The sequence below is a fragment of the Bos indicus genome, chromosome 8 (assembly GCF_029378745.1).
Source record: "Bos indicus isolate NIAB-ARS_2022 breed Sahiwal x Tharparkar chromosome 8, NIAB-ARS_B.indTharparkar_mat_pri_1.0, whole genome shotgun sequence".
NCBI lineage: Eukaryota > Metazoa > Chordata > Mammalia > Artiodactyla > Bovidae > Bos > Bos indicus.
In genome coordinates, this window is record NC_091767.1 from 59,996,770 (window position 1) to 60,066,990 (window position 70,221).

Below are 70,221 nucleotides of genomic sequence, written 5' to 3' on the forward strand. Positions count from 1 at the left end.
TTGCGGGAGACAATTTCCTTCTGTTAGTCCTACCATGTTTATTGCTTTCAGAATCGAGAAGGGATTGAGTTCCTCTCACACCCCAGACAGGGTGCTAGGCATTAGGGGAAGGAATGAGAACACATGTGCCTCCAGGCCAGGAAGCCTCAACCATTCCCTGATAAAAATCCTCTCCAGTTCCTAGCTGAGCCTCATCCTGCTTCTGTTGGCATGCCTCTAGTGACAGGAAGGTTACTCCCTTAGACACACTTTTCTTTTTGCTGTCAGGCCACTCGACGTGTCACGAAATCCTTCCTGATGTGGACTCTCTGTGGGTCTCCCTGGGCCTCCAGCACCCAGTCAGGCCCAGACTGGGGCCCCTGTGGACTATGCCCTCACATGCACAGACGCGGGGTCCTGAGCTTTGCATGCTGCGTCGAAGGCGGAGGGGCCTTTCTGCAGCAAAGAGAGCACTGGCCTTGCCCTGGGATCTCAGATAGAATGTCTTGCCTAGGTTTGACTGTGTCTAGAGACATTGCAGGGTCATGAGAGCATGAGCTGGGAGCTCCCTTCAAGTCTCAGCAGAGAAACTCCAGGCTGGCTTCCTGGAGAGGCACCCTGGATGGAGTAGCAGTGGCAGCAGGAGGTGTGCCAGGGTTGGGGAGGCACAGAGGTGGTGGGCACTGTGCTGCAGCCCCAGTGGCTGGGTCAGGCCATAGCCTCCTCCTTTGCGTAGTTCAACGGACCACAGAATTTATCCCCTAAAGGCATTGGCAACTGTCTGCAGTCAATGGCTGCAGACACGCTTGTCAGAAGATACATATGCCCACACAGGCCACCACACAGGCACCTGCCTGCCTGTGTGCACAAACACTTGACTGGCAGCCGGGTGCACACGTTCACCTGTGAGTATACACACCACATCAGGCTCATGTGTGCATGTACAGTCCTTTGCTTGAGTGTATGTGCGGCAGGCACTCACTCTTGTTCTCTTTCACACACCTAGTGCACATACACACACACACAACCAGTAGAGCAGGCCCTTGGACCTGTGACCAGAGCTTCAGAGGACCAGGCAGGACAGAGGAGGTGCATGGAGACCAGGCAGGGGCCCTGGACATATCAGGGGAGAAGCAGCAGCCCTGTGGCTGGGGAGCAATCTCTGCCTGGGATGAACCATGAGCACAAAGAAAGCTCAGACCCGGGGCATGGTGAGCAGACCTGCTCAGTGCTTCATCTGCTTTCTGGCCTGAGTGCTGAGAACTTGAGAGTCTGAGCCACTCAGCCTTCTCTCCTGGACTGGGTGCCAAGAAGAGCCGGGAGGAGGGATGTGGCTGCAGGCTGTGGGACTCTGCTTCCCAGAGCTGGGCCAGGGAGCTTCGTTTGCAGAGCCCACAGTGTCCTTCAGCGTATCTTCCAGCCAAATACCATCTGAAAACCAGTCCAAGTGCCACTTCCCCTGGGGAGCCTCCCTTTTTCCTCTCCCAGCCCACCTGAGCCCTCTGTCCTGTATGCATCATGGCCGTGTGTGTGCACCTGGAGGATGGTGCTCACCTTTCTCACTGGCTGCCAGCTGTTGCTTAGCCCCACCAGCCCACAGGGAGGTCTCCCTCTCCCCTGCTCACCCAGATTCTGAAGGCCAAGCTGAAGCCCCCAGCCTGGCCACAGCCAACTTCTTCCTGTCCCATTGCCACTTCCTGAGGCTAAGACACATTTCACGTGAGCAGCTGGCTGCTCAATCCGAGTGGTTCCTAGCCTGGATGACACCTGTCTGAACTGGGAGGGAGCTTGCAGATCAGCAAGACCACCCCTTGGTATGTATGGGAGAAATGAAACTCAAAGAAGGAAGGGGCTTGCCCAGTGCTGCACAGTGAGTTAGAGGGGAAACCAGGGCTGCAGGAGTTCCCTGGGGCTCCTGATCCCAGCCCTTTCCTCTGCCCCATGTAACCATTTTTTTTACTTACCTTCAGCCTCTTCCAGATCCATGTGCCTTGTTTCCTGGAAGATGTTTCTGAGACCAGGAACCTTCACTGGCTGTAATCAGGAGAAAACAGGTCCAAGAATTAGGTCTGAGCCTCCTCTATCCAGGGAACCTCAGTGGACAGGACCCGGAGTTTCACATTACTGGAGCTTTCCAAGCTAAGAAGATACACCTAGGCTTTCATAGACTTTAGTTAAGTGTTTGCAATGTGATACAGTGAAGCGGAGCTCTTAGAATTTTGGAGAAGTAGACCAAGCACTTAGAATTCAGCGCATTTTCTGCAGTCTATCAGGCTTTGTAGAACTAGGAGATTCTGGTGGGCTCAAGGCTGAGCAGGGTGCCCGGTGGTTCATTGTCAGCAGCCAGGGACTGCCCGCCCGAGCAGCTCCCAGCCTCATGCTGACTGACAGCCTCCTGGGGAGCAAGGTCCTTTCAAAGCTCCCTGCACCAGGGGACCGCACCATCCCCAAGGCAATTTAGAGGCAGAAGGGGAAATTCACCCAGCTTAGAAACCTTGGGGTACTTCAGGGATGATGTCCCAAAGACCCAATTACACAGAGTCTACTTAGAGATCTTAATTGGTGTACAAAAGTTGGAGGAGGTGGCTCAGGGCCAGGAATCCACCCTCACAGGTCAGTCCTCAGTGTGGGCCATAAACGTGTACAGGATCAATAAATGAATGGATGGATGGATGCAGAATTAAGTCAATGTATAGGCCACTCTTGGTGAACACATTTAAAGACATTGGGGTGACTGAATGAACAATTGATAGGCACTTTCACCTTTAAGGGAAACTCTGTCCCCATTAACAGCCACACTGCATTTGCACTCAAGCTTCTTCTGGCCCTCAGCTCAGTTCAGTCACTCAGTCGTGTCTGACTCTTTGCAACCCCAAGAATCACAGCTTGCCGGGCCTCCCTGTCCATCACCAGCTCCTGGAGTTCATTCAAACTCATGTCCATTCATTGGTGATGCCATCCAACCATCTCATCCTCTGTCTTCCCCTTCTCCTCCTGCCTCCAACCTTTCCCAGCATCAGCATCTTTCCCAATGAGTCAGTTCTTCACATCAGGTGTCCAGAATATTGGAGCTTCAGGTTCAGCATCAGTCCTTCCAATGAATATTCAGGATTGATTGCCTTTCGGATTGATTGGTTTGATCTCCTTGCTGTCCAAGGGACTCTCATGAGTCTTCTCTACCGGGGTCCAGCCCTGGTGAATCCCTGGAATTCAAAGGGGAGACAGCTTCGGTGATCAGGATACGATAGAATTAAAGATATAAAGAGTGGTTAAATAAGGATAGCTCAGTGAGAAAAGTCAGTGGAGAAAAGAGGCTGAATAACTTGGTTTACGTGGAAACCCAATAAAATTCCAAGACAAGGAATTTGTGTCACCTACCTAGGCCGCAGGCATCCTCCCGTTCTCCCGAAGGAGAGGAGACACTAAGGCCTCCCTTGTCAGATCTTAGAATCCCAGGCAAAATTAGTAGGGTTGACGAGCCTCCACGTTCCAGATGGAAATTCAGCCAGAAGGTGAGAGAAAGAACGACATGGGGAGACCAAGCTTCAGTGAACAAGGCCCTCACTTTATTTTCCAAAGTAGTTTTTATACCTTAAGTTGTGCGTACAATATAATGGGAGAAGGGGGTAGAGTCAGCAGTAAGCCAGGCTTTCTTCCTGAAAACTTATAATATGCAAAATTTTAGGTGATTTACATCACCTTCTGGCCAGGAGGCCTGTTAACATTTTATGACCCTTTCTTCAGAAAACTTACTTTTCTCTAAAGGTGATTATTCTAAAGTCAGGCGCCACCCTCCGAAAGCATTAGGTAAAGTTGCATTCCTATAGGGCAAAGGTGTGGTGGGCTATAACAAGAAAAGAATTAACTCAAGGGCCAAAGGTTACAAACATTAAAGCTACTACTTACATTCCTATACACCAATTATATTAATCAATACACTCCCAGGGACACAGTAGGTAAGGGATATGGAAACTTAGCAGCAAACTTTGGCCCAACAAGTGAAAAACCCTTCACCAATACAATTTTTAATCAATCTTTTAACTGCTCAAAGGAATCTGTATTTAGACAGTTTAGAACATCTCATGCCTCTCACAGTTGGGAGGCTGTGAACAATCACATGTGGCCGGAAGAACCTGTTCAGGCAGGCTAGAGGACTTCCAAAGGAGTTTGTAGGTTGAAACACTCTTGTCATGCCCAGGAACTTTATTAACTGGAGCTGTAAGTTAACTATTTTTCAGAGAGAGGTGGTGGGGGACAGCCCCCATAAAGTCAGAGGTGCAGGTGAAAGCACAAAGCAGTAAAGTAGGCAGACTCTGGTTTTGGGGGTAGATGCTCAAGAATTTCCAGGGGGACTCCTGAGGCTCGATCCCACCTTTGCGTATGCCGAGCCTCCTTCCTCATGACCTTTGCCATGGGTGGAGTTCCTCATGCTGGCTCCCGGCACTTCTCCAACACCACAGTTCAAAAGTATCAATTCTTTGGTGCTCAGCTTTCTTTATGGCACAACTCTCACATCCATACAGGACTACTGGAAAAACCACAGCTTTGACTAGACAGACCTTTGTCGGCCAAGTAGTGTGTCTGCTTTGTAATATGCTGTCTAGGTTTGTCATAGTTTTTCCTCCAAGTCGCCAAGTGTCTTTGAATTTCATGGCTGTGGTCAGCATATACAGTGATTTTTGGAGCCCAAGAAAATAGTCTGTCACTGTTTCCATTGTTTCCTCATCTGTTTGCCATGAAGTGATTGGACTGGATGCCATGATCTTTGTTTTTTGTTGAGTTTTAAACCAGCTTTTTCACTCTTCTCTTTCACCTTCATCAAGAGGCTCTTTAGTTCCTCTTCAATTTCTGCCAATAGGGTGGTGTCCTCTGCGTATTTGAGTGACAGTTCAATAACCTGTTGGGAAAGCTCTGTGGAGCTGCAGAGACAAGCCCCTAATGAGTCCTGCCCTCGAGGCACCCACAATGTTATGAAACATTGTGGACACAAAGCAGAAGGGCTTCAGTTCAGTTCAGTCACTCAGTTGTGTAAGAATCTTTGTGACCCCAGGGACTGCAGCATGCCAGGCCTCCCTGTCCATCACCAACTCCCGGAGTTTACTCAAACTCATGCCCATTGAGTTGGTGATGCCATCCTACCATTTCATCCTCTGTTGTCCCCTTCTCCTCCCGCCTTCATCTTTCCCAGCATCAGGGTCTTTTCAAATGTCAGTTCTTTGCATCAGGTGGCCAAAGTATTGGAGTTTTCAGCCTCAACATCAGTCATAAGGGTTTACATAGCAAACAAAATGTGCCAACAAAGTGTGGTGGGACACAAGGAGAGAGCCCCTTTAAAAAGCTAGGAAAGGCTGTGTTCAAGTGATGGTGTCTAAGGTGGCTTGAAAAAAAGCCCCAGATCTTCCCAGAGAACAGCATGAACAACATACAGAGATGGGGGCAGTACAAACAGTGTAGAGAAGGGTTGGTGGTGTGCAGGGGTGAGTAGAACATCGGGCTCAGAAAGCGGGGGCTGTTTTCTGGAGGCCCAAGGATTCAGCTGAAGAATGTGGTCTTCCTTCTGTGGTAAGAGGGAGGCATTATAGGTTCTTGGGTGGTTAATCAGCCAGGGTCTGGCAAAGTAGCAGGACCAGTGTGAGTGATGTAAGGCTTTGTTGTGGAGAACAGAGCTGTCATTTGTGGGAGCTATAGGAGAAGCCTGTGCCACGCTTGGCCTCTGAACTTGGTGTCATGTCTGAAGCTGCGCTGGGGTGCGTATGGGGCAGGTGGGGACAGACCATCACCCAGGAGGACACACTGGAACCCGTGTCTGGCCCTCGCTGCCTTGGACTCACTGACACTGGTGACTCACAGGAGGAGCTGGCACTCTCTGCATTGGAGCTCCCTTCTCTCGGGCCTCAGAGCAGCTGCAGGTGGCCTGGCAGGAGCCCGAGGGGCTGCACAGACAGCAAGTGAGGGCTCCACCACCTCAGCATGGCCTTGCCTCTTTCTTTCCATCTCTTCCAGATTCTCTCGTGCTCAACCTGAACCCAGAACCTGAGAGCAAAGGAAGCTCTTGGAGGGCCGGTGGAAACCTAGCTGGATACTCCAGTCCAGAGTCGCACAAGTCAGCTAAGCAGTGCTCCCTGGGTTGATTAACCTGGAAGCAGCCAGTGAGGCACAGCTGACCAGAGAATGGAAGCTCTCGAAATCTCTAGTAGCTCCTGGGTTGACTGTAGGGTAATGGCATTGTCATCAGGCTCTTCAGGAATTCCTTAGTGTTCCCCCTCCTTCCAGAAGTGGGGTAGGTGGGCATCCCCAGGCCTTGGTGTCCGCTCTGGCCTGTGCCTTGAATGATTGGCCAAGGAGGTAGAAGTGGAAGCACCAAGTCATTTCTGAGTGGGAGCTGCAAGAATCCACACAGGCTTTGTCATCTTCTCTTCTTCTTTTGCCATTTGACCATCAGTGTGCATAAGGCAGATGCTTTATCATCTTGAGGCCCACAGGATGAAAAAGATGAAGTAGATCCCCCATTCAACCTCTGATGGACCTGGAGAGTGAGCAAGAAAAAGAACCTTTGTATTTTTAAGACTCTGCAATTCTGAAGTCACGCCACAGTATAACTAGTTCCCCAGGTGGCGCTAGTGGTAAAGAATCCCCCTGACAATACAGGAAACATAGGAGGTCCTGGTTCGATACCTGGGTCGGGAAGATCCTCTGGAGAGGACCTGGAAACCCACTCGAGTATTCTTGCCTGAAGAATGCCATGGACAAAGAAGACTTGTGGACTAGGGTCCATAGATTCCCAAAGGTTTGAACAGGACTAAAGCAACTCAGCACAGACAACTGGCCTGACGGACTTAGAGAACAGCAGGAAAGCAGGCCATCTGCTTGGAGAGATCTCCCCTCAGCAGAGCTATGGTTGCAGCTTTCACCTCTGCATTCCTCATACTGTAGATGATGGGGTTCAGCGAAGGGGTCACAACCCCATAGAACAATGCAAGAAGCTTATCCAAGTAGAGGTCCTTGGCCTTGGGCTTGAAATACATGAAGGAGATAGTCCCATAGAAAATCACCACCACTGTGAGGTGGGCAGAGCAGGTAGAGAAGGCTTTGTGCCGACCGGCAGCAGAGGGCACCCTCAGAATGGCAGTGAGGATGAACACGTAGGACAGGAAGATGAGCAGCAGCGGGGGCAGTGTCACCACAGCTGAAGACACTGTTAATATCAGTGCATTGAGAGAGATGTCCCCACAGGCGAGTTTCAGCACTGCTAAGATCTCACAGAAGAAGTGGTTGATGATATTGTGGCCACAGAAGGGGAGGCTCCAGGTGAGAATGGATTGGAGAAGGGAGTTGGCAAAGCCTGCCCCCCAGCTCAGCGCCACCATCCCTGTGCATGTCTGCCGGTTCATGAGCTCTGAGTAGCGAAGCGGCTGGCAGATGGCCACGTACCGGTCACACGCCATCATGGCCAAGAGCACGCACTCTGTGGAGCCCAGTGCCAGGGTCAGGTACATCTGCAGGGCACAGCCAGGGAAGGAGATGGTGCTTTGGGTTTCCAGGAATTTGACCAGCATGAGAGGCACGAAGGAGGATGTGCCACAGATGTCCATGAGGGCGAGGTTGCTGAGGAAGAAGTACATGGGTGTGTGCAGGCGAGGGTCCAGCATGTTCAGCCCGATGAGGAGGGCGTTCCCCAGCACGTTCACAGAGTAGATGCCCAGGCAGAGCACAAACAGGACCATCTCTAGGTTGTGGTGGTCGTGTAGCCCCAGCAGGAGAAATTCTGTCACGACCGTCTGGTTTGCCCCATTCGTCTCACTCTCCATCCATCTCATTCTCACTCTTTTCCCGTCTGTACCACGAAGATGTTGGATTAAGCACCAGTGGGCCTGGGAGGCAAGCAACGTGGATGTGTGACCTTGAGCAGGTCAAGCCTGCCTCTGGAACTCAGTTTCACCATCGGTACAATGAGAGAATGGACTTCAGGTCTGCAAGCCAGCCCTCTCAGTTCTGTAGTTCTGGTGTAACTTACAGGAGATGGGGTCCATTCTAATCACCTAAGCTCCTCTCTCTTCTCCCCAGGCTGACCTAGGGCAGACAAGAGAATAAATTCGTGTTTCTCGAGCTCTTTTTGAATCTGCAGTGTTCTTGGCTGTTAAGAGGAAGCACATTTTCTAGGCTATGACTTCTCATGGCTAATGACGCCAGTGGGATTTCAGATTCATTCACTCACTGAGGATTTGTTGAGTGCCTACCCTGTGCAGGGTGTTTAGTTGCTGGGCTATAGCAGTAAGAAAACTACGTGGACCAAAAAATGCCACATTTGTAACAAGTGTTGCTCTCTTTCTAAAATTAAGTGGGATGAGCTTGGGAAGGCAGGTGGGTGATGAATGATGGTCACCTCATTCCTTTGGGCATAAAGGTTGAACATTTCTACTGCATAGGATGTACAAGCCTTATTCAGGTATCTCTCCTTAAGATCAGAGACCATGCATTGATTTTTAAAAGAGTATATTAGAACATATATATCCCAGTAGAGTCATTGACACAACATTTAATCCTGGTCCTAAAGACCAAATGAGTCTCCTCTTGGCCTCCGTTTTTAGGATAAATGATATTGACAATAATATTTCACCGGAGGGAAAGGCAGGTTCTAATCTGGCAGAAGTGTCCTGGGTCACTGACCAGCTCTATAAAGGGAAGGTGGGAGGCAGCCACATTCTTTTCCCAGGAGCCTCCATGTCTCTTCTGAGCTGGTCTCAGCCCCTTGGTAAATGCCAGTGTCTGGAGGGAGCCAAGTGTCAAGTGTTAGATGGAAAGCTGTCTTGTAGTCCATGTGATCCCTGTTCTAAGGGAGGAATGGGAACTGATGGTGAATTTTAACCTTTCAGAAGACATAATTACTCTTCCCTCTGTCCCTTCACACCTAGATGACTTGAGGCCAGTGTCCTGTGAAAACATTAGAGCCAGGTCTCTCCTTCAGGGCTGGCTATATCCCTGAATTCTCCTGCTAGATTGTATCTATCATTCATATAGGCCAATGGACCTACCCTTTTCTGAATAAACCATGCCTATTCCCAGAGCTACATCTTTGCTCAAGAAGTTTCCTTTTGAAGGTGTGTCCTTCCTTGCTTCCCCATTAGGGGATCTCCTCTTCCTCTTCAGAACCCAGTTCATCTCTCTTCCTCTCCCACCTGCCCCCTGCAGAGTTACCTGCTCCCTTCTTCCTCCCACAGCCCTTGGCCATCCTCCCTGTTCCTATGCTGCACACCTGTCTCCTCTGCCACACTGGAGAGCAGACTCTCTCTGTCTACCTCCCTCCTGTGTTTCATACAGCAAGTGCTGCCAATGGCAGTCCCACAACAGATAGTCAACACACAATTCAAAAACCCATTGTTAACATAGAAAACCCTAAAGATAGTATCAGAAAATTACCAGAGCCTATCAGTGAATTTAGCAAAGTTTCAGGATATAAAATCAATACACAGAAATCACTTGCATTTCTATATACTAACAACAAAAAATCAGAAAGAGAAATTAAGGAATCAATCCCATTCACCATTGTAAGAAAAAGAATTAAATATCTAGGAATAAACTTACCTAAGGAGACAAAAGAACTGTACACAGAAATTGTAAGACACTGATGAAAGAAATCAAAGATGACACGAATAGAGGGAGAGATATTCCATGTTCCTGGGCAGGAAGAATCAATATTGTGAAAATTACAATACTACCAAATGCAATCTACAGATTCAGTGCGATCCCTATCAAATTACCAATGGAATTTTTCATAGAACTAGAACAAAGAATTTCACAATCCATATGGAAACACAAAAGACCCCAAATAGCCAAAGCAGTCTTGAGGAAGAAGAATGGAGCAGGAGGAATCAACCTTCCTGACTTCAGATTATACTACAAAGCTACGGTCATCAAGACAGTATGGTACTGGCACAAAAACAGAAATATAGACCAATTGAACAAGATAGAAAGCCCAGAAATAAATCCATGCACCTATGGGTACCTTATTTTTTACAAAGGAGGCAAGAATATACAATGAAGAAAAGACAGCATCTTCAATAATTGGTGCTGGGAAAACTGGACAGCTATATGTAAAAGAATGAAATTAGAACACTTCCTAACACCATACACAAAGATAAACTCAAAATGGATTAAAGATCTAAATATAAGACCAGAAAGTATAAAACTCTTAGAGGAAAACATAGGCAGAACACTCGATGACATAAATCAAAGCAAGATCCTCTATGACCCACCTCCTAGAGTAACAGAAATAAGAACAAAAGTAGACAAGTGAACCTGATTAAACTTAAAAGCTTTTGCACAGCAAAGGAAACTATGAGCAAGGTGAAAAGACAACCCTCAGAATGTGAGAAAATAATAGCAAATGAAACAACTGATAAAAGATTAATTTCAAAAATATACAAGCCACTCATACAACTCAATACCAGAAAAACAAACAACACAATCAAAAAGTGGGAAAAAGACTAAACAGACATTTCTCCAAAGAAGACATACAGATGGCTAACAAACACATGAAAAGATGCTCAACATTGCTCATTATTCAAGAAATGCAAATCAAAACTACAACGAGATACCATCCCACACCGGTCAGTACGGCCGTCATCAAAAAGTCTACAAACGTCAAATCTGGAGAGGGTGTGGAGAATGCTCTTGCACTGTTGGTGGGAATGTAAATTGATACAGCCACTATGGAAAATGGTAAGAAGATTCCTTAAAAAACTAGGAAGAGTACCACCAAATGACCCAGCAATCCCACTCCTAGGCATATACCCTGAGGAAACCAAAATTGAAAAAGACATATGTATCCCATTGATCATTGCAGCTGTATTTACAATAGCTAGAACATGGACAACCTAGATGTCCATCAACAGATGAATGGATAAAGAAGTTGTGGTACATATACACAAAGGAATATTCAATTCAGTTCAGTTCAGTTCAGTCGCTCAGTCGTGTCCGAATCTTTTGACCCCAAGAACTGCAGCACACCAAGCCTCCCTGTCCATCACCAACTCCTGGAGTTTTACCCAAACTCATGTCCATTGAGTGGGTGATGCCATCCAACCATCTCATGCTCTGTCATCCCCTTCTCTTCCTGCCCTCAATCTTTCCCAGCATCAGGGTCTTTTCAAATGAGACAGCGCTTTGCATCAGGTGGCCAAAGTACTGGAGTTTCAGGTTCAACATCAGTCCTTCCAAAGCACATATTACTCAGCCATAAAAAGGAATGCATTTGAGTCAGTCCTAATGAGGTGGGTGAAACTTGAACCTATTATACAGAGTGAAGGAAGTCAGAAAGAAATATAAATATCGTATTCTAACACATATATATGGAATCTAGAAAAATGGTACTGAAGAATTTATGTACAGAGCAGCAATGGAGAAACAGACATAGAGAATAGACTTATGGACATAGGGAAACGGGAGGAGAGGGTGAGATGTATGGAAAGAGTAACATGGAAACTTACATAACCATATGTAAAATAGATGGCCAACAGGAATTTGCTGTATGACTCAGGAAACTCAAACAGGAGCTCTGTATCAACCTAGAGGGATGGGATGGGGAAGGTGATAGGAGGGAGGTTCAAAAAGGAGGAGATATGCAGAGTACATCATGAGAAACGCTGGACTGGAAGAAACACAAGCTGGAATCAAGACTGCTGGGAGAAATATCAATAACCTCAGATATGCAGATGACACCACCCTTATGGCAGAAAGTGAAGAGGAACTAAAGAGCCTCTTGATGAAAGTGAAAGTGGAGAGTGAAAAAGTTGGCTTAAAGCTCAACATTCAGAAAACGAAGATCATGGCATCTGGTCCCATCACTTCATGGGAAATACATAGGGAAACAGTGGAAACAGTGGCAGACTTTATTTTTTTGGGCTCCAAAATCACTGCAGATGGTGACTGCAGCCATGAAATTAAAAGACACTTACTCCTTGGAAGGAAAGTTATGACCAACCTAGATAGCATATTGAAAAGCAGAGACATTACTTTGCCAACAAAGGTCAGTCTAGTCAAGGCTATGGTTTTTCCAGTGGTCATGTATGGATGTGAGAGTTGGACTGTGAAGAAGGCTGAGTGCCGAAGAATTGATGCTTTTGAACTGTGGTGTTGGAGAAGACTCTTGAGAGTCCCTTGGACTGCAAGAAGATCCAACCAGTCCATTCTGAAGGAGATCAGCCCTGGGATTTCTTTGGAAGGAATGATGCTAAAGCTGAAACTCCAGTACTCTGGCCACCTCCTGCGAAGAGTTGACTCATTGGAAAAGACTCTGATGCTGGGAGGGATTGGGGGCAGGAGGAGAAGGGGACGACAGAGGATGAGATGGCTGGATGGCATCACTGACTTGATGGACGTGAGTCTGAGTGAACTCCGGGAGTTGGTTATGGACAGGGAGGCCTGGCATGCTGCGATTCATGGGGTCGCAAAGAGTCAGACACGACTGAGTGACTGAACTGAACTGAACTGATATGAATACCTATAGCTAATTCATGTTGAGGTTTGACAGAAAACAACAAAATTCTGGAAAGCAATTATCCTTCAATAAAAAAATAATTTAAAAAAATCATCGCATAACAGCTTCATCACCAGCCTAACTGTGTGATGTTGACCAAGTCACTAGACCTTTGAGACTCAATTTCCTTCTGAAGAAAGGGGATTCTGTGTAGTGCAGATGAGACTCACAGAGAAAAAGGCTGCTGATCCATCCAGCAGCAAGGCTCCAGATCAGAGATCGCGCCTTCAGCTATTGACACCTGCTGAACCTGTGCTCCCTGCCTCCAGGACAGAAGCTCCAGCATCTGCCATGACCCTCTCTCTCCCCAGAGGCAATGCTGATTTTCCCTCCTCCAGCTTAAATCAGGATGATTGTTAAGGGAGTTTATGAAACAGACAGGGGTAGTTGTTTAATCTGTGTTAATCATTGACCATAAATCTTATCCATGTAAACATTAAAGGTAGGAATTCTCCTGCTGAAGTCTGGCGAAAACGGTGAAGAATTGCCTGAGTACGATGGCTCATCCATCCACACATCCAGCAAATTATTACTGAGCACCTCCTATGTGCTGGTGCTGGGAACACAGCAGAGGCAAATAGGGCCTTCTGCCCTCGCAGTGTTTATAGTCATCCCTTGTCCCTTGGTGACTTGGTCATATCCCTTCCTCTCTCAGGGCTTTAGAAACCTCTAGATTCTCTTTGAGTCTAGGATGTAAAGACAAAATAAAACCTGAGGTCTGGGAAGCAAAAGTTAAAAGGGCACCTGGGTCATGACTTTATGTGGCTAGATTAATCCTGCCGCTTAACTTAATTCATTTATAAGAACTTGGTCTTTGTTGGTGTGTTGCTGCAAAAAGAACTGGTAACCTCCAGTATTGACCCCAGATACAGGTATGGGGAGTGTTTTCAGGGAGATAAAAGGCAGGATACCACCTGACTCTGCTTTTCTCTTCAACACCCTTGTCTCCATCAGAGAGATCAGGTGGGAATGGATGGACATCAGAGGCCTTTGTCATCAGGCTGTGGCCTGTGCCTGCCCTCACCTCCTACACATCCCTTTGTGCTGGCCTGCTCCAGCCTCAGCAGACCACTCCCCGCTGGTGGACAAACCCCACAGGCTCCTGTTCCCTCCCTCTTCTCATGCTTGCCTCAGGCCGGAACACCTTTCTCTCAGACCCATCTTCCAAGGCTCGGCTCACACCCACCTCCTCTGTGGGGTCAGCTTCTGAGATGTCTCCACAGCACTGACCATCCTGACAGCATGATGCCTACAGCTGTTAGCACGATTAATTTGTTGTGTGTGTGTATCATTCTCTCTCACACAGTGAGCTGCAGAAATCACAGGGCTGTGTGCAACTCCCCCCCAAACCTTCCAGCACCCCACACAGGAGCTGCCATTTGAGATGGTTCTTTCCTTTTGCTAAAATCCTGATCCCGGATTTCCTAGTCACCCTCGTTCCCATTTCCCCCATGTACACAAACAGGATTTGACTATAGGGACAAGAGATTTGGGGGTCCATTTTCTCCATGCAAGAACAACTGCTCTCTCTCAAGAGCTAAATGAGGAGACAGGTGGTTTTCCTTGCAATTTAAGCATCTGATCAGAACATTTTCATGGAAATCAGCAGCAGCCCATGAAGCTATAGGCTTGTGACCTCAAAGAAATAAGATTCTGTCTAGAAAACACCATGCTGCCAGGTTACTGACAGCTTGGACTGCAACATGGGCTCAGGTTGGCGCCACAGACAGCAACTGTAGTTCTCTCGGCCCATCAATTAGGATGAGCTGAGTTTTGGCTATTTTCAGAATGGATAACCAACAAGGACATATTGCACAACACATGGAACTCTACCCAGTGTTATGTTCCAGCCTGGATGGTGGGGAGGGGTAGGGGAGAATGAGTCCATGTATCTGAATGACTGAGCCCCTTCCCTGTTCACCTGAAACTACCTCAATATTGTTCATCAGCTATACTCCAATACAAAATAAAAAGCTTAAAGTTTGAAAATATAAAAGATCTTACAGTGAAAAGAAAAAAGATGAGCAGAGTCTTGCTGCAGTAACACACAGCCTTGTGATTTTAGTGGCTCGCCAGGACAGAGGTTTAGTTCTCACACTTCGTGTAGATTGGAGGTTTTCAGGGGGCTCTGTTCCAGATTGTCAACCTCAGAGACTCTGGCTCCACCCTCTGGGACATCACCAGTTCTCACAGCTGGGGAAGAACACAGCAGAATATCTCACACTGACAGGTCATTCCTCTGACTCAGAAGTGAGATGTGTCCCATCTGTCCACAGCCTGCTGCCCTGTGTAATTCTACCACATGCCCAGAGGAGGAGGACCAGACACGCTGCAGAGCATTTTGGTGCAATGGTGTTTTGCAGTAGACTCAGGAAACCACTCTAGCATCTGTCTGACAGGTCTCTCATTCCATCATGTCCTGGAAAGTCAGGTTTACAGAGTGATGGGAGATTGAGTGTCTCTGAGAATCACTGTCTAATTCTCTCCTCAGTTTTACTCCTCCTGAGAGGCAGGGTGATGCCATGGAAGAAGCCCCAGGCTGAGAGTGAGGGATCCAGGTTTGATTCTTGCCTTTGTTCCCTTTCTTCTGTATGACCTTGGATGAGTTTCTCTTTGTGTGAAGTGGAGCCATTCGATATGTGATCTCTGGTACTCTGTACCATCACCAAAACATTCCCTCATCTTTCTGGCAACTTCCAACCCAGGTAAATATCATGTCAATTTCATTGGCTGGTAATTCTAGTTTGAACCATTTCGTTTTTATTTTAAGCTTCAGAAATGATTTTAAAGGAAGGTGAGTGGCACAAGAAGAAGCTCCTGTTACAATGTCCCAGAAGTGCCTGCATCTGGATTCCTGAGTCACTCCTCCTCACTATGATGGCAGAGCCGGTGAGTGTGGGCTTTGGAGTCAGACTGCCAAGCCCAAGTCTGAGACCTGCCATTTGTTAATGGTTTTCCCAGTGTCAGCCTCCTTACCTGTAGAAATAAGAGTAGCATTTCTCATGGGATGATTTTGAGAATCCAGTGAAAGGTCTTAGCAGAGAGCTTGACACAGGGTAAATATTCAGTAAGTGGCAACCGATATTATTAATATCATTATGTTCCCTTCTCCAAGCAGATATTCTGGTTTCAGTATGTTTAAAAAAGATTTCAGGAGAGTAGTCAACACGCTAGATGGACTCTCCTTGCCTCCCACCTGTTGTCCAGTGACATTAGTAAAGGCAGGTAGCTGAGCTGCTGCCAGGTGAGGTGACCCAAGGCTTGGGAGAGCAGAGTGAGGGAGTGCTGAGTTCATTACCAGGAAACACACTGTGCTGGGGTGGGCCCGGATCGAGGCCCGAGCCCCCGAGGCCCAGCCCCCTGGTCCCCTGCCACGTAGACATCTCTCCTGTTCCCTGCCCCCAGGGACTTCGCAGTCCCTGCCCAATTTAAAGTTCAGACTCTGCAATGACACAGGTTTGCAGACTTGGCACGATGGGGCTTCAGAGACCCCAGGTTCCCTGTGCTGCCCCAGGAGGGCCTGGCTGGGTGAGGTGGGCCCAGGAGAGACCCTGGACTGGAATATGAAGACTGGGTCTCACTGCAGCCCTGCCCCTTGGACGTGAGGCTCGAGGGTTGTGATTCCGTAGCCTCGCCTGGGTGTCCAGGGTGTCTCCTGGCAAGAGTGCTGTGGGGACCTGCACTCATGAAAGGTTAAGGAAAGTGAATTGCTGTAGGGGGTGAAGCGCCGGACACTTGTTGGGGATGTGAAGTCAGGGATTGAGTGGGTGGGTGAGTTTGTGCAGGTCCCCTTTCATTTTTCCCTTCCTATGCCATTCTCTTTCCTTCACACGAAACAATAACTTGACACAGTTCAGGGCTTACAAAGCAGCCTTAAGTAACACTGCAGCAATTGTAAACTTCCCGTTTACTGTGATTTGTCTCTTGGAATTTTTTTTTGGTCAAAATACAGGTCAAATAAAATATTGGCATTCATCACCACTTATTTTCTAGCTGCTCAGGACCGGGCCCATCTTGGCACCCCATGGATGCCCACAAACATCCAAACAAGCTCCTTGACAGCACTCCCTCACCCTCCAGCCTACTTCTCTTATCTTCCCAATCTCTCAGGGTGTCTCACAGCATACAGCACTATCGGCCCAAATAACCCAGAAGCCTGTCATGGCCCTACAGTCCCCTCCTCCCTCAGCCACCTCTGCCATCAGTTGACTGTCCCCAAGCTTTCTCAGCTCCACCCTCTTTGCCTGACTGCCCACCTGGGTCAGGCCCCATCGGTGTTTCCTCACTTCCTGCCCTTGGGCGGGGGCCTTTCTACTCTGTGCTCTATCTGAAGCCACATGATCTTCCATTTCTTAAACATAATATTTTTTAAAATTCAAAACCATGTTCATTTTAGAAGTATTGACCATTACTGGAAAGAATAATCAGGAAAATAGTATTTATCGGTAATCCCATCTCCCAGAGGAATCAATTGTTAGCCATATTTTTTATAGTTTTCCATAATACTCTATAGACATACTTATTCATATATCCATAAGAAAAATACCTTTAAAAAGTGGGATTATATGGAATACAAACTTATTTGTTCTGCCTTTTTCTGTTAATTACAGTGTGAACATTTCAAACCATCAAATATTCTTAAAAATATAAGATTTCTAATGGCTGGGTCACAATCTATGATTGGGCTCCACCAGGATTTATTTAAACATTCTGCTATGGTTGCGCTTGAAGAGTTTTACATTTTTTTTTTTTTTTTTTACCGCAAATAACTCTCGGATTAATACCCATATAGAAATCTTTGCATCTCTAGTAATTTTCTCAGAGTATTTCCTAGAAGTATAGGGGTTGGGTCAGAAGGTTTGGTGTTTTGAAATCTCTTGATGCATACCCATAACTTAAATAGCTGGGATTCAGGACACAGTCAGCATAGCACAGAAGGCCCTGAAGAGGGAGACAGAGCTGAGACAGACCTCACCCAGGAAGGAGGGATCAGAAGGGGCTTTCTGGAAGGGGGGTGGGTGTGGGCACTGAGTGAGAACTGAATGAATTTCCATAATGCCAAGATATTGGGGAGGTGGTCTCTCTGGCCCCTAGTGTGCATACTGCATTCCTCACATGAGATTTGCATCATCCCATCTGGTCCCCAGCCAGTAAAGCCCTGAGGACACAAGTACAGTGCCTAGCCTGGTGTGTGATAAGTGTCCAATATAAGTTAGCTAAAGGGCCAGAGGTGTTTGGACATGAGAGGCAACAGCAAGGGGAAGACAGAGAGGCCAGAAGGGGCATGATGTTCATGGGGAAACTGGGACTAGTTTAGTGTGTCTGGAATGTGTGTGTGTGTGGTGTGTGGTGGAAATAAGCAAGCAGTGATGAGGTTGGGCCGGTAGATGGTCTGGCTTTTATCCTATGAGCAATGGTGACATTGGAGGGATTTAAGCAAGTGTGTAGTATGATCAGATTGGTGTGATTTTTTGTTTTCTTTTCTCAGAAAGATTTTTTTTTTTTTTTTTTTTTTAGTTAGTGCAGAGGATGGATTTTAGAGTCTGGCACAGCTGTTTCACTATCTGAGAGAGAGAGGAGGTGACAGTGACATCAGAGGAAGGAGAGGACTGACCAGGAGCTGCTGTGAGGTGGCTGCTCTGGGCCGTGGTGATGGATTGGATGTGTGGCGTGGTGAGCGTGAGATATATATGCCTCTGATGACTGCCTGGTTTCTGGCTGGGTGACTTAGGGAGCTTTGGTGCTGTTCCCTGAGAGGGTGACAGACCTTTAGGGGCAGAGGGATGAGTTCAGCTGTGGGCAGTTTAAGTGTGAGGTGCCTTTGGGATTCCTGGAGGGGAAGGGCCAGCAGGAACATCTTGCTGGGAAAAGCAACTGAAGCACGTCTGGAACCGTGGTCTCCTGGCTCCCCAAATGGTGGTCCTTTGCTGTCTCCTGACTTGTTTCAGTGACTTCCTAGAAGGCAGGGCTGTCACCATGAGATACTTTTGCTCCCCACTCGTGTCTGTTCAGACTAAGCCCCTGACTGCTTAGTACAGCACAGGATCCAGTCCCCAGGTGTGACATGTGAGGGCTTTTGAGTGACAGTTCAATTCAGTTCAGTTCAGTTGCTCAGTCGTGTCCAACTCCTGTGACTCCACAGACTGTGGCATGCCAGGCATCCCTGCCCATCACCAACTCCCAGAGCTTACTCAAACTCATGTCCATTGAGTTGGTGATGCCGTCCAACCATCTCATCCTCTGTCTTCCCCTTCTCCTCCTGCCTCCAACCTTTCCCAGCATCAGCGTCTTTCCCAATGAGTCAGTTCTTCACATCAGGTGTCCAAAATATTGGAGCTTCAGGTTCAGCATCAGTCCTTCCAATGAATATCAGGACTGATTGCCTTTAGGATTGATTGGTTTGATCTCCTTGCTGTCCAAGGGACTCTCAAGAGTCTTCTCCAACACCACAGTTCAAAAGTATCAATTCTTTGGTGCTCCGCTTTCTTTATGGCACAACTCTCACATCCATACACGACTACTGGAAAAACCACAGCTTTGACTAGACAAACCTTTGTCGGCAAAGTAATGTGTCTGCTTTGTAATATGCTGTCTAGGTTTGTCATAGTTTTTGTTCCAAGTCGCCAAGTGTCTTTGAATTTCATGGCTGTGGTCAGCATATACAGTGATTTTTGGAGCCCAAGAAAATAGTCTGTCACTGTTTCCATTGTTTCCTCATCTGTTTGCCATGAAGTGATTGGACTGGATGCCATGATCTTTGTTTTTTGAATGTTGAGTTTTAAACCAGCTTTTTTGCTCTCCTCTTTCACCTTCATCAAGAGGCTCTTTAGTTCCTCTTCAATTTCTGCCAATAGGGTGGTGTCATCTGCGTATTTGAGTGACAGTTCAATAACCTTCTGTTGGGAAAGCTCTGTGGAGCTACAGAGACAAGCCCCTAAAGAGTCCTGCCTTCGAGGCACCCACATTGTTGTGAAACATTGTGGACACAAAGCAGAAGGGCTTCAGTTCAGTTCAGTCACTCAATTGTGTCCGACTCTTTGTGACCCCATGGACTGCAGCATGCCAGGCCTCCCTGTCCATCACCAACTCACGGAGTTTACTCAAACTCATGCCCATTGAGTTGGTGATGCCATCCAACCATTTCATCCACTGTTGTCCCCTTCTCCTCCTGTCTTCAATCTTTCTCAGCATCAGGGTCTTTTCAAATGTCAGTTCTTTGCATCAGGTGGCCAAAGTATTGGAGTTTCAGCCTCAACATCAGTCAGAAGGGTTTACATAGCAAACAAACTGTGCCAACAAAGTGTGGTGGGACACAAAGGAGAGAGCCCCTTTAAAAAGCTAGGAAAGGCTGTGTTCAAGTGATGGTGTCTAAGGTGGCTTGAATAAAAGTCCCAGATCTCCCCAGGGAACAGCATGAACAGCATACAGAGATGTGGGGAGTACCGACAGTGTGGAGAGGGGTTGGTGGTGTGCGGGGGTGAGTAGAACATCAGGCTCACAAAGTGGGGGCTCTTTTCTGGAGTCCCGAGGACTCAGCTGAAGAATGTGATCTTCCTGCTCTGATAATGGGGAGCAAGCATAGGTTCTTGGGTGGTGAATCAGCCAGAATCCAGCCAAAGTAGCAGGACCAGTGTGAATGATGTAAGGCTTTGTTGTGGAGAACAGAGCTGTCATTTGCGGGAGCTGTAGGAGAAGCCTGTGCCATGCTGGGCCTCTGCACTTGGTGTCAGGTCTGAAGCTGCGCTCGGGTGGCATGAAGGGGCAGGTGGGGACAGACCAGCACCCAGGACGACACACTGGAACCCGTGTCTGGCCCTCCCTGCCTTGGACTCAGTGACACTGGTGACTCACAGGAGGAGCTGGCACTCTCTGCATTGGAGCTCCCTTCTCTCGGGCCTCAGAGCGGGTGCAGGTGGCCTGGCAGGAGCCCGAGGGGCTGCACTGACAGCAAGTGAGGGCTCTACCACCTCAGCACGGCCTTGCCTCTGCCTTTCTATCTCTTCCAGATTCTCTCGTGCTCAACCTGAACCCAGAACCTGAGAGCAAAGAAAGCTCTTGGAGGGCCGGTGGAAACCTAGCTGTATACTCCAGTCCAGAGTCACCACAAGCCAGCTAAGCAGTGCTCCCTGGGTTGATTAACCTGGAAGCAGCCAGTGAGACACACCTGGCCAGAGAATGGAAGCTCTAGAAACCTCTAGTAGCTCCTGGGTTGATGGTAGGGTAGTGGCATTGTCACCAGGCTCTTCAGGAATTCCTTAGTGTTCCCCCTCCCTCCAGAAGTGGGGTAGGTGGGCATCCCCAGGCCTTGGTGTCCGCTCTGGCCTGTGCCCTGAATGATTGGCCAAGGAGGTAGAAGTGGAAGTACCAGGTCATTTCTGAGTGGAAGCTGAAAGAATCCACACAGGCTTTGTCATCTTCTCTTCTTCTTTTGCCATTTGACCAGTAGTGTGCATAAGGCAGATGCTTTATCATCTTGAGGCCCACAGGATGAAAAAGATGAAGTAGATCCCCCATCCAACCTCTGATGGACCCGGAGAGTGAGCAAGAAAAAGAATCTTTGTGTTTTTAAGCCTCTGCAATTTTGAAGTCACGCCACAGTATAACTAGTTCCCCAGGTGGCGCGAGTGGTAAAGAACCTCCCTGCCAATACAGGAGACATAAGAGTTCCTGGTTCAATACCTGGGTTGGGAAGATCCCCTGGAAGAGGACCTGGCAACCCACTCGAGTATTCTTGCCTGAAGAGTGCCATGGGCAAAGAAGGCTGGCGGACTAGAGCTCATAGATTCCCAAAGATTTGGCCAGGTCTAAAGCGACTCAGCACACACACACCTGCCTGATGGACGTAGAGAACAACAGGAAAGCAGGCCATCTTCCTGGAGAGAAGGTCTCCCCTCAACAGAGCTATGGCGGCAGCCTTCACCTCTGCATTCCTTAGGCTGTAGATGATGGGGTTAAGCGAGGGCGTCACGACCCCGTAGAACAACGCAAGAAGCTTATCCAAGTAGAGGTCCTTGGCCTTGGGCTTGAAGTACATGAAGGAGATAGTCCCATAGTAAATCACCACCACTGTGAGGTGGGCAGAGCAGGTAGAGAAGGCTTTGTGCCGGCCGGCAGCAGAGGGCACCCTCAGGATGGTAGTGAGGATGAACACGTAGGACAGGATGATGAGCAGAAGCGGGGGCAGTGTCACAACAGCTGAAGCCACCGTTAATATCAGTGCATTGAGAGAGATGTCCCCACAGGCTAGTTTCAGCACTGCCAAGATCTCACAGAAGAAGTGGTTGATGATATTGTGGCCACAGAAGGGGAGGCTCCAGGTGAGAATGGAATGGAGAAGGGAGTTGGCAAAGCCTGCTCCCCAGCTCAACACCGCCATCCACATGCACGTCTGCTGGTTCATGAGCTCTGAGTAGTGAAGTGGCTGGCAGATGGCCACGTACCGGTCACACGCCATCATGGCCAAGAGCACACACTCTGTGGTGCCCAGCGCCAGGGTCAGGTACATCTGCAGGGCACAGCCAGGGAAGGAGATGGTGCTCTGGGTTTCCAGGAAGTTGACCAACATGAGAGGCACAAAGGAGGATGTGCCAGAGATGTCCATAAGGGCGAGGTTGCTGAGGAAGAAGTACATGGGGGTGTGCAGGCGGGGGTCCAGCATGTTCAGCTCAATGAGGAGGGCGTTCCCCAGCACGTTCACAGAGTAGATGCCCAGGCAGAGCACAAACAGGACCATCTGTAGGTTGTGGTGTTCGTGTAGTCCTAGCAGGACAAACTCTGTCATGACCGTCTGGTTTGCCCCATTCATCTCACTCTCCATCCATCTCATTCTCCCTCTTTTCCCGTCTGTTCCACGAAGATGTTGGATTAAGCACCAGTGGGCCTGGGAGCCAAGCAACATGGATGTGTTACTTGGGGTGACTCAGCCCTGCCTCTGGAACTCAGTTTCACCTTCGTTATAATGAGAGAGTGGACTTCAGGTCTGCAAGCCAACTCTCTCTGTTCTGTAGTTCTGGTGTAAGTTATAGGAGATGGGGTCCATTCATACTTCTAGGCTCTTCTCTCTTCTCCCCAGGCTGACCTAGGGGAGACAAGAGAATAAATTCTTGTTTCTTGAGCTCCTTTTGAATCTGCAGTGTTCTTGGCTCTTAAGAGAAAGCACGTTTTCTAGGTTATGACTTCATATGGCTGAATGATGCCCATAGGATTTCAGATTCATTCACTTACTGAGGATTTGACAGTGCCTACCCTGTGCAGGGTGTTTAGGTGCTGGGCTATAGCAGTAAGAAAACTAAGTGAACAAAAGATGCCACAGTTATAACAAGTGCTGCTCCTCTTTCTCAAATTAAATGAGATGAGCTTGGGAAGGCAGATGGGTTTTGAATGATGGTCACCTCATTCCTTTGGGCATAAAGGTTGAACATTTCTACTACATAGGATGTACAGCCTTATTCAGGTGTCTCTCCTTAAGATCACAGACCATGAATTGATTTTTAAAAGAATATACAAGAACATACTTATCCCAATAGAGCCACTGGTCACAATATTTAACTCTGGATATAAAAGCCAATTGAGTCTCCTCTTGGCCTCCATATAGCTTTTTAGAATAAATGATATTGACAATAATATTACACAGGAGGGAAATGCAGGTTCTAATCTGGCAGAGGTGTCCTGGGTCACTGACCCACTCTATAAAAGGAGGGTGGGAAGCAGCCACATCTTTGCCCAGGAGCCTCCATGTCTCTTCTGAGGTGGGCTCGGCCCCTTGGGAAATGCCAGTGTCTGGAGGGAGCCAAGTGTCACGTGTCAGATGGAGAGCTGTCTTGTGGCCCAGGTGACCCCCTGCTCTTAGGGATAAATAGGAGCTGATAGTGAACTTTAACTTGTCAGAAGACCAAATCATCCCTCCCTCCATCTCTTCACTCCTTGATGGACGTGAGGCCAATGTCCTATGACAACGTTAGAGTCCTCTCTGTCCTTCAGCAATGGTTCCCTCCCTCTCATTCTTCCTGTAGAATTGCATCTATCGTTCATATCAGCCGGTGAGCTTACTCTTCCTAAATAAACCATGTCTGTCCCCAAAACTATAATTTTTCCCAAGAAGTTCCCTTTGGAAGGCTTGTCCTCCCTCTCCTCCAAACTAGGGGGATGCTTCTTCTCCTCTTCAGAGCCCAGCTCCTCTCTCCTCCTCTCCCACCTGCCCCCTGCACAGTTGTCTGCTCCCTTCTTCCTCCCACAGCCCTTGGCCAACCTCCCTGTTCTTGTGCTGCACACCTGGCTCCTCTGTCACACCTGAGAGCAGACTCTGTCTACTTCCTCCAGGCACCTCATATTGCGAATGCTTCTAAGGCCAGTCAGTCAACAGACAGTCAGTTCAAAAACCCAGCACTGCATAACAGCTTCATAACTAAGTATAGCTCTCCAATATTGACCAAGTCACTTGGCCTGTGAGCCTCAATTTCCTTTTGAAAAGGGATTCTGTGTAGTCCAGATGAGACTCACATAAAAAAGTACTGGTAAATCACCTAGCGGCAAGGCTTCAGGTCAGAGACTGTGCCTTCAACCATGGCACCTGCTGGATCAGTGCTCCCCTCCTCCCAGACAAGACCTCCAGCATCTGTCAGGACTCCCTCTCTCCCCAGAAATTGTGCTGGTTTTCCCTCCTCCAGCCTATATCAGGGTGATATTGTTAAGGAAGTTTCTGGATCATATGGGGTATGTGATTAATCAGGGTCAGTCATTGACAGTAAATCTTACTCATGCAAACACTTGAAGGTAGGGATTCTCTTGCTGAAGTTTGGCAAACAGGTGAATAACTCCCTCAGTGTGATGGCTTATTAATTCGCACATCCAGGATATTATTATGGAGCACCTACTATGCACTGAGTGCTGGCGACACAGCAGAGGCTTATGTGCCTTCTTCCCTCGCAGTGTTTGCAGGCATCCCCTTTCTCTTGGTGACCTTGATCCTATTCCCTCCTCTCACTTGGCTTTAAAAACATCTAGATTCTCTTTGAGTCTCGAATGTAAAGACAGAGTAAAACTTGAGGTCTGGAAAGCAGAAGTTAAAAGGGCAGGTCTCTCCTAGGTTATGACTTCATGTGGCTGGATTAAGTCCACAGCTTCATTTCAGATACAAGTATAAGGCCTTTGTCTATATCCAAGACTCCTGATAACCTCCAATTCCGACACTGGACACAGGAGTGGGGGTGTTTTCAGGCAAGTAAATGGTAGGAAACCACCTGACTCTGCATTTCTCTCCCCAAACTTGTCTCCATCAGAGAGACCAAGTGGGAATGGCATGGACATCGGAGGGCTTTGTCATCAGGCTCTGGCCTCCCCTCAACCCCGCCTCACCTCCTGCGCCTTCGGGCATGCCTCCACACCTCAGCAGATCACACTCCCCATTGGTGGACAAACCCCACCGGCTCCTGTCCCCTCCCTCTTCTGCTTTCCTCAGGCTGGAGCACCTTTCTCTCTATACTCATCCTCCAAGGCTCAGCTCACACCCACCTCCTCCCTGGGGCTGCCCTCTCGACGTCTCCACAGCACTGACCATCCTGACACCGTGATGCTCACACAGTTTCTTGTGTGAGCACGGTTTCTTGTGCGTGTCATTCTCTCTTATATAATAGACTGTGAGCGACGGAAATCACAGGGCTGTGTCCAATTTACCCCCAACCTCCCCAGCACCCCACACAGGAGCTGCCGTTTAAGATCCAGTGGTTTCCTTCTGCTAAAATCCTGATCCCCGATTTCCTACCTTGAGATCACCCTCCTTCCCCTTTCCCCCATGTGCACACACAGGATGTGATCACAAGGACGAGAGCTTTGGGGGTGCCATCTCGTCCATGCAAGAACAACTGCTCTCTCTCAGAGCTAAATGAGGAGACAGGTGGTTTCCTTGCAATTTAAGCATCTGATCAGAACATCCATGGAAATCAGAAATAGCCCATGAAGCTGTAGGCTTGTGACCCCAAAGAAATAAGACTCTGTCTAGAAAACACCATGCTGCCAGGTTACTGCCAGCTTGGACTGCAACATGGGCTCAGGCTGGCACCACAGACAGCAACTGTAGCTCTCTTGGTCCATCAAGATGAGCTGAGTTTTGGCTATTTTCAGAATGGATAACTAACAAGGACGTATTGCACAACACATGGAATTGTACTCACTGTTATGTGCCAGCCTGGATGGTGGTGAGGGTGAGGGGAGAATGGGTCCTTGTGTCTGAATGACTGAGTCCCTTCCCTGATCACCTGAAACTACCTCAATATTGTTCATCAGCTATACCCCAATACAAAATAAAAAGCTTAAAGTTTAAAATAAAAAAGACCTTACAGTGGGAAAAAAAAGATGAGCAGAGTCTTGCTGCAGTAACACACAACCTCGTGATTATAGTGACTTAGCAGGACAGAGGTTTAGTTTTCACCCTTCATATCCATTGCAGGTTTTCAGGGGGCTCTGTTCCAGGTTCTCATCCTAAGTGGCCCTGGCTCCACCCTCAGGGACATCACCAGTTCTCACAGCTGGGGAAGAACACAGCAGAGAATCTCACGCCAGCAGGTCACGGCTCCGATTCAAAAGCGACGTGTGTCCCATCTGTCCACAGCCTGCTGCCCTGTGTAATCCTACAAATGCCCAGAGGAGGAGGACCAGACATGCTGCAGAGCATTTTGGGACAATGGTGTTTTGCAGTAGACTCAGGAAACCACTCTAGCATCTGTCTGACAGGTCTCTCATTCCATCATGTCCTGGAAAGTCAGGTTCACAGACAATCACTGTCTAACTCTCTCCCCACTTGTAGCCCTTCTGAGAGGCAAGGTGATGCCCTGGAAGGAGCCCTAGACTGGGAGTGAGGGGTCCAGGTTTGATTCTTGCCCTTGTTCCCCTTCTGCTCTATGACCTTCATTGAGTTTCTCCTTGTGTGAAATGGAATCATTCAATATGTGGTTTCTTACACTCTGTACCATCCCCGAAATATTCCCTCATCATTCTAGCAACTTCCAACCCAGGTAAATATCATGTTTCATTGACTGGTAAATCTAGTTTGAACCATTTCATTCTTATTTTAAGCTTCAGACACGATTTTAAAAGGAAGTTGAGGAGCAGAAGAAGAAGCTCCTGTTAGAATGACCCAGAAATTCCCTCATCTGGTTTCCCGGATCACTCCACACTGTGATGGCAGAGCCGGTGAGTGTGGGCTTTGGAGTCAGACCGCCAAGCCCAAGTCTGAGACCTGCCACTTGCTATTGGCTATCTCAGTCTCAGCCTCCTTACCTGTAGGGATAAGAATAGTATTTTCTTGTGGGGGAATTTGAGGATTCAGTGAAAGGTGTTAGCACGGATGTTTGCACAGGGTAAGTATTCAGCAAGTGAAGTGGATATTATAGTGTGACTTTGTTCCCTTCTCTAAGCAGGTATTCTGGTTTCTGTACGATGAAAAAAGATTTCATGAGAATAGTCAACATGCTAGATGGATTTTCCTTGCTTCCTACCTGTTGTCCAGTGACATTAGGGCAGGCAGGTGGCTGGAGAAGCTGCCAGGTGAGGTGATCTGAGGCTTGGGAGAGCAGGGTGAGGGAGTGCTGAGTTCATTACCAGCAGACACACTGTGCTGGGTGAGCCAGGATCGAGGCCCCGAGCTCCCGAGGCCCAGCCTCCTGGTCCCCTGCCACGTAGCCATCTCTCCTGCTCCCTGCCTTCCGGGACTTGTAGTCCCTGCCCAATTTAAAGTTTAGACTCTGCAATGACACAAGTTTGCAGACTTGGCACAATGTGGCTTCAGAGACTCCAGGTTCCCTGTGCTGCCCCAGGAGGGCCTGGCTGGGTGAGGTGGGCACAGGAGAGACACTGGACAGGAATCTGAAGACTGGGTCTCACTGCAGCCCTGCCCTTGGACCTCAACCTTGGGGGCTATGAAGTGGGGTGTCTCCTGGCAGGAGTGCCGTGGGAACCTGTGCTCATGAAAGGTTGTTGTTATAGTTCAGCCGCTAAGTTGTGTCTGACTCTTTTTGTGAGTTTTGTGACCCTGTGGACTGTAGCCCAACAGGCTACTCTGTCCATGGGCTTTCCTACACAGAAATACTGGAGTTGCCATTCCCTTTTCCAGGGGATCTTCCCACCCAAGGATCGAAACTGTGTCTCCTGCACTGGCAGGCAGGTTCTTGACCACTAGCCACCGGGGAAGGTTAAGGAAAGGGAATTGCTGTACAGGGTGAGGCCCTGGGCCCCTGTGATGCATGTGAAGCCAGTGATTGCGCTGGGTGTGTGAGTTTCTGCAGGTCCCCTTTCATGTTTCCCTTGCTGTGCCTTTCTCTTTCCTTCACAAGAAACGATGACAACTTGACAGAGCTTAGGACTAAAAACAGCCTTAAATAATGCGGCAGCAATTGCACATTTTCTGAATAAACTGTGATATGTCTCTGGGAATATCTTTTTGTCAACAACACAGGTCGAAATAAAACACTGGAAGACTGTCACCGCTTGTTTTCTAACTGCTGAGGAACAGGACCATCTTGCCACTCCGTGGATGCCCACAGACAAGCTCCCCCGAGCCCTCCCGCCACCTCCAGCCTACTCTTTTCTTCCTTATTTCTCAGGGCGTCACTCAAGGTGATGCGATATCCATCCAAAATCCCCAGAAGCTCAAGCATCAAACGAAAGTCTCCTCCTTCCTCAGCTGCCTCTGCCGTCAGCCTGATGTCCCCAGGACATCAGCTGCAGGCTCTCTGCCTGACCGCCCACCTGGCTCAGGCCCCATCCATGCTTCCTCACTTCCTGCCCTCAGGCATGGGCGCTTCCCCTCTGTGCTCTATCTGGAGCCACGTGATCTTCCATTTCTCAAAAATAATACTTCTTTTAAGTTCTAAGTCATGTTCATTTTAGAACTATTGAACAAGGTTGGAAAGAATAATTCAGAAAGCAATATTAATCTGTAACTCCATCACCTGTAGGAAACATTTGTTAGTTAATGTTTTGTCCTAATTTTCCAGGAATTTCTATATACATACTTATTCATATATCCTTAAGAAAATATCATTAAAAATTGAGATTATAAAAAAAAAATTGAGATTATATTGAGTACAAAGTTACTTGTTCAACCTTTTTTATGTTAATTACAGTGTGAGCATTTCCCTTCATCAATTATTCTTCAAAAAATAAGATTTACAATGGCTGTGTCACAATCCATCATTTTGCTCGACCAGAATTTATTTACACATTCTGCTCTAGTTAGACATTATGAGTCTTAGAATTTGGTATTACCAAAAATACCTCTCTGATTAATGACATATAGATAAATAGACAAATCTTTGTTCCTGTAACAATTTTCTCCGACTAGTTACTAAAAGTAGAGGTGTTCGGTCAAAGCGTGTGAAGTTTTCAAGTCTCTTGATTCATATGCACAACTTAATTGGCAGGAAGTTCATATAAATTTATTCACACCCTCCCCAGCTGTGTATGATATATGCTGCTTCACCGCACAATAGTTAGCGATATATGTCAGAAAAATTCTTTGCAGTTTCATGGGTGAAGTATGGTGTCTAATCAGTGACCCTGCTAAAAGGAAGTGTGATTGTAAACTCCCGTCCCCACAGCATAAAGTCCAAACTCCTGTCATGGCATCAAAGGCCTAGCAGAACATCTCTGCAGAAGCTTCGCCCAGGCTTGGTCAGCTGTGGGCTGCGGGCTGCGCTGCTCTCCTCTGTGCCTCTGTTCTGACCAGCAAGGAAGCAGGAAGACGGACTGGAGGGTACCTGAGGGCTCAGAGAAGCACTGTGCTTACCTACAGGGCGCAGGAGAGCTGGCCTGCTGCTTGGCGGCCGAGCTCTCCCATCACACAAGATGGTACCACTGAGGCCAGAGGGGGCAGGGAATGGAGATGCTGTCAAGCCTGAGTCCATTTCCTCTGTGTGTTCAAACCTGGGAAGAGGCTGAGCTCCAGGAAGAGGTGGAAATGGCAGGGTCTTAGTAGATGGGTTGAAGACGGGTGAAGCAGAGTCTCCCCAAGGCCACATGAAGCCTGGACGCTCGGCAGGGAGGCAGTGGAGCGGCTGCTGCTAAAGCGACAGAGGAAGCCAGACCCTCCACTGCTCCGGTGACCAGCGTCCCAGGGCCTGGGCTGGGCTGGAAATCTTGGAGGCTGGGCCTTGGCACTGCCTCTGCTGTGAGCTCCCCAGGCACTAGACTGTGCCTGTCATCTGTGAACTTCATCTCAGCTCTGCTCAGATTTGGGGAGGACCCAGGCTCTGCCCTACATTGATGTATTTTCTGTTCATTTGAGAAACCGGTGTGGGCTTGGGGTTGGGCAGGGCCAGACCTTGGGACAGAGTGAAATCCGGTATTACTGGCTCTTAGAGCAACACTGAAATAAAGCAGGAGGAGCACAGTGAGAGGTGCAGAGTGGGGAGGCTTCCTGGAGGAGGTGTCATTCAAGATGGGCCTTGAGGTGGGGGAGGGGTAAATCAGGAGTTGGGGATTAACAGATTTACAGTACTCTATGTAAAATAGGAAAACAACAAGGACCTCATGTGTAGCGTAGGGAATTACATTTTAAAAATAAAAAGACAGGCCTCGAGGATCAGATAGTCCTTTTACACAGGGAGCTGTGTGCTGGCTGGGGGCTGCCTTGTGGGAAGAACCAAGAAGGGCACAGAGTCGGGTATTGCTGGGAGCACAAGGCTCCTGCCGGGTTGGTGTGTGTGGCTGACAGGAGGGAGTCTGTGGGGCACAGGGCGGGGAAGGGGATTGGTCATGTCCAGCAGGGCCAGGCTACAGGGGTCTAGAATACCCCCAGCAAAGCCCTTTCACTTCATCCTGAGAGCTCTGGGAGCCATTCAGGGGTTTTAGCCAAGAGAGACACATGATCAAATAGACTTTTCCGAAATATCCCTTTGGATGACCCTTGGAGGATAGATTGGCTGGAACAAGACTGAAATCCTGAGTCCAGCCGGGAGGCTGGTGTCAAGTAGCGGAGACTGATGCTGAGAGCTGGCCCAGGGCTCTGCCTGGGGAAGGAACAAAGGTGGAATTGTGAGCTCGGATATGTGGCAGGATCAGTGGGAGGTGGTGCTGCCTTTCTGGGTTGAAGATTCCAGACCCCCAACCCTGTGCCCTACCCATCCTCTCTGTAGGCGAAGGCAGACCTGAGCTGTTAACCTGCAGGAGCCCTGGTCTCCCTCACCTGGAGGTCTGTATCCTGCCCCACACCTTCCTGGCGGCCTCCTTCACCTCCTTGTTCCTCAGGCTGTAGATGACGGGGTTCAGCATGGGTGTGACCACAGCATAGAGGACCGTGAAGACCTCGTCAGAGATACGGGCCTCCTTGCTCTTGGGTTTCATGTACATGAAGATGACGGTGCCGTAGTAAAGCATCACCACGGCCAGGTGTGCTGAGCAAGTAGAGAAGGCTTTGCGGCGCCCGGCGGCTGAGGGTACCCTCAGGGTGGTGGCCAGGATAAGCGTGTAGGACAGGCAGATGAAGGCCAGGGGCACGGGCAGCAGCAAGATGGCACCCACCAGCAGGAAGACCTCACTGATGGACGTGTCACCACAGGCCAGCTTCAGGACTGCCAGGATCTCACAGGCGAAGTGACTGACCACACGGTGGCCGCAGAAGGGCAGCCTCATGGCGATGACTGTCTCAGTCACTGACATGAAGAGACAGAAGACCCAGGCGGCTCCCGCCAGCAACCAGCAGAGCCGGTGGCTCATCAACACGGGGTACCTAAGTGGCCGGCAAATGGCCAGGTAGCGATCATAGGCCATGATGGTGAGCAGCAGACACTCTGTGGAGCCTGTAGACAGACCCAGACACATCTGGAGTGCGCAGCCAAGAAAGGAGATGGTCTTCTGGGCTGACAGGAGGTGGACAAGCATCAGGGGCACAAAAGTGGATGTGTAGCAGATGTCCAGGATGGAGAGGTTGCCCAGGAAGAAGTACATGGGTGTGTGCAGGCGGGCATCCAGCACGCTGACTGCCACGATGCCTGTGTTCCCCAGCAGGGTCACCAGGTACATGGCTGAGCACAGAGGGAAGAGCAGGTGCTCCAGGGCAGGGTAACCTGAAAATCCTTTCAGGAAGAACTCAGACACCTCTGTGCTGTTGACTGGCTCCATATCACAGACCTCTGGAGGGACGCACGGCTAGGAGGCAGGGAAAGAGGGTGCAGGGTTTATGGGTGAAGCGTATTGCTAGGGCTTTTCGATCCCTGACACACTTTCTCTCTGAAACTCTGGGCAGTCCCCATACTTCTTCCAATCTTCAATAGATCCACGTGAAAAATGAGGAATGAGGTGGGTCAGAATTTCTCTAAGAGGGTGTTAATGGAAATGTGGGCAATCTGAAAAAGCAATTTGAAACAACGTTGGATTAATCAAAAGCAAAGAATTTACTGTGGAACTTCTCAGAGTCGTTATCACACCACTGTGATTGGTGACTTTCTGAAAGTGATGCAGAGAGTAGGTAGTTCCCAAACTTATTTGACCATAGATCCTCCTTTTACAGAGCACCCGTTAACCTCCTGCAAATAAGTATTCTAGCAGCAGAGTTTTGGGAACAATGGGCTGGATGGAAGGTCCTCAAATCTTAGAATCACCTGTAAGGATTACATGGGAATCACCTGGAAAGTTTGTGAAAGCACAGTTTCTATCTTATTCAGTCTGAGTGATGCTGTTCTGTTGGTCAGGGGACCACACTTTGAGAATCACTGGGCTAGATGGTCTCTGAGGGTCTTCCTGGCTTTCAGGAAGTCTTGAGTTGTATCATACTGTTCCCACGGATGGAGATACCTGTCTCATTTATCTCCCAGCCTGCAAAACTCTGACTTGCCTCTGCAGTCAGCTCTGGTCTCCATGCATGAAGCACACGTGCTTTGTATTGGAGGGGGTCCTGGCCTTTGAGCCTATTAGGGGCTCGTCCACCTGTGAGCCCATAGGTCCTGCTTCATCAGCTACTGCGGATTGACCTTCAGAATTGATCTTCACCATATTCATTGGAAGGACTGATGCTGAATTTGAACCTCCAATACTTTGACCACCTGATGCAAAGAGCTGACCAATTAGCAAAGACCCTGATTCTGGGAAAGACTGAAGGCGGGAGGAGAAGGGGAAGACAGAGGATGAGATGGTTGGATGGCACCACTGAATCAAGAGACACGAGTTTGAGCAAGCACTGGGATTGATGATGGACAGGGAAGCCTAGCATGCTGCAGTTCATGGGGTCACAAAGATTTGGACACGTCTGAGCAACTGAACTGACTACTGATGTGTTTTTGAGTGAAAGTTTGATGGGCCTTTCAGCCTGCCTACAATTTTCTCTTAACCTTTGCCAGGGCTGCTTGGGCTTCATGAACTCCTAGGCATCAAATTGCAATAAGCTCTGAGACATTAATCCACTGGAGCTCCCACTGTGCAGGTAGGGAAACTGAGGCTGCACAGTGGGTTCCTGGCAAGATGAGTCTAGAATCCTGTTCTCCTAACAGCATGACAGCTGCACTGAGCTCACAGCAGAATTTTGCTTCTGTTAAACCCCAAATATTGGTTGTTCTTTCATCACCCTAGATGGACATCTTTCTCCTAAGTGTCTCCCTCTACTCCTAATCTTCTCACCAGCTAAGGAGCAGAACTTAAACTTTCCCTAGTGTTTTGGGCTCTTGGAACCCGTGGGACACACTGTCCAAGCCTGGTCTGGGCTGGGCACCAGTCCTCTCAATGCCACCCTTGCGGGAGACAATTTCCTTCTGTTAGTCCTACCATGTTTATTGCTTTCAGAATCGAGAAGGGATTGAGTTCCTGTCACACCCCAGACAGGGTGCTAGGCATTAGCGGAAGGAATGAGAACACATGTGCCCCCAGGTCAGGAATCCTCAACCATTCCCTGATAAAAATCCTCTCCAGTTCCTAGCTCAGCCTCATCCTGCTTCTGTTGGCATGCCTCTAGTGACGGGAAGGTTACTCCCTTAGATACACTTTTCTTTTTGCTGTCAGGCCACTCGACGCGTCACGAAATCCTTCCTGATGTGGACTCACTCTGGGTCTCCCTGGGCCTCCAGCACCCAGTCAGGCCCAGGCTGGGGCCCCTGTGGACTCTGCCCTCACATGCACAGACGTGGGGTCCCGAGCTTTGCGCGCTGCCTCGGAGGCGGAGGGGCATTTCTGCAACAAAGAGAGCACTGGCCTTGCCCTGGGATCTCAGATAGAAAGTCTTCCCTCACTTTGACTGTTTCTATGTACATTGCTGGGTCAGCAGAGCGTGAGCTGGGAGCTCCCTTCAAGTCTCAGCAGGGAAACTCCAGGCTGGCTTCCTGGAGAGGCACCCTGGATGGAGTAGCAGTGGCAGCAGGAGCCGTACCAGGGTTGGGGAGGCACAGAGGTGGTGGGCACTGTGCTACAGCCCCAGTGGCTGGGTCAGACCATGGCCTCCTTCTTTGAGTAGTTCAACGGACCACAGAATTTATCCCCTAAAGTCATTGGCAACTGTCTGCAGTCAATGGCTGCAGACACGCTTGTCAGAAGATACATACACCCACACAGGCCACCACACAGGCACCTGCCTGCCTGTGTGCACAAACACTTGACTGGAAGCCGGGTGCACACGTTCACCTGTGAGTATACACACCACATCAGGCTCATGTGTGCATGTACAGTCCTTTGCTTGAGTGTATGTGCAGCAGGCACTCACTCTTGTTCTCTTTCACACACACACATGCACACACACACACACACAACCAGTAGAGCAGGCCCTTGGACCTGTGGCCAGAGCTTCAGAGGACCAGGCAGGACAGAGGAGGTGTGTGCAGACCAGGCAGGGGCCCTGGGCATATCACAGGAGAAGCAGCAGCCTTGCGCTTGGGGAGCAATCTCTGCCTGGGATGAACCATGAGCACAAAGAAAGCTCAGACCCCTGACATGGTGAGCAGACCTGCTCAGTGCTTCATCTGCATTCTGGCCTGAGTGCTGAGAACCTAAGAATCTGAGCCGCTCAGCCTTCTCTCCTGGACTGGGTGCCAAGAAGAGCCGGGAGGAGAGATGTGGCTGCAGGCTGTGGGACTCTGCTTCCCAGAGCTGGGCCAGGGAGCTTCGTTTGCAGAGCCCACAGTGTCTTTCAGCGTATCTTCTGGCCAAATGCTATATGAAAACCAGTTCAAGTGCCACTTCCCCTGGGAAGCCTCCCTTTATCCTCTCCCAGCCCACCTGAGCCCTCTGTCCTGTATGCATCATGGCCGTGTGTGTGCACCTGGAGGATGGTGCTCACTTTTCTCACTGGCTTCCAGCCTGTTGCTTAGCCCCACCAGCCCACATGGAGGTCTCCCACTCCCCTCCTCACCCAGATTCTGAAGGCCAAGCTGAAGCCCCTAGCCTGGCCACAGCCAACTTCTTCCTGTCCCATTGCCACTTCCTGAGGCTAAGACACATTTCACGTGAGCAGCTGGCTGCTCAATCCGAGTGGTTCCTAGCCTGGATGACACCTGTCTGAACTGGGAGGGAGCTTGCAGATCAGCAATACCACCCCTTGTTATGTATGGGAGAAATGAAACTCAAAGAAGGAAGGGGCTTGCCCAGTGCTGCACAGTGAGTTAGAGGGGAAACCAGGGCTGCAGGAGTTCCCTGGGGCTCCTGATCCCAGCCCTTTCCTCTGCCCCATGTCACCATTTTTTTACTTACCTTCAGCCTCTTCCAGATCCATGTGCCTTGTTTCCTGGAAGATGTTTCTGAGACCAGGAACCTTCACTGGCTGTAATCAGGAGAAAACAGGTCCAAGAAGCAGGTCTGAGCTTCCTCTAGCCAGGGAACCTCAGTGGACAGGACCCGGAGTTTCACATTACTGGAGCTTTCCAAACTAAGAAGACACACCTAGGCTGTCGTAGAGTTTAGTGAAGTGTTTGCAATATGATACAGTGAAGTGGAGCTCTTAGAATTTGGGAGAAGTAGACCAAGCACTCGGAGAAAACAATGGCACCCCACTCCAGCACTCTTGCCTGGAAAATCACATGGACGGAGGAGCCTGGAAGGCTGCAGTCCATGGGGTCGCTGAGGGTCCGACACGACTGAGCGACTTCACTTTCACATTTCACTTTCATGCATTGGAGAAGGAAATGGCAACCCACTCCGGTGTTCATGCCTGGAGAGTCCCAGGGACAGGAGAGCCTGGTGGGCTGCCGTCTAAGGGGTCGCACAGAGTCGGACACAACTGAAGCAACTTAGCAGCAGCAGCAGCTGCAGACCAAGCATTTAGAATGCAAGGCATTATCTGCAGTCTATCAGGCTTTGTAGAACTAGGAGATTCTGGTGGGCTCAAGGCTGAGCAGGGTGCCCCGTGGTTCACTGTCAGCAGCCAGGGACTGCCCGCCCGAGCAGCTCCCAGCCCCATGCTGGCTGACAGCCTCCTGGAGAGCAGGGACCTTTCAAAGCTCCCTGCACCAGGGGACCGCACCATCCCCAAGTCAATTTAGAGGCAGAAGGGGAAATTCTCCCAGCTTAGAAACCTTGGGGTACTTCAGGGATGATGTCCCAAAGACCCAATTACACAGAGTCTACTTAGAGATCTTAATTGGTGTAGAAAAGTTGGAGGAGGTGGCTCAGGGCCAGGAATCCACCCTCACAGGTCAGTCCTCAGTGTGGGCCATGAACGTGTACAGGATCAATAAATGAATGGATGGATGGATGCAGAATTAAGTCAATGTATAGGCCACTCTTGGTGAACACATTTAAAGACATTGGAGTGACTGAATGAACAATTGATAGGCAGTTTCACCTTTAAGGGAAACTCTGTCCCCATTAACAGCCACACTCCATTTCCACTCAAGTTTCTTCTGGCCCTCAGTTCAGTTCAGTCGCTCAGTCGTGTCTGACTCTTTGCGACCCCATGAATCGCAGCACGCCAGGCCTCCCTGTCCATCATCAACTCCTGGAGTTCACTCAAACTCATGTCCATTCATTGGTGATGCCATCCAACCATCTCATCCTCTGTCTTCCCCTTCTCCTCCTGCCTCCAACCTTTCCCAGCATCAGCATCTTTCCCAATGAGTCAGTTCTTCGCATCAGGTGGCTAAAATATTGGAGCTTCAGGTTCAGCATCAGTCCTTCCAATGAATATCAGGATTGATTGCCTTTAGGATTGATTGGTTTGATCTCCTTGCTGTCCAAGGGACTCTCAAGAGTCTTCTCCAACACCACAGTTCAAAAGCATCAATTCTTTGGTGCTCAGCTTTCTTTATGGCACAACTTTCACATCCATACACGACTACTGGAAAAACCACAGCTTTGACTAGACAAACCTTTGTCGGCAAAGTAATGTGTCTGCTTTGTAATATGCTGTCTAGGTTTGTCATAGCTTTTCTTCCAAGTAACCAAGTGTCTTTTAATTTCATGGCTGTGGTCATCATATACAGTGATTTTTGGAGCCCAAGAAAATAGTCTGTCACTGATTCCATTGTTTCCTCATCTGTTTGCCATGAAGTGATTGGACTGGATGCCATGATCTTTGTTTTTTGAATGTTGAGTTTTAAAGCAGCTTTTTTGCTCTCCTCTTTAACTTTCATCAAGAGGCTCTTTAGTTCCTCTTCAATTTCTGCCAATAGGGTGGTGTCATCTATGTATTTGAGTGACAGTTCAATAACCTTCTGTTGGGAAAGCTCTGTGGAGCTGCAGAGACAAGCCCCTAAAGAGTCCTGTCCTTAGGCACCCACATTGTTATGAAACATTGTGGACACAAAGCAGAAGGGCTTCTGTTCAGTTCAGTCACTCAGTTGTGTGTGAATCTTTGTGACCCCATGGACTGCAGCATGCCAGGCCTCCCTGTCCATCACCAACTCCCGGAGTTTACTCAAACTCATGCCCATTGAGTTGGTGATACCATCCAACCATCTCATCCTCTGTCGTCCCCTTCTTCTCCCACCTTCAATTTTCCCAGCATCAGGGTCTTTTCAAATGTCAGGTCTTTGCATCAGGTGGCCAAAGTATTGGAGTTTCAGCTTCAATATCTGTCAGTAGGGTTTAGATAGCAAACAAAATGTGCCAACAAAGTGTGGTGGGACACAAAGGAGAGAGCCCCTTTAAAAAGCTAGGAAAGGCTGTGTTCAAGTGATGGTGTCTAGGTGGCTTGAAAAAAGGTCTCAGATCTCCCCAGGGAACAGCATGAACAACATACAGGGATGTGGAGAGTACCGAAAGTGTGGAGAGGGGTTGGTGGTGTGCAGGGGTGAGTAGAACATCGGGCTCACAAAGTGGGGGCTGTGTTCTGGAGTCCCGAGGACTCAGCTGAAGAATGTGGTCTTCCTTCTGTGGTAAGAGGGAGGCATCATAGGTTCTTGGGTGGTGAATCAGCCAGGATCTGGCCAAAGTAGCAGGACCAGTGTGTGATGTAAGGCTTTGTTGTGGAGAACAGAGCTGTCATTTGTGGGAGCTGTAGGAGAAGCCTGTGCCTCGCTTGGCCTCTGTGCTTGGTGTCATGTCTGAAGCTGCTCTCGGGTGGCGTGATGGGGCAGGTGAGGACAGACCAGTACCCAGGAGGACACGCTGGGACCCATGTATGGCCCTCACTGCCTTGGACTCAGTGACACTGGTGACCCGCAGGAGGCTTTGGCACTCTCTCCACTCTCTTCATGTTGGCATTGGAGCTCCCTTAACTTGGGCCTCAGAGCACGTGCAGGTGGCCTGGCAGGAGCCCGAGGGGCTACACTGACAGCAAGTGAGGGCTCCACCACCTCAGCACGGCCTTGCCTCTGCCTTTCCATCTCTTCCAGATTCTCTCGTGCTCAACCTGAACCCAGAACCTGAGAGCAGAGTAAGCTCTTGGAGGGCCGGTGGAAACCTAGCTGGATACTCCAGTCCAGAGTCACACAAGCCAGCTAACCAGTGCTCCCTGGGTTGATTATCCGGGAAGCAGCCAGTGAGGCACAGCTGGCCAGAGAATGGAAGCTCTAGAAATCTCTAATAGCTTCTGGGTTGATGGTAGGGTAGTGGCATTGTCACCAGGCTCTTCAGGATTCCTTAGTGTTCCCCCTCCCTCCAGAAATGGGGTAAGTGGGCATCCCCAGGCCTTGGTGTGTGCTCTGGCCTGTGCCTTGAATGATTGGCCAAGGAGGTAGAAGTGGAAGTACCAGGTCATTTCTGAGTGGGAGCTGAAAGAATGCACACAGGCTTTGTCATCTTCTCTTCTTCTTTTGCCATTTGACCAGCAGTGTGCATAAGGCAGATGCTTTATCATCTTGAGGATGAAAAAGATGAAGTAGATCCCCCATCCAATCTCTGATGGACTTAGAGAGTGAGCAAGAAACAGAACCTTTGTATTTTTAAGCCTCTGCAATTTTGAAGTCACGCCACAGTAAAACTAGTTCCCCAGGTGGCGCGAGTGGTAAAGAATCCCCCTGCCAATACAGGAGACATAAGAGACCTTGGCTCGATAACTGGGTCAGGAAGATCCCGTGGAAGAGGACATGGCAACCCACTCTAGTATTCTTGCCTGAAGAATACCATGGACAAAGAAGCCTGGAAGACTAGAGTCCATAGGTTCCCAAAGATTTGGACAGGACTAAAGTGACTCAGCACACACACACCTGCATGACGGTCTTAGAGAACAACAGGAGAGCGGGCCATCTTCCTGGAGAGGAGATCTCCGCTCAGCAGAGCTACGGCAGCAGCTTTCACCTCTGCATTTCTTAGGCTTTAGATGATGGAGTTCAGCGATGGGGTCACGACCCCGTAGAAAAATGCAAGAAGCTTATTCAAGTAGAGGTCCTTGGCCTTGGGCTTGAAATACATGAAGGAGATAGTCCCATAGAAAATCACCAGCACTGTGAGGTGGGCAGAGCAGGTAGAGAAGGCTTTGTGCCGGCTGGCAGCAGAGGGCACCCTCAGGAGGGCAGTGAGGATGAACATGTAGGACAGGAAGATGAGCAGCAGCGGGGGCAGTGTCACAACCGCTGAAGACACCGTTAATATCAGTGCATTGAGAGAGATGTCCCCACAGGCGAGTTTTAGCACTGACAAGATCTCACAGAAGAAGTGTTGATGATATTGTGGCCACAGAAGGGGAGGCTCCAGGTGAGAATGGAATGAAGAAGGGAGTTGGCAAAGACTTCCCCCCAGCTCAGGGTCGCCATCCACATGCACGTGTGCCAGCTCATGAGCTCTGAGTAGCGAAGCGGCTGGCAGATGGCCACATACCGGTCACACGCCATCATGGCCAAGAGCACGCACTCCGTGGAGCCCAGCGCCAGGGTCAGGTACATCTGCAGGGAACAGCCAGACAAGGAGATGGTGCTCTGGGTTTCCAGGAAGTTGACCAGCATGAGAGGCACGAAGGAGGATGTGCCAGAGATGTCCATGAGGGCGAGGTTTCTGAGGAAGAAGTACATGGGGGTGTGCAGGCGGGGGTCCAGCATGTTCAGCCCGATGAGGAGGGTGTTCCCCAGCACGTTCACGGAGTAGATGCCCAGGCAGAGCACAAACAGGACCATCTCTAGGTTGTGGTGGTCGTGTAGCCCCAGCAGGACAAACTCTGTCATGACTGTCTGGTTTGCCCCATTCGTCTCACTCTACATCTGTCTCGTTCTCCCTCTTTTCCCATCTGCACCATGAAGGTGTTGGTTAAGCACCAATGGGCCTGGGAGCCAAGCAACATGGATGTATGACCTGGGGCAGGTCAGCCCCGCCTCTGGAACTCAGGTTCACCATCAGTATAATGAGAGAGTGGATGTCAGGTCTGTAAGCAAGCCCCCTCAGTTCTGTCGTTCTGGTGTAACTTACAGAAGATTGGGTCCATTCTAATCTCCTAAGCTCTTCTCTCTTCTCCCCAGGCTGACCTAGGGGAGAAGAGAGAATAAATTGTTGTTTCTTGAGCTCTTTGAATCTGCAGTATTCTTGGTTATTAAGAGGAAGCACGTTTTCTAGGTTATGACTTCATATGGCTGAATGATGCCCATAGGATTTCAGATTCATTCACTTACTGAGGATTTGACAGTGCCTACCCTGTGCAGGGTGTTTAGGTGCTGGGCTATAGCAGTAAGAAAACTAAGTGAACAAAAGATGCCACAATTATAACAAGTGCTGCTCCTCTTTCTCAAATTAAATGAGATGAGCTTGGGAAGGCAGATGGGTTTTGAATGATGGTCACCTCATTCCTTTGGGCATAAAGGTTGAACATTTCTACTGCATAGGATGTACAGCCTTATTCAGGTGTCTCTCCTTAAGATCAGAGACCATGCATTGATTTTTAAAAGAATATACAAGAACATACTTATCCCAATAGAGCCACTGGTCACAACATTTAACTGTGGTCATAAAAGCCATTTGAGTCTCTTCTTGGCCTCCATATAGCTTTTTAGAATAAATGATATTGACAATAATATTACACAGGAGGGAAATGCAGGTTCTAATCTGGCAGAGGTGTCCTGGGTCACTGACCCACTCTATAAAGGGAGGGTGGGAAGCGGCCACAGTCTTTACCCAGGAGCCTCCATGTCTCTTCTGAGGTGGGCTCAGCCCCTTGGGAAATGCCAGTGTCTGGAGGGAGCCAAGTGTCAAGTGTCAGATGGACAGCTGTCTTGTGGCCCAGGTGACCCCCTGCTCTTAGGGATAAATAGGAGCTGATAGTGAACTTTAACTTGTCAGAAGATCAAATCATCCCTCCCTCCATCTCTTCACTCCTTGATGGACATGAGGCCAATGTCCTATGACAACGTTAGAGTCCTCTCTGTCCTTCAGCAATGGTTCCCTCCCTCTCATTCTTCCTGTAGAATTGCATCTATCGTTCATATCAGCCGGTGAGCTTACTCTTCCTAAATAAACCATGTCTGTCCCCAGAGCTATAACTTTGCCCAAGAAGTTCCCTTTTGAAGGCTTGTCCTCCCTCTCCTCCCCACTAGGGGGATGCTTCTTGTCCTCTTCAGAGCCCAGCTCCTCTCTCCTCCTCTCCCACCTGCCCCCTGCACAGTTGCCTGCTCCCTTCTTCCTCCCACAGCCCTTGGCCACCCTCCCCGTTCTTGTGCTGCACACCTGTCTCCTCTGTCACACCTGAGAGCAGACTCTGTCTACTTCATCCAGGTACCTCATACTGTGAATGCTTCCAAGGCCAGTCAGTCAACAGATAGTCAGTTCAAAAACCCAGCACTGCATGACAGCTTCATAACTAAGTATAGCTCTCCAATATTGACCAAGTCACTTGGCCTGTGAGCCTCAATTTCCTTTTTCAAAGTGGGGATACTGTGTAATCGAGATGAGACTCAATTTAAAAGTACCAGTAAAATAAAATAAAATAAAATAAAAGTACCAGTAAATCACCTAGCGGCAAGGCTTCAGGTCAGAGAGTGTGCCTTCAACCATGGCACCTGCTGGATCTGTGCTCCCCTCCTCCCAGACAAGACCTCCAGCATCTGTCAGGACTCCCTCTCTCCCCAGAGCTTGTGCTGGTTTTCCTTCCTCCAGCCTAAATCAGGGTGATATTGTTAAGGAAGTTTCTGGATCACATGGGGTAGGTGATTAATCTGGATCAGTCATTGACCGTAAATCTTACCCATGCAAACATTTGAAGGTAGGGATTCTCTTGCTGAAGTTTGGCAAACAGGTGAATAACTGCCTGAGTGTGATGGCTTATTAATTCGCACATCCAGGATATTATTATGGAGCACCTACTATGCACTGAGTGCTGGCGACACAGCAGAGGCTTATGTGCCTTCTTCCCTCGCAGTGTTTGCAGGCATCCCCTTTCTCTTGGTGACCTTGATCCTATTCCCTCCTCTCACTTGGCTTTAGAAACATCTAGATTCTCTTTGAGTCTGGAATGTAAAGACAGAGTAAAACTTGATGTCTGGAAAGCAGAAGTTAAAAGGGCAGGTCTCTCCTAGGTTATGACTTCATGTGGCTGGATTAAGTCCACAGCTTCATTTCAGATTCAAGTATAAGTCCTTTGTCTATGTCCAAGAGTCCTGATAACCTCCAATTCCGACACTGGACACAGGAGTGGGGGTGTTTCCAGGCAAGTAAATGGTAGGAAACCACCTAACTCTGCATTTCTCTCCCCAACTTGTCTCCATCAGAGAGACCAAGTGGGAATGGCATGGACATCGGAGGGCTTTGTCATCAGGCTCTGGCCTCCCCTCAACCCCGCCTCACCTCCTGCGCCTTCGGGCATGCCTCCACACCTCAGCAGATCACACTCCCCATTGGTGGACAAACCCCACCGGCTCCTGTCCCCTCCCTCTTCTGCTTTCCTCAGGCTGGAGCACCTTTCTCTCTGTGGTCATCCTCCAAGGCTCAGCTCACACCCACCTCCTCCCTGGGGCTGCCCTCTCAGACGTCTCCATAGCACTGACCATCCTGACACCGTGATGCTCACACAGTCATTAGCACGGTTTCTTGTGCGTGTCATTCTCTCTCACACAATAGACTGTGAGCCACGGAAATCACAGGGCTGTGTCCAATTTACCCCCAACCTCCCCAGCACCCCACACAGGAGCTGTCATTTCAGATCCTGTGCTTTCCTTCCGCTAAAATCCTGATCCCCGATTTCCTACCTTGAGATGACCCTCCTTCTCCTTCCCCCATGTGCACACACAGGATGTGATCACAAGGACGAGAGCTTTGGGGGTGCCATCTCCTCCATGCAAGAACAACTGCTCCCTCTCGAGAGCTAAATGAGGAGACAGGTGGGTTTCCTTACAATTGAAGCATCTGATCAGAACACATTCATGGAAATCAGGAATAGCCCATGAAGCTGTAGGCTTGTCACGCCAAAGAAATAAGACTCTGTGTAGAAAACACCATGCTGCCAGGTTACTGCCAGCTTGGACTGCAACATGGGCTCAGGCTGGCACCACAGACAGCAACTGTAGCTCTCTCGGTCCATCAAGATGAGCTGAGTTTTGGCTATTTTCAGAATGGATAACTAACAAGGACGTATTGTAAAACACATGGAATTGTACCCAATGTTACGTGCCAGCCTGGATGGTGGGGAGGGGTAGGGGGAGAATGGGTCCTTGTATCTGAATGACTGAGTCCCTTCCCTCTTCACCTGAAACTACCTCAATATTGTTCGTCAGCTATACCCCCAATACAAAATAAAAAGCTTAAAGTTTAAAATCAAAAAGGTCTTACAGTGGGAAAAAAAAGTTGAGCAGAGTCTTGCTGCAGTAACACACAACCTCAGGATTTTAGTGACTTAGCAGGACAGAGGTTTAGTTTTCACCCTTCATATCCATTGCAGGTTTTCAGGGGGCTCGGTTCCAGGTTGTCATCCTTAGAGGCCCTGGCTCCACCCTCTGGGACGTCACCAGTTCTCACAGCTGGGGAAGAACACAGGAGAATCTCACACCAGCAGGTCACTGGTCCAACCCAGAAGCAACATGTGTCCCATCTGTCCACAGCCTGCTGCCCTGTGTATCCTACAAATGCCCAGAGGAGGACCAGACATGCTGCAGAGCATTTTGGTGCAATGGTGTTTTGCGATAGACTCAGGAAACCACTCTAGTATCTGTCTGACAGGTCTCTCATTCCATCATGTCCTGAAAAGTCAGGTTCACAGACAATCACTGTCTAACTCTCTCCCCACTTGTAGCCCTTCTGAGAGGCAAGGTGATGCCCTGGAAGGAGCCCTAGACTGGGAGTGAGGGGTCCAGGTTTGATTCTTGTTCTTGTTCCCATTCTGCTCTATGACCTTCGTTGAGTTTCTCCTTGTGTGAAATGGAATCATTCAATATGTGGTTTCTTACACTGTGTACCATCCCTTATATATTCCCTCATCGTTCTAGCAACTTCCAACCCAGGTAAATATCATGTCAGTTTCATTGACTGGTAAATCTAGTTTGAACCATTTCATTCTTATTTTAAGCTTCAGACATGATTTTAAAACAAAGTTGAGGAGCACAAGAAGAAGCTGCTGTTAGAATGACCCAGAAATTCCCTCATCTGGTTTCCCGGATCACTCCACACTGTGATGGCAGAGATGGTGAGTGTGGGCTTTGGAGTCAGACCGCCAAGCCCAAGTCTGAGACCTGCCACTTGCTAATGGCTTTCTCAGTCTCAGCCTCCTTACCTGTAGGGATAAGAATAGTATTTCCTTGTGGGGGAATTTTGAGGATTCAGTGAAAGGTGTTAGCACAGATGTTTGCACAGGGTAAGTATTCAGCAAGTGAAGTGGATATTATGGTGTCACTTTGTTCCCTTCTCCAAGCAGGTATTCCGGTTTCTGTACGATTAAAGAAGATTTCAGGAGAATAGTCAACATGCTAGATGGATTTTCCTTGCCTCCTACCTGTTGTCCAGTGACATTAGGGCAGGCAGGTGGCTGGAGAAGCTGCCAGGTGAGGTGATCTGAGGCTTGGGAGAGCAGGGGGAGGGAGTGCTGAGTTCATTACCAGCAGACACACTGTGCTGGGTGAGCCAGGATCGAGGCCCCGAGCTCCCGAGGCTCAGCCTCCTGGTCCCCTGCCACGTAGGCATGTCTCCTGCTCCCTGCCTTCCGGGACTTGTAGTCCGTGCCCAATTTAAAGTTCAGACTCTGAAATGACATAAGTTTGCAGACTTGGCACAATGTGGCTTCAAAGACTCCAGGTTCCCTGTGCTGCCCCAGGAGGGCCTGGCTGGGTGAGGTGGGCACAGGAGAGACACTGGACAGGAATCTGAAGACTGGGTCTCACTGCAGCCCTGCCGCTTGGACCTGAATCTTAGGGGCTATGAAGTGGGGTGTCTCCTGGAAGGAGTGCTGTGGGAACCTGTGCTCATGAAAGATTGTTGTTATAGTTTAGTCGCTAAGTTGTATCTGACTCTTTTGTGTCCTCGTGGACTGTAGCCCACCAGGCTACTCTGTCCATGGGTTTTCCTACACAGAAATACTGGAGTTGCCATTCCCTTCTCCAGGGGATCTTCCCACCCAAGGATCAAAACTGTGTCTCCTGCACTGGCAGGCAGGTTCTTTACCACTGAGCCACCAGGGAAGGTTAAGGAAAGGGAATTGCTGTACAGGGTGAGGCCCTGGGCCCCTGTGACGGATGTGAAGTCAGTGATCGCGCTGGGTGTGTGAGTTTCTGCAGGTTCCCTTTCATGTTTCCCTTCCCGTGCCTTTCTCTTTCCTTCACAAGAAACGATGACAACTTGACAGAGCTTAGGACTAAAAACAGCCTTAAATAATGTGGCAGCAATTGCACATTTTCTGAATAAACTGTGATATGTCTCTGGGAATATCTTTTTGTCAACAACACAGGTCGAAATAAAACATTGGAAGACTGTCACCGCTTGTTTTCTAACTGCTGAGGAACGGGACCATCTTGCCACTCCGTGGATGCCCACAGACAAGCTCCCCCCAGCCCTCCCACCATCTCCTGCCTACTCTTCTTCCTTATCTCTCAGGGCGTCTCTCAGGGTGATGCGAATTCCACCCAAAAAACCCAGAAACTCAAGCACCAAACCACAGTCTTCTCCTTCCTCAGCCACCTCTGCCATCAGCCTGATGTCCCAGGACATCAACTCCATGCTCTCTGCCTGACCGCCCACCTGGCTCAGGCCCCATCCGTGCTTCCTCACTTCCTGCCCTCAGGCATGGGTACTTCTCCTCTGTGCTTTATCTGGAGCCACATGATCTTCCATTTCTCAAAAACAATACTATCTTTTAAGTTCTAAGTCATGTTCATTTTAGAAGTATTGAACAAGGCTGGAAAGAATAATTCAGAAAGCAATATTAATCTGTAAATCCATCACCTTTAGGAAATAATTGTAAGTTAATATTTTGTCCTAATTTTCCAGGAATTTCTATATACATACTTGTTCATATATCCTTAAGAAAATATCATTAAAAAATTGAGATTATATTGAGTACAAAGTTACTTGTTCCATCTTTTTTATGTTAATTACAGTGTGAGCATTTCCCTTCATCAATTATTCTTCAAAAAATAAGACTTACGATGGCTGGGTCACAGTCCATCATTGGGCTCCACCAGAATTTATTTACACATTCTGCCCCAGTTGGACATTATGAGTCTTAGAATTTTTTTTACCAAAAATACCTCTGTGATTAATGACATATAGATAGATAAATAGACAAATCTTTGTACCTGTAACAATTTTCTCTGAGTAATTCCTAAAAGTAGAGGTGTTCGGTCAAAGGGTTTGAAGTTTTCAAGTCTCTTGACTGATACCCACAACTTACTTGGCAGGAAGTTCATATAAATTTATTCACACCCTCACCAGCTGTGTATGATATTACCTGCTTCACCGCACTATAGTTAGCGATATATGTCAGAAAAATTCTTTGCAGTTTCATGGGTGAAGTATGGTGTCTAATCAGTGACCCTGCTAAAAGGAAGTGTGATTGTAAACTCCCGTCCCCACAGCATAAAGTCCAAACTCCTGTCATGGCATCAAAGGCCTAGCAGAACATCTCTGCAGAAGCTTCGCCCGGGCTTGGTCAGCTGTGGGCTGCGGGCTGCGCTGCTCTCCTCTGTGCCTCTGTTCTGACCAGCAGAGGAAGCAGGAAGACAGACTGGAGGGTACCTGAGGGCTCAGACAAGCACTGTGCTTACCTACAGGGCGCAGGAGAGCTGGCCTGCTGCTCGGCGGCCGAGCTCTCCCATCACACAAGATGGTACCACTGAGGCCAGAGGGGGCAGGGAATGGAGATGCTATCAAGCCTGAGTCCGTTTCCTCTGTGTGTTCAAACCTGGGAAGAGGCTGAGCTCCAGGAAGAGGTGGAAATGGCAGGGTCTTAGTAGGTGGGTTGAGGACGGGTGAAGCAGAGTCTCCCCAAGGCCACATGAAGCCTGGACGCTCGGCAGGGAGGCAGTGGAGCGGCTGCTGCTAAAGCGACAGAGGAAGCCAGACCCTCCGCTGCTCCGGTGACCAGCGTCCCAGGGCCTGGGCTGGGCTGGAAATCGTGGAGGCTGGGCCTCGGCACTGCCTCTGCCGTCAGCTCCCCAGGTGCTAGACTGTGCCTGTCATCTGTGAACTTCATCTCAGCTCTGCTCAGATTTGGGGAGGACCCCAGGCTCTGCCCTACATTGATGTATTTTCTGTTTATTTGAGAAACCGGTGTGGGCTTGGGGTTGGGCAGGGCCAGACCTTGGGACAGAGTGAAATCCGGTATTACTGGCTCTTAGAGCAACACTGAAATAAAGCAGGAGGAGCACAGTGAGAGGTGCAGAGTGGGGAGGCTTCCTGGAGGAGGTGTCATTCAAGATGGGCCTTGAGGTGGGGGAGGGGTAAATCAGGAGTTGGGGATTAACAGATTTACAGTACTCTATGTAAAATAGGAAAACAACAAGGACCTCATGTGTAGCGTAGGGAATTACATTTTCAAAATAAAAAGATGGGCCTCGAGGATCAGACAGTCCTTTTACAAATGGAGCTGTGTGCTGGCTGGGGGCTGCCTTGTGGGAAGAACCAAGAAGGGCACAGAGTCGGGCATTGCTGGGCTCACGAGGCTCTTGCCGGGTTGGTGTGTGCAGCTGACAGGAGGGAGTCTGTGGGGCACAGGGCGGGGAAGGGGATTGGTCATGTCCAGCAGGGCCAAGCTGCAGGGGTCCTGAATGCCCCCAGTAAAGCCCTTTCACTTCATCCTCAGAGCTCTGGGAGCTATTCAGAGGTTCCATTCAAGAGAAAGACATGATCAAATATACTTTTCCGATATATCCCTCTGGATGACGCTTGGAGGATAGATTGGCTGGAACAAGACTGAAATCTTGAGGCCAGCAGGGAGGCTGGTGTGAAGATGCGGGGAGTGGTGCTGAGAGCTGGCCCAGGGCTCTGCCTGGGGAAGGAACAAAGGCGGAATTGTGAGCTCGGATCAGTGGGAGGTGGTGCTGCCTTTCTGGGTTGAAGATTCCAGACCCCCAACCCTGTGCCCTATCCATCCTCTCTGTAGGCGAAGGCAGACCTGAGCTGCTAACCTGCAGGAGCCCTGGCCTCCCTCACCTGGAGGTCTGTATCCTGCCCCACACCTTCCTGGCGGCCTCCTTCACCTCCTTGTTCCTCAGGCTGTAGATGACGGGGTTCAGCATGGGTGTGACCACAGCATAGAGGACCGTGAAGACCTCGTCAGAGATACGGGCCTCCTTGCTCTTGGGTTTCATGTACATGAAGATGACGGTGCCGTAGTAAAGCATCACCACGGCCAGGTGTGCTGAGCAAGTAGAGAAGGCTTTGCGGCGCCCGGCGGCTGAGGGTACCCTCAGGGTGGTGGCCAGGATAAGCGTGTAGGACAGGCAGATGAAGGCCAGGGGCACGGGCAGCAGCAAGATGGCACCCACCAGCAGGAAGACCTCACTGATGGACGTGTCACCACAGGCCAGCTTCAGGACTGCCAGGATCTCGCAGGTGAAGTGACTGACCACACGGTGGCCGCAGAAGGGCAGCCTCATGGCGATGACTGTCTCAGTCACTGACTTGAAGAGACAGAGGACCCAGGCGGTTCCCGCCAGCAACCAGCAGAGCCTGTTGCTCATCAACACGGGGTACCTAAGTGGCCAGCAGATGGCCAGGTAGCGATCATAGGCCATGATGGTGAGCAGCAGACACTCTGTGGAGCCTGTAGACAGACTCAGACACATCTGGAGTGCACAGCCAAGAAAGGAGATGGTCTTCTGGGCTGACAGGAGGTGGACAAGCATCAGGGGCACAAAAGTGGATGTGTAGCAGATGTCCAGGATGGAGAGGTTGCCCAGGAAGAAGTACATGGGTGTGTGCAGGCGGGCATCCAGCACGCTGACTGCCACGATGCCTGTGTTCCCCAGGAGGGTCACCAGGTACATGGCTGAGCACAGAGGGAAGAGCAGGTGCTCCAGGGCAGGGTAACCTGAAAATCCTTTCAGGAAGAACTCAGAGACCTCTGTGCTATTGACTCGCTCCATATCACAGAGCTCTGGAGGGATGCATGGCTGGGAGGCCGGGAAAGAGGGTGCAGGGTTTATGGGTGAAGCGTATTGCTAGGGCCATTTTGAGCCCTGACACATTTTCTCTCTGAAACTCTGGGCAGTCCCCATACTTCTTGCAGTTCTCAATAGTTCCACGTAAAAAAGAGGAATGAGGTAGGTCAGAATTTCTCTAAGAGAGTGTTAATGGAAATGTGGGCAATCTGAAAAAGCAATTTGAAACAACATTGGATTAATCAAAAGCAAATAATTGACTGCGGAACTTCTCAGAGTCGTTAACACACCACTGTGATTGTGACTTTCTGAAAATGATGCAGAGAGTAGGTAGTTCCCAAACTTATTTGACCATAGATTCTCCTTTTACAGAGCACCCGTTAACCTTCTGCAAATAAGTATTCTAGCAGCATAGTTTCGGGAACAATGGGCTGGATGGAAGGTCCTCAAATCTTAGAAGCACCTGTAAAGATCGCATGAGAATCACCTGGAAAGTTTGTGAAAGCACAGTGTCTATCTTATTCAGTCTGAGTGATGCTGTTCTGTTGGTCAGGGGACCACACTTTGAGAATCACTGGGCTAGACGGTCTCTGAGGGTCCTCCTGGCTTTCAGGAAGTCTTGAATTGTATCACACTGTTCCCACGGATGAAGATGCCTGTCTCATTTATCTCCCAGCCTGCAAAACTCTGACTTGCCTCTGCAGTCAGCTCTGGTCTCCATGCATGAAGCACACATGCTTTGTATTGGAGGGGCTCCTGGCCTCTGAGCCTATTAGGGGCTCCTGGTCTCTGAGCCTATTAGGGGCTCATCCACCTGTGAGCCCATAGGTCCTGCTTCATCAGCTACTGGGGACTGACCATCAGAATTGATCTTCACCATATTCATTGGAAGGACTGATGCTGAAACTGAAGCTTCAATACTTTGAACACCTGATGCAAAGAGCTAACTCATTAGCAAAGATCCTGATCCTGGGAAAGATTGAAGGCGGGATGAGAAGGGGAAGACAGAGGATGAGATGGTGGATGGTAGCACTGACTCAAGAGACACGAGTTTGAGCAAGCTCTGGGAGTTGATGATGGACAGAGAAGCCTGGCATGCTGCAGTTCATGGGGTCGCAAAGAGTTGGACACGACTGAGCAACTGAACTGACTACTGATTTGTTTTTGAGTGAAAGTTTGATGGGCCTTTCAGCCTGCCTCTTATTTTGTCTTAACCTTAGCCAGGGCTGCTTGGGCTTCATGAACTCCTAGGCATCAAATTGCAATAAGCTCTGAGAGATTAATCTTTTGGAGCTCCCACTGTGCAGGTAGGGAAACCGAGGCTGCACAGTGGGTTCCTGGCAAGATGAGTCTAGAATCCTGTTCTCCTAACAGCATGACAGCTACACTGAGCTCACAGCAGATGTTTGCTTCTGTTAAACCCCAAATATTGGTTGTTCTTTCATCACCCTAGATGGACATCTTTCTCCTAAGTGTCTCCCCCTACTCCTAATCTTCTCACCAGCTAAGGAGCAGGACTTAAATTTTCCCTAGTGTTTTGGGCTCTTGGAACCCGTGGGACACACTGTCCAAGCCTGGTCTGGGCTGGGCACCAGTCCTCTCAATGCCACCCTTGCGGGAGACAGTTTCCTTCTGTTAGTCCTACCATGTTTATTCCTTTCAGAATCGAGACGGGACTGAGTTCCTATCACACCCCAGACAGGGTGCTAGGCATTAGCGGAAGGAATGAGAACACATGGGCCTCCAGGCCAGGAAGTCTCAACCATTCCCTGATAATAATCCTCTCCAGTTCCTAGCTGAGCCTCATCCTGCTTCTGTTGGCATGCCTCTAGTGACAGGAAGGTTACTCCCTTAGACACACTTTTCTTTTTGCTGTCAGGCCACTCAGCGGGTCACGAAATCCTTCCTGATGTGGACTCTCTGTGGGTCTCCCTGGGCCTCCAGCATCCAGTCAGGCCAGGCTGGGGCCCCTGTGGACTCTGCCCTCACATGCACAGATGTGGGGTCCTGAGCTTTGCGTGCTGCCTTGGGGGCGGAGTGGCCTTTCTGCAGCAAAGAGAGCACTGGACCTGTGGCCAGAGCTTCAGAGGACCAGGCAGGGCAGAGGAGGTGTGTGGAGACCAGGCAGGGGCCCTGGACGTATCACGGGAGAAGCAGCAGCCCTGCAGTTGGGGAGCAATCTCTGCCTGGGATGAACCATGAGCACAAAGAAAGCTCAGACCCCTGACATGGTGAGCAGACCTGCTCAGTGCTTAATCTGCCTTCCGGCCCGAGTGCTGAGAACCTGAGAATCTGAGCCGCTCAGCCTTCTCTCCTGGACTGGGTGCCAAGAAGAGCCGGGAGGAGGGATGTGGCTGCAGGCTGTGGGACTCTGCTTCCCAGAGCTGGGCCAGGGAGCTTCGTTTGCAGAGCCCACAGTGTCTTTCAGTGTATCTTCTGGCCAAATGCTATCTGAAAACCAGTCCACTTCCCCTGGGGAGCCTCCCTTTTTCCTCTCCCAGCCCACCTGAGTCGTCTGTTCTGTATGCATCATGGCCGTGTGTGTGCACCCGGAGGATGGTGCTCACCTTTCTCACTGGCTGCCAGCCTGTTGCTTAGCCCCACCAGCCCACATGGAGGTCTCCCACTCCCCTCCTCACTCAGATTCTGAAGGCCAAGCTGAAGCCCCCAGCTTGGCCACAGCCAACTTCTTCCTGTCCCATTGCCACTTCCTGAGGCTAAGACACATTGGGAGTGAGCAGCTGGCTGCTCAGTCCGAGTGGTTCCTAGCCTGGATGACACCAGTCTGAACTGGGAGGGGGCTTGCAGATCAGCAAGACTACCCCTTCTTATGTATGGGAGAAATGAAACTCAAAGAAGGAAGGGGCTTGCCCAGTGCTGCACAGTGAGTTAGAGGGGAAACCAGGGCTGCAGGAGTTCCCTGGGGCTCCTGATCCCAGCCCTTTCCTTTGCCCCATGTCATCATTTTTTACTTACCTTCAGCCTCTTCCAGATCCATGAGCCTTGTTTCCTGGAAGATGTTTCTGAGACCAGGAACCTTCACTGGCTGTAATCAGGAGAAAACAGGTCCAAGAAGCAGGTCTGAGCCTCCTCTGTCCAAGGAACCTCAGTGGACAGGACCCGGAGTTTCACATTACTGGAGCTTTCCAAACTAAGAAGACACACCTAGGCTGTCGTAGAGTTTAGTGAAGTGTTTGCAATGTGATACAGTGAAGTGGAGCTCTTAGAACTTGGGAGAAGTAGACCAAGCACTTAGAATTCAGCGCGTTTTCTGCAGTTTATCAGGCTTTATAGAACTAGGAAATTCTGGTGGGCTCAAGGCTGAGCAGGGTGCCCAGTGGTTCACTGTCAGCAGCCAGGGACTGCCCGCCCGAGGAGTTCCCAGCCCCAGGCTGGCTGACAGCCTCCTGGGGAGCAAGGACGTTTCAGAGCTTCCTGAACCTGGGGACTGCACCATCCCCAAGGCAATTTAGAGGCAGAAGGGGAAATTCACCCAGCTTAGAAATTTTGGGATACTTCAGGGATGATGTCCCAAAGACCCAATTACACAGAGTCTACTTAGAGATCTTAATTGGTGTACAAAAGTTGGAGGAGGTGGCTCAGGGCCAGGACTCCACCTTCACAGGTCAGTCCTCAGTGTGGGCCATCAACATTTACAGGATCAATAAATGAATGGATGGATGGATGCAGAATTAAGTCAATGTATAGGCCACTCTTGGTGAATACATTTAAAGACATTGGAGTGACTGAATGAACAATTGATAGGCAGTTTCACCTTTAAGGGAATCTCTGTCCCCATTAACAGTCACACTCAATTTCCACTCAAGCTTCTTCTGGCCATCAGCTCAGTTCAGTCACTCAGTCGTGTCTGACTCTTTGCAACCCCAAGAATTGCAGCATGCCAGGCCTCCCTGTCCATCACCAACTCCTGGAGTTCACTCAAACTCATGTCCATTCATTGGTGATGCCATCCAATCATCTCATCCTCTGTCTTCCCCTTCTCCTCCTGCCTCCAATCTTTCCCAGCCTCAGCATCTTTCCCAATGAGTCAGTTCTTCGCATCAGGTGTCCAGAATATTGGAGCTTCAGGTTCAGTATCAGTCCTTTCAATGAATATTCAGGGTTGATTGCCTTTCGGATTGATTGGTTTGATCTCCTTGCTGTCCAAGGGACTCTCATGAGTCTTCTCTACCGGAGTCCAGCCCCAGTGGATCCAGGGAATTCAAAGGGGAGATGGCTTCGGCGATCAGGATATGATAGAATTAAAGATATAAAGAGTGGTTAAATAAGGATAGCTCAGTGAGAAAAGTCAGTGGAGAAAAGAGGCTGAATAACTTGGTTTACGTGGAAACCCAATAAAATTCCAAGACAAGGAATTTGTGTCACCTACCTAGGCCGCAGGCATCCTCCCGTTCTCCCGAAGGAGAGGAGACACTAAGGACTCCCTTGTCAGATCTTAGAAGCCCAGGCAAAATTAGTAGGGTTGACGAGCCTCCACGTTCCAGATGGAAATTCAGCCAGAGGTGAGAGAAAGAACGACATGGGGAGATGAAACTTTGGTGAACAAGCCCGCACTTTATTTTCCAAAGTAGTTTTTATACCTTCAGTTGTGCATAGAGGATAATGCGGGAAGGGGTAGAGTCAGCAGTAAGCCAGGCTTTCTTCCTGAAAACTTATCATATGCAAAAGTTTAGGTGATTTACATCACCTTCTGGCCAGGAGGCCTGTTAACATTTTACGACCCTTTCTTCAGAAAACTTATTTTTCTCTAAAGGTGATTATTCTAAAGTCAGGCGCCACCCTCCGAAAGCATTAGATAAAGTTGCATTCCTATAGGGCAAAGGTGTGGTGGGCTATAACAAGAAAAGAATTAACTCAAGGGCCCAAGGTTACAAACATTAAAGCTACTACTTACATTCCTATACACCAATTATATTAATCAATACACTCCCAGGGACACAGTAGGTAAGGGATATGGAAACTTAGCAGCAAACTTTGGCCCAATAATTGAAAAACCCTTACACCAATACAATTTCAAATCAATCTTTTAACAGCTCATAGGAATCTGTATTTAGACAGTTTAGAACATCTCATGCTTCTTACGGTTGGGAGGCTGTGAACAATCACATGTGGCCGGAAGAACCTGTTCAGGCAGGCTAGAGGACTTCCAAAGGAGTTTGTAGGTTGAAACACTCTTGTCATGCCCAGGAACTTTATTAACCGGAGCTGTAAGTTAACTCTTTTTCAGAGAGAGGTGGTGGGGGACAGCCCCCGTAAAGTCAGAGGTGTAGGTGAGAGCACAAAGCAGTAAAGTAGGCAGACTCTGATTTTGGGGGTAGATGCTCGAGAATTTCCAGGGGGATTCCTGAGGCTCGATCCCGCCTTTGCATATGCCGAGCCTCCTTCCTCATGACCTTTGCCATGGGTGGAGTTCCTCACGCTGGCTCCCGGCACTTCTCCAACACCACAGTTCAAAAGCATCAATTCTTCGGTGATCAGCTTTCTTTATGGCACAACTCTCACATCCATACATGACTACTGGAAAAACCACAGCTTTGACTAGACAAACCTTTGTCGGCAAAGTAATATGTCTGCTTTGTAATATGCTGTCTAGGTTTCTCATACTTTTTCTTTCAAGTAGCCAAGTGTCTTTGAATTTCATGCCTGTGGTCACCATATACAGTGATTTTTAGAGCCCAAGAAAATAGTCTGTCACTGTTTCCATTGTTTCCTCATCTGTTTGCCATGAAGTGATTGAACTGGATGCCATGATCTTTGTTTTTTGAATGTTGAATTTTAAACCAGCTTTTTCACTCTTCTCTTTCACCTTCATCAAGAGGCTCTTTAGTTCCTCTTCAATTTCTGCCAATAGGGTGGTGTCATCTGCGTATTTGAGTGACAGTTCAATAACCTTCTGTTGGGAAAGCTCTGTGGAGCTACAGAGACAAGCCCCTAAAGAGTCCTGCCTTTGAGGCACCCACATTGTTATGAAACATTGTGGACACAAAGCAGAAGGGCTTCAGTTCAGTTCAGTCCTTCAGTTGTGTCTGAATCTTTGTGACCCCATGTACTGCAGCATGCCAGGCCTCCCTGTCCATCACCAACTCCTGGAGTTTACTCAAACTCATGCCCATTGAGTTGGTGATGCCATCCAACAATCTCATCCTCTGTTGTCCCCTTGTCCTCCTGCCTTCAATTTTCCCAGCATCAGGGTCTTTTCAAATGTCAGGTCTTTGCATCAGGTGGCCAAAGTATTGGAGTTTCAGCTTCAATATCTGTCAGTAGGGTTTAGATAGCAAACAAAATGTGCCAACAAAGTGTGGTGGGACACAAAGGAGAGAGCCCCTTTAAAAAGCTAGGAAAGGCTGTGTTCAAGATGGAGTCTAAGGTGGCTTGAAAAAAAGCCCCAGATCTCCCCAGGGAACAGCATGAACAACATACAGAGATGTGCGGAGTACCGACAGTGTGGAGAGGGGTTTGTGGTGTGCAGGGGTGAGTAGAACATTGGGCTCACAAAGCGGGGGCTGTTTTCTGGAGGCCCAAGGACTCAGCTGAAGAATGTGGTCTTCCTTCTGTGGTAGGGGGAGGCATCATAGGTTCTTGGGTGGTGAATCAGCCAGGATCTGGCCAAAGTAGCAGGACCAGTGTGTGATGTAAGGCTTTGTTGTGGAGAACAGAGCTGTCATTTGTGGGAGCTGCAGGAGAAGCCTGTGCCATGCTCGGCCTCTGTGCTTGGTGGCTTGCTCTCGGGTGGCATGAAGGGGCAGGTGAGGACAGACCAGTGCTCAAGAGAACATGGTGGAACTCATGTCTGGCCCTCACTGCCTTCGACTCAGTGACACTGGTGACTCACAGGAGGACCTGGCACTCTCTGCATTGAGCTCCCTTCGCTCCGGCCTCACAGCAGCTGCAGGTGGCCTGGCAGGAGCCCAAGGGGCTGCACTGACAGCAAGTGAGGGCTCCACCACCTCAGCACGGCCTTGCCTCTGCCTTTCCATCTCTTCCAGATTCTCTCGTGCTCAACCTGAACCCAGAACCTGAGAGCAGAGTAAGCTCTTGGAGGGCCGGTGGAAACCTAGCTGGATACTCCAGTCCAGAGTCACACAAGCCAGCTAACCAGTGCTCCCTGGGTTGATTAACCGGGAAGCAGCCAGTGAGGCACAGCTGGCCAGAGAATGGAAGCTCTAGAAATCTCTAGTAGCTCCTGGGTTGGCTGTAGGGTAGTGGCATTGTCACCAGGCTCTTCAGGATTCCTTAGTCTTACCCATCCCTCCAGAAGTGGGGTAAGTGGGCATCCCCAGGCCTTGGTGTCTGCTCTGGCCTGTGCCCTGAATGATTGGCCAAGGAGGTAGAATTGGAAGCACCAGGTCATTTCTGAGTGGGAGCTGAAAGAATCCACATAGGCTTTGTCATCTTCTCTTCTTCTTTTGCCATTTGACAAGTAGTGTGCATAAGGCAGATGCTTTATCATCTTGAGGCCCACAGGATGAAAAAGATGAAGTAGATCCCCCATTCAACCTCTGATGGACCTGGAGATTGAGCAAGAAAAAGAACCTTTGTATTTTTAAGCCTCTGCAATTTTGAAGTCACACCACAGTATAACTAGTTCCCCAGGTGGTGCTAGTGGTAAAGAATCCCCCTGACAATACAGGAGACATAAGAGACCTTGGTTCGATACCTGGGTCGGGAAGATCCCCTGGAAGAGGACCTGGCAAACTACTCTAGTATTCTTGCCTGAAGAATGCCATGGACAAAGAAGCCTGGAAGACTAGAGTCCATAGGTTCCCAAAGATTTGGACAGGACTAAAGTGACTTAGCACACACACACCTGCCTGATGGACTTAGAGAACAACAGGAAAGTGGGATATTTTCCTGGAGAGGAGATCTCCCCTCAGCAGAGCTACCGCAGCAGCTTTCATCTCTGCATTCCTTAGGCTGTAGATGATGGGGTTAAGCGATGGGGTCACGACCCCGTAGAACAATGCAAGAAGCTTATCCAAGTAGAGGTCCTTGGCCTTGGGCTTGAAATACATGAAGGAGATAGTCCCATAGAAATCACCACCACTGTGAGGTGGGCAGAGCAGGTAGAGAAGGCTTTGTGCCGGCCGGCAGCAGAGGGCACCCTCAGGAGGGCAGTGAGGATGAACACGTAGGACAGGAAGATGAGCAGCAGTGGGGGCAGTGTCACAACAGCTGAAGACACCGTTAATATCAGTGCATTGAGAGAGATGTCCCCACAGGCTAGTTTCAGCACTGCCAAGTTCTCACAGAAGAAGGGATTGATGATATTGTGGCCACAGAAGGGGAGGCTCCAGGTGAGATTGGAATGGAGAAGGGAGTTGGCAAAGCCTTCCCCCCAGCTCAGTGCCACCATCCACATGCTCGTGTGCCAGCTCATGAGCTCTGAGTAGCAAAGCAGCTGGCAGATGGCCACGTACCAGTCATGCACCATCATGGCCAGGAGCACGCACTCCATGGAGCCCAGCGCCAGGGTAGGGTACATCTGCAGGGCACAGCCAGGGAAGGAGATGGTGCTTTGGGTTTCCAAGAAGTTGACCATTATGAGAGGCATGAAAGAGAATGTGCCACAGATGTCCATGAGGCCAGGTTGCTGAGGAAGAAGTACATGGGGGTGTGCAGGTGGGGGTCCAGCATGTTCAGCCCGATGAGGAGGGCGTTCCCCAGCACGTTCATGGAGTAGATGCCCAGGCAGAGTAAAAACAGGACCATCTCTAGGTTGTGGTGGTCGTGTAGCCCCAGCAGGGCAAAGTCTGTCACGACCGTCTGGTTTGCCCCATTCGTCTCACTCTTCATCCGTCTCATTGTCTTTCTTTTCCCATCTGCACCATGAAGGTTTGGATGAAAGCACCAGTGGGCCTGGGAGCCAAGCAACATGGATGTGTGACCTGGGGCGGGTCAGCCCTGCCTCTGGAACTCAGTTTCACCATCGGTACAATGAGAGAGTGGACTTCAGGTCTGCAAGCCAGCCCCCTCAGTTCTGTAGTTCTGGTGTAAGTTACAGGAGACAGGGTCCATTATAATCACCTAGGCTCTTCTCTCTTCTCCCCAGGCTGCCCTAGGGGAGACAAGAGAATAAATTCTTGTTTCTTGAGCTCCTTTTGAATCTGCAGTACTCTTGGTTATTAAGAGGAAGCACGTTTTCTAGGTTATGATTTCATGTGGCTGAATGATGCCCATAGGATTTCAGATTCATTCAGTTACTGAGGATTTGTTGAGTGCCTACCCTGTGCAGGGTGTTTAGGTGCTGGGCTATATCAGTAAGAAAACTATGTGGACAAGAGATGCCGCATTTGTAACAAGCGCTGCTCCTCTTTCTCAAATTAAGTGGGATGAGCTTGGGAAGGCACGTGGGTGATGAGTGATGGTCACCTCATTCCTTTGGGCATAAAGGTTGAACATTTCTACTGCATAGGGTGGCCAAGGGCTGTGGGAGGAAGAAGGGAGCAGGCAACTGTGCAGGGGGCAGGTGGGAGACAAGGAGAGAGGAGCTGGGCTCTGAAGAGAAGAAGCATCCCCCTAGTGGGGAGTAGAGGGAGGACAAGCCTTCAAAAGGGAACTTCTTGGGCAAAGGTATAGCTCTGGGGACAGACATGGTTTATTGAGGAAGAGTAAGCTCACCGGCTGATATGAACGATAGATGCAATTCCACAGGAAGAATGAGAGGGAGGGAACCATTGCTGAACGACAGAGAGGACCCTCAGGTGTCTTTTCAGGACTTATTCAGGTGTCTCTCCTTAAGATCAGAGACCATGAATTGAATTTTAAAAGAATATACAAGAACATACTTATCCCAATAGAGTCACTGGTCACAATATTTAACTCTCGACATAGAAGAAAATTGAGTCTCCTCTTGGCCTCCATATAGCTTTTTAGAATAAATGATATTGACAATAATATTTCACAGGAGGGAAATGCAGGTTCTAATCTGGCAGAGGTGTCCTGGGTCACTGACCCACTCTATAAGGGGAAGGTGGGAAGCGGCCACATCTTTGCCCAGGAGCCTCAATGTCTCTTCTGAGGTGGGCTCAGCCCCTTGGGAAATGCCAGTGTCTGGAGGGAGCCAAGTGTCAAGTGTCAGATGGACAGCTGTCTTGTGGCCCAGGTGACCCCCTGCTCTTAGGGATAAATAGGAGCTGATAGTGAACTTCCCTCCCTCCATCTCTTCACTCCTTGATGGACGTGAGGCCAGTGCCCCATGACAACATTAGAGTCCTCTCAGTCCTTCAGCAATGGTTCCCTCCCTCTCATTCTTCCTGTAGAATTGCATCTATCGTTCATATCAGCCGGTGAGCTTACTCTTCCTAAATAAACCATGTCTGTCCCCAGAGCTATAACTTTGCCCAAGAAGTTCCATTTTGAAGGCTTGTCCTCCCTCTCCTCCCCACTAGGGGGATGCTTCTTGTCCTCTTCAGAGCCCCGCTCCTCTCTCCTCGTCTCCCACCTGCCCCCTGCACAGTTGCCTGCTCCCTTCTTCCTCCCACAGCCCTTGGCCACCCTCCGTGTTCTTATGTTGCACACCTGTCTCCTCTGTCACACCTGAGAGCAGACTCTGTCTACTTCGTCCAGGCGCCTCATACTGTGAATGCTTCCAAGGCCAGTCAGTCAACAGATCGTCAGTTCAAAAACCCAGCACTGCTTCACAGCTTCATAACTAAGTATGCTGCTACTGCTGCTAAGTCGCTTCAGTCGTGTCCGACTCTGTGGGACCCCATAGACGGCAGCCCACGAGGCTCCCCCATCCCTGGGATTTTCCAGGGAAGAACATTGGAGTGGGTTGCCATTGCCTTCTCCAATGCAGGAAAGTGAAAAGTGAAAGTGAAGTCGCTGAGTCTTGTCTGACTCTTAGCAATCCCATGGACTGCAGCCCACCAGGCTCCTCCGTCCATGGGATTTTCCAGGCAAGAGTACTGGATTGGGATGCCATTGCCTTCTCTGATAATTAAGAATAGCTCTGCAATATCGACCAAGTCACTTGGCCTGTGAGACTCAATTTCCTCTTGAAAAGTGGGGATTCTGTGTAGTCCAGATGAGACTCACATTAAAAAGTACCAGTAAATCACCTAGCGGCAAGGCTTCAGGTCAGAGACTGTGCCTTCAACCATGGCACCTGCTGGATCTGTGCTCCCCTCCTCCCAGACAAGACCTCCAGCATCTGTCAGGACTCCCTCTCTCCCCAGAGCTTGTGCTGGTTCTCCCTCCTCCAGCCTAAATCAGGGTGATATTGTTAAGGAAGTTTCTGGATCATATGGGGTAGGTGATTAATCTGGGTCAGTCATTGACCATAAATCTTACCCATGCAAACACTTGAAGGTAGGGATTCTTTTGCTGAAGTTTGGCAAACAGGTGAATAACTGCCTGAGTGTGATGGCTTATTAAGTCGCACATCCAGGATATTAATATGGTGCACCTACTATGCACTGAGTGCTGGCGACACAGCAGAGGCTTATGTGCCTTCTTCCCTCGCAGTGTTTGCAGGCACCCCCTTTTTCTTCAGGTGACCTTGATCCTATTCCCTCCTCTCACTTGGCTTTAGAAACATCTAGATTCTCTTTGAGTCTCGAATGTAAAGACAGAGTAAAACTTGAGGTCTGGAAAGCAGAAGTTAAAAGGGCAGGTCTCTCCTAGGTTATGACTTCATGTGGCTGGATTAAGTCCACAGCTTCATTTCAGATTCAAGTATAAGGCCTTTGTCTATGTCCAAGAGTCCTGATAACCTCCAATTCTGACACTGGACACAGGAGTGGGGGTGTTTCCAGGCAAGTAAATGGTAGGAAACCACCTAACTCTGCATTTCTCTCCCCAAACTTATCTCCATCAGAGACCAAGTGGGAATGGCATGGACATCGGAGGGCTTTGTCATCAGGCTCTGGCCTCCCCTCAACCCGCCTCACCTCCTGTACCTTCAGCATGCCTCCCCACCTCAGCAGACCACACTCTCCAATGGTGGACAAACCCCACCGGCTCCTGTCCCCTCCCTCTTCTGCTTTCCTCAGGCCGGAGCACTTTCTCTCTGTACTCATCCTCCAAGGCTCAGCTCACACCCACCTCCTCCCTGGGGCTGACCTTCGTTGAGTTTCTCCTCGTGTGAAATGGAATTATCCAGTGTGGTTTCTTAGACTCTGTACCATCCCTGAAATATTCCCTCATCTTTCTAGCAACTTCCAACCCAGGTAAATATCATGTCAGTTTCATCGGCTGGTGAATCTAGTTTGAACCGTTTCATTCTGATTTTAAGCTTCAGACATGATTTTATTTTATTTTTTTTGTTTATTTTTTTAATTTAATTTTATTTAACTTTACAATATTATATTGGTTTTGCCATATATCAAAATGAGTCCGCCACAGGTATACATGTGTTCCCCATCCTGAACCCTCCTCCCTCCTCCCTCCCCATACCATCCCTCTGGGCCGTCCCAGTGCACCAGCCCCAAGCATCCAGTATCGTGCATCGAACCTGGAGTGGCGACTCGTTTCATATATGATATTATACATATTTCAATGCCATTCTCCCAAATCATCCCACCCTCTCCCTCTCCCACAGAGTCCAAAAGACTGTTCTATACACCAGTGTCTTTTTTGCTGTCTCGTACACAGGGTTATTGTTACCATCTTTCTAAATTCCATATATATGCGTTAGTATAGTGTATTGGTGTTTTTACTTCTGGGATACTTCACTCTGTATAATAGGCTCCAGTTTCATCCACCTCATTAGAACTGATTCAAATGTATTCTTTTTAATGGCTGAGTAATACTCCATTGTGTATACGTACCACAGCTTTCTTATCCATTCATCTGCTGATGGACATCTAGGTTGCTTCCATGTCCTGGCTATTATAAACAGTGCTGCGATGAACATTGAGGTACACGTGTCTCTTTCCCTTCTGGTTTCCTCAGTGTGTATGCCCAGCAGTGGGATCGCTGGATCATAAGGCAGTTCTATTTCCAGTTTTTTAAGGAATCTCCACACTGTTATCCATAGTGGCTGTACTGGTTTGCATTCCCACCAACAGTGTAAGAGGGTTCCCTTTTCTCCACACCCTCTCCAGCATTTATTGCTTGTAGACTTTTGGATCGCAGCCATTCTGACTGGTGTGAAATGGTATCTCATAGTGGTTTGGATTTGCATTTCTCTGATAATGAGTGATGTTGAGCACCTTTTCATGTGTTTGTTAGCCATCTGTATGTTTTCTTTGGAGATATGTCTATTTAGTCCTTTGGCCCATTTTTTGATTGGGTCATTTATTTTTCTGGATTTGAGCTGTAGGAGTTGCTTATATATTTTTGAGATTAGTTGTTTGTCAGTTGCTTCATTTGCTATTATTTTCTCCCATTCTGAACAGACATGATTTTAAAAGGAAGTTGAGGAGCACAAGAAGAAGCTCCTGTTAGAATGACCCAGAAGTTCCCGCATCTGGATTCCCACATCACTCCACACTGTAACAGCAGAGCCGATGAATGTGGGCTTTGGAGTCAGACCGCCAAGCCAAAGTCTGAGACCTGCCACTTGCTAATGGCTTTCTCAGTCTCAGCCTCCTTACCTGTAGGGATAAGAATAGTATTTCCTTGTGGGGGAATTTGAGGATTCAGTGAAAGGCGTTTGCACGGACGTTTGCACAGGGTAAGTATTCAGCAAGTGGTAGTGGTATTGTAGTATCACTTTGTTCCCTTCTCCAAGCAGGTATTCTGGTTTCTGTATGATTAAAAAGATTTCATGAGAATAGTCAACATGCTAGATGGATTTTCCTTGCCTCCTACCTGTTGTCCAGTGACATTAGGGCAGGCAGGTGGCTGGAGAAGCTGCCAGGTGAGGTGATCTGAGGCTTGGGAGAGCAGGGGGAGGGAGTGCTGAGTTCATTACCAGCAGACACACTGTGCTGGGGTGGGCCAGGATCGAGGCCCCGAGCTCCCGAGGCTCAGCCTCCTTGTCCCCTGCCATGTAGGCCTCTCTCCTGCTCCCTGCCTTCCGGGACTCGTATTCCCTGCCCAATTTAAAGTTCAGACTCTGCAATGACATAAATTTGCAGACTTGGCACAATGTGGCTTCAAAGACTCCAGGTTCCCTGTGCTGCCCCAGGAGGGCCTGGCTGGGTGAGGTGGGCACAGGAGAGACACTGGACAGGAATCTGAAGACTGGGTCTCACTGCAGCCCTGCTCCTTGGACCTGAATCTTGTGGGCTATGAAGTGGGGTGTCCCCTGGCAGTTTTGTGGGAACCTGTGCTCATGAAAGGTTGTTGTTATAGTTCAGCCTCTAAGTTGTGTCTGACTCTTTTTGTGAGTTTTGTGACCCTGTGGACTGTAGTGCACCAGGCTACTCTGTCCATGGGTTTTCCTACACAGAAATACTGGAGTTGCCATTCCCTTCTCCAGGGGATCTTCCACCCAAGAATCGAAACTGTATCTCCTGCACTGGCAGGCAGGTTCTTGACCACTGAGCCACCAGGGAAGGTTAAGGAAAGGGAATTGCTGTACAGGGTGAGGCCCTGGGCCCCTGTGACGGATGTGAAGTCAGTGATCGCGCTGGGTGTGTGAGTTTCTGCAGGTTCCCTTTCATGTTTCCCTTCCCGTGCCTTTCTCTTTCCTTCACAAGAAACGATGACAACTTGACAGAGCTTAGGACTAAAAACAGCCTTAAATAATGCGGCAGCAATTGCACATTTTCTGAATAAACTGTGATATTTCTCTGGAAATATCTTTTTGTCAAGAACACAGGTCGAAATAAAACACTGGAACACTGTCACCGCTTGTTTTCTAACTGCTGAGGAACGGGACCATCTTGCCACTCCGTGGATGCCCACAGACAAGCTCCCTCCAGCCCTCCTGCCACCTCCAGCCTACTCTTGTCTTCCTTATCTCTCAGGGCGTCTCTCAGGGTGATACGATATCCACCCAGAAAACCCAGAAGCTCAAGCATCAATCCATAGTCTCCTCCTTTCTCAGCCATCTCTGCCTTCAGCCCGATGTCCCCAGGACATCAGCTCCAGGCTGTCTTCCTGACCACCCACATGGCTCAGGCCCCATCCCCGCTTCCTCACTTCCTGTCCTCGGGCGTGGGCGCTTCTGCTCTGTGCTCTATCTGGAGCCACATGATCTTCCATTTCTCAAAAATAATACTATCTTTTAAGTTCTAACTCATGTTCATTTTAGAAGTATTGAACAAGGTTGGAAAGAATAATTAAGAAGGCAATATTAATCTGTAAATCCATCACCTTTAGGAAACAATTGTAAGTTAATATTTTGTCCTAATTTTCCAGGAATTTCTTTATACATACTTATCCATATATCCTTAAGAAAATATCATTTAAAAATTGAGATTATATTGAGTACAAAGCTACTTGTTCTACCTTTTTTATGTTAATTACAGTGTGAGCATTTTCCATCATCAATTATTCTTCAAAAAATAAGATTTACAATGGCTGGGTCACAGTCCATCATTGGGCTCCACCAGAATTTACTTACACATTCTGCACCAGTTAGACATTATGAGTCTTAGAATTTTTTGTTACCAAAAATACCTCTGTGATTAATGACATATAGATAGATAAATAGACAAATCTTTGTACCTGTAACAATTTTCTCTGAGTAATTCTTAAAACTAGAGGTGTTGGGTCAAAGGGTGTGAAGTTTTCATGTCTCTTAACTGATACCCAAACTTACTTGGCAGGAAGTTCATACAAATTTATTCACACCCTCCCCAGCTGTGTATGATATTACCTGCTTCACCGCACTATAGTTAGCGATATATGTTAGAAAAGTTCTTTGCCAGTTTCATGGGTGAAGTATGGTGTCTAATCAGTGACCCTGCTAAAAGGAAGTGTGATTGTAAACTCCCGTCCCCACAGCATAAAGTCCAAACTCCTGTCATGGCATCAAAGGCCTAGCAGAACATCTCTGCAGAAGCTTCGCCCGGGCTTGGTCAGCTGTGGGCTGCGGGCTGTGCTGCTCTCCTCTGTGCCTCTGTTCTGACCAGCAGAGGAAGCAGGAAGACAGACTGGAGGGTACCTGAGGGCTCAGACAAGCACTGTGCTTACCTACAGGGCGCAGGAGAGCTGGCCTGCTGCTCAGCGGCTGAGCTCTCCCATCACACAAGATGGTACCACTGAGGCCAGAGGGGGCAGGGAATGGAGATGCTGTCAAGCCTGAGTCCGTTTCCTCTGTGTGTTCAAACCTGGGAAGAGGCCGAGCTCCAGGAAGAGGTGGAAATGGCAGGGTCTTAGTAGGTGGGTTGAAGACAGGTGAAGCAGAGTCTCCCCAAGGCCACATGAAGCCTGGACGCTCGGCAGGGAGGCAGTGGAGCGGCTGCTGCTAAAGCGACAGAGGAAGCCAGACCCTCAGCTGCTCCGGTGACCAGTGTCCCAGGGCCTGGGCTGGGCTGGAAATCGTGGAGGCTGGGCCTTGGCACTGCCTCTGCTGTGAGCTCCCCAGGCGCTAGACTGTGCCTGTCATCTGTGAACTTCATCTCAGCTCTGCTCAGATTTGGGGAGGACCCCAGGCTCTGCCCTACATTGATGTATTTTCTGTTTATTTGAGAAACCGGTGTGGGCTTGGGGTTGGGCAGGGCCAGACCTTGGGACAGAGTGAAATCCCGTATTACTGGCTCTTAGAGCAACACTGAAATAAAGCAGGTGGATCACAGTGAGAGGTGCAGAGTGGGGAGGCTTCCTGGAGGAGGTGTCATTCAAGATGGGCCTTGAGGTGGGAGAGGGGTAAATCAGGAGTTGGGGATTAACAGATTTACAGTACTCTATATAAAATAGGAAAACAACAAGGACCTCATGTGTAGCTTAGAGAATTTCATTTTAAAAATAAAAAGATGGGCCTCGAGGATCAGGCAGTCCTTTTACACATGTAGCTGTGTGCTGGGTGGGAGCTGCCTTGTGGGAAGAACCAAGAAGGGCACAGAGCCGGGCATTACTGTGCGCAACTTTTGCCGGGTTGGTGTGTGCAGTTGACAGGAGGGAATCTGTGGGGCACAGGGCGGGGAAGGGGATTGGTCATGACCAGCAGTGCCAGGCTACAGGGGTCTGGAATGCCCCCAGTGAAGCCCTTTCATTTCATCCTGAGAGCTCTGGGAGCCATTCAGGGGTTTCAGCCAAGAGAATCATGATCAAATAGACTTTTCCGAAATAACCCTTTGGATGACCCTTGGAGGATACATTGAGAGAAACAAGACTGAAATTTTGAGGACAGCAGGGAGGCTGATGGGAAGACGCGGGGACTAATGCTGAGAGCTGGCCCAGGGCTCTTGCCTGGGGAAGGAACAAAGGCGGAATTGTGAGCTCAGATCTGTGGCAGGAATAGTGGGAGGTGGTGCTGCCTTTCTGGGTTGAAGATTCCAGACCCCCAACCCTGTGCCCTATCCATCCTCTCTGTAGGCGAAGGCAGACCTGAGCTGCTAACCTGCAGGAGCCCTGGCCTCCCTCACCTGGAGGTCTGTATCCTGCCCCACACCTTCCTGGCAGCCTCCTTCACCTCCTTGTTCCTCAGGCTGTAGATGACGGGGTTCAGCATGGGTGTGACCACAGCATAGAGGACCGTGAAGACCTCGTCAGAGATATGGGCCTCCTTGCTCTTGGGTTTCATGTACATGAAGATGACAGTCCCATAGAAAAGCATCACCACGGCCAGGTGTGCTGAGCAAGTAGAGAAGGCTTTGCGGCGCCTGGCGGCTGAGGGTACCCTCAGGGTGGTGGCCAGGATAAGCGTGTAGGACAGGCAGATGAAGGCCAGGGGCACGGGCAGCAGCAAGATGGCACCCACCAGCAGGAAGACCTCACTGATGGACGTGTCACCACAGGCCAGCTTCAGGACTGCCAGGATCTCGCAGGCGAAGTGACTGACCACACGGTGGCCGCAGAAGGGCAGCCTCATGGCGATGACTGTCTCAGTCACTGACTTGCAGAGACCAAGGACCCAGGCGGTTCCCGCCAGCAACCAGCAGAGCCGGTGGCTCATCAGCACGGGGTACCTAAGTGGCCGGCAGATGGCCAGGTAGCGATCATAGGCCATGATGGTGAGCAGCAGACACTCTGTGGAGCCTGTAGACAGACCCAGACACATCTGGAGTGCACAGCCAAGAAAGGAGATGGTCTTCTGGGCTGACAGGAGGTGGACAAGCATCAGGGGCACAAAAGTGGACGTGTAGCAGATGTCCAGGATGGAGAGATTGCCCAGGAAGAAGTACATGGGTGTGTGCAGGTGGGCATCCAGCACGCTGACCGCCACGATGCCTGTGTTCCCCAGCAGGGTCACCAGGTACATGGCTGAGCACAGAGGGAAGAGCAGGTGCTCCAGGGCAGGGTAACCTGAAAATCCTTTCAGGAAGAACTCAGACACCTCTGTGCTGTTGACTGGCTCCATATCACAGAGCTCTGGAGGGACGCACGGCTAGGAGGCAGGGGAAGAGGGTGCAGGGTTTATGGGTGAAGCGTATTGCTAGGGCCTTTTTGATCCCTGACACACTTTCTCTCTGAAACTCTGGGCAGTCCCCATACTTCTTCCAATCTTCAATAGATCCACGTGAAAAATGAGGAATGAGGTGGGTCAGAATTTCTCTAAGAGAGTGTTAATGGAAATGTGGGCAATCTGAAAAAGCAATTTGAAACAATGTTGGATTAATCAAAAGCAAAGAATTTACTGTGGAACTTCTCAGAGTCGTTAACACACCACTGTGATTGGTGACTTTCTGAAAGTGATGCAGAGAGTAGGTAGTTCCCAAACTTATTTGACCATAGATCCTCCTTTTACAGAGCACCCATTAACCTCCTGCAAATAAGTATTCTAGCAGCACAGTTTTGGGAACAATGGGCTGGATGGAAGGTCCTCAAATCTTAGAATCACCTGTAAGGATTACATGGGAATCACCTAGAAAGTTTGTGAAAACAGAGTTTCTATCTTATTCAGTCTGAGTGATGCTGTTCTGTTTGTTAGGGCACCACACTTTGAGAATTACTGGGCTAGATGGTCTCTGAGGGTCCTCCTGGCTTTCAGGAAGTCTTGAGTTGTATCATACTGTTCCCACGGATGAAGATGCCTGTCTCATTTATCCCCCAGCCTGCAAAACTCTGATTTACCTCTGCAGTCAGCTCTGGTCTCCATGCATGAAGCACATGTGCTTTGTATTGGAGGGGCTCCTGGCCTCTGAGCCTATTAGGGGCTCGTCCATAAATCCTGTGAGCCCATAAATCCTGCTCATCAGCTACTGTGGATTGACCTTCAGAATTCATCCTCATCATATTCATTGGAAGGACTGATGCTGAAACTGAAGCACCAATACTTCGACCACCTGATGCAAAGAGCTGACTCATTAGAAAAGATCCTCATTCTGGGAAAGATTGAAGGTGGGAGGAGAAGGGGAAGACAGAGGATGAGATGGTTGGATGGCACCACTGACTCAAGAGACATGAATTTGAGCAAGCTCTGGGATTTGATGATGGACACGGAAGCCTGGCATGCTGCAGTTCATAGGGTCGCAAAGAGTTGGACACGACTGAGCAACTGAACTGACTACTGATGTGCTTTTGAGTGAAAGTTTGATGGACCTTTCAGCCTGCCTCCTGTTTTCTCTTAACCTGAGCCAGGGCTCCTTGGGCTTCATGAACTCCTAGGCATCAAATTGCAATAAGCTCTGAGAGATTAATCCATTGGAGCTCCCACTGTACAGGTAGGGAAACTGAGGCTGAACAGCAGGTTCCTGGCAAGATGAGTCTAGAATCCTGTTCTAACAGCAAGACAGCTGCACTGAGCTCATAGCAGATGTTTGCTTCTGTTAAACCCCAAATATTGGTTGGTCTTTCATCACCCTAGATGGACATCTTTCTCCTAAGTGTCTCCCCCTACTCCCAATCTTCTCACCAGCTAAGGAGCAGGACTTAAACATTCCCTCGTGTTTCGGGCTCTTGGAACCCGTGGGACACACTGTCTAAGCCTGGTCTGGGCTGGGCACCAGTCCTCTCAATGCCACCCTTGCGGGAGACAGTTTCCTTCTGTTAGTCCTACCATGTTTATTGCTTTCAGAATCGAGAAGGGATTGAGTTCCTGTCACACCCCAGACAGGGTGCTAGGCATTAGCGGAAGGAATGAGAACACATGTGCTTCCAGGCCAGGAAGCCTCAACCATTCCCTGATAATAATCCTCTCCAGTTCCTAGCTGAGCCTCATCCTGCTTTTCTTGGCATGCCTCTAGTGACGGGAAGGTTACTCCCTTAGACACACTTTTCTTTTTGCTGTCAGGCCACTCGGCGCGTCACGAAATCCTTCCTAATGTGGACTCTCTCTGGGTCTCCCTGGGCCTCCACCACCAAGTCAAGCCCATGCTGGGGCCGTTGTGTACTATGCCATCACATGCACAGATGCGGGGTCCTGAGCTTTGCGTGCTGCCTCAGGGCGGAGGGGCCTTATGCAGCAAAGAGAGCACTGGCCTTCCCTGGGATGTCAGATAGAAGGCTGCTCAGCCTTCTGTCCTGGACTGTCGGCCAAGAAGATCTGGGAGGAGGGAGGTGGATGCAGGCTGTGGGACTCTGCTTCCCTGAGCTGGGCCAGGGAGCTTCGTTTGCAGAGCCCACAGTGTCTTTCAGCGTATCTTCTGGCCAAATGCTATGTGAAAACCAGTTCAAGTGCCACTTCTCCTGGGAAGCCTCCCTTTATCCTCTCCCAGCCCAACTGAACCCTCTGTCCTGTATGCATCACGGCCGAGTGTGTGCACCTGGAGGATGGTGCTCACCTTTCTCACTGGCTTCCAGCCTGTTGCTTAGCCCCACCAGCATGCAGGGAGCTCTCCCTCTCCCCTCCTCACCCAGATTCTGAAGGCCAAGCTGAAGCCCCTAGCCTGGCCACAGCCAACT

General features: G+C 49.3%; 5 protein-coding genes and 2 pseudogenes across 5 annotated transcripts; all 7 read right to left on the reverse strand.

The window, feature by feature from the left end:
* Positions 1–6,815: 6,815 nt before the first annotated feature.
* Positions 6,816–7,796, reverse strand: LOC109562511 (olfactory receptor 13C7-like). The gene has a single exon (XM_019965565.2). It carries the CDS (start codon positions 7,794–7,796, stop codon positions 6,816–6,818), a length of 981 nt encoding a protein of 326 aa, XP_019821124.2.
* Positions 7,797–21,290: 13,494 nt separating this feature from the next.
* LOC109562515 (olfactory receptor 2S2-like) lies at positions 21,291–22,319 on the reverse strand. Its single transcript, XM_019965569.2, has one exon. It carries the CDS (start codon positions 22,317–22,319, stop codon positions 21,291–21,293), a length of 1,029 nt encoding a protein of 342 aa, XP_019821128.2.
* An 8,369-nt stretch (positions 22,320–30,688) lies between these two features.
* LOC109562743 (olfactory receptor 13J1-like) lies at positions 30,689–31,627 on the reverse strand. The gene has a single exon (XM_019965742.2). It carries the CDS (start codon positions 31,625–31,627, stop codon positions 30,689–30,691), a length of 939 nt encoding a protein of 312 aa, XP_019821301.2.
* Positions 31,628–39,079: 7,452 nt separating this feature from the next.
* LOC109562516 (olfactory receptor 2S2-like) lies at positions 39,080–40,017 on the reverse strand (annotated as a pseudogene).
* Positions 40,018–48,405: 8,388 nt separating this feature from the next.
* LOC109562691 (olfactory receptor 13J1-like) lies at positions 48,406–49,344 on the reverse strand. Its single transcript, XM_019965709.2, has one exon. It carries the CDS (start codon positions 49,342–49,344, stop codon positions 48,406–48,408), a length of 939 nt encoding a protein of 312 aa, XP_019821268.2.
* A 7,856-nt stretch (positions 49,345–57,200) lies between these two features.
* Positions 57,201–58,173, reverse strand: LOC109562513 (olfactory receptor 2S2-like; annotated as a pseudogene).
* Positions 58,174–66,799: 8,626 nt separating this feature from the next.
* On the reverse strand, positions 66,800–67,738 carry LOC109562703 (olfactory receptor 13J1-like). The gene has a single exon (XM_019965717.2). The coding sequence runs from the start codon at positions 67,736–67,738 to the stop codon at positions 66,800–66,802; it is 939 nt and encodes a 312-aa protein (XP_019821276.2).
* Positions 67,739–70,221: the final 2,483 nt, after the last annotated feature.

Excerpts from the sequence above, each read along its gene's own strand:
- LOC109562511 (XM_019965565.2), bottom strand. The coding sequence starts at position 7,796 with ATGAGATGGATGGAGAGTGAGACGAATGGGGCAAACCAGACGGTCGTG.
- LOC109562515 (XM_019965569.2), bottom strand. The coding sequence starts at position 22,319 with ATGAATGGGGCAAACCAGACGGTCATGACAGAGTTTGTCCTGCTAGGA.
- LOC109562743 (XM_019965742.2), bottom strand. The coding sequence starts at position 31,627 with ATGGAGCCAGTCAACAGCACAGAGGTGTCTGAGTTCTTCCTGAAAGGA.
- LOC109562691 (XM_019965709.2), bottom strand. The coding sequence starts at position 49,344 with ATGGAGCGAGTCAATAGCACAGAGGTCTCTGAGTTCTTCCTGAAAGGA.
- LOC109562703 (XM_019965717.2), bottom strand. The coding sequence starts at position 67,738 with ATGGAGCCAGTCAACAGCACAGAGGTGTCTGAGTTCTTCCTGAAAGGA.